Genomic DNA, 60,948 nt, shown 5'->3' with positions numbered 1-60,948 from the left:
TCAGATCTGGGTTCAAGGCCTACCTTCTCTGACTTTTAAAAAAATTAATGTGTGTGTGTTTTTGAGGGGGGAGAAATAAAATCCAGGCAACAATTTGGTTTAATCTGGATTAAACTCTCACTCTTACTGAGTGAGGTTGTTGTAGACTCTGGGAGCAGGTTGGGTTGAAGTGGGTGTGTTACTGTCAGTGACTGACAGGTGGCGCAGTGTGTGCGACTCGCGGAGCGGGGAGACGGCGCTGACGGGCGGCGGCGGCGCTCAGAGCCGAGACCGGGACAGGGCCCCGAGCCGGAGACATGGCGTTCGTCACCGCCAACTGGAATCCCCTCGGGGATGTGTTTTACAGGTGAGTGTCAGGGGGAGCGGGTGGGTCCGCCCAGCGGCGACGGATACATCCCGTGGCTAGTAATTTAATATAAACCGGACCGGGCCTTGTCTCTGCCCCACCCCCCGCTCGCCCGAAAATATCCCTCCACAACTCACACCCCCCCCCCCCAACACCCCCCTGCCCCCCTCCCCAACATCCCCCTGTCCCCCCCTCCCCAACACCCCCTGTCCCCCCCTCCCCAACACCCCCCTGTCCCCCCCAATACCCCCCTGTACCCCCCCAATACCCCCCTGTACCCCCTCCCCAACACCCCCTGTCACCCCCAACACCCCCCTGTCCCCCCAACACCCCCCTGTTCCCCCCCCAACACCCCCCTGTCCCCCCCCTCCCCAACACCCCCCTGTCCCCCCCTCCCCAACACCCCCCGCTCCCCTCCCCAACATCCCCCTGTCCCACCCCCACCCCAACACCCCCCTGTCCCCCCCCTCCCCAACACCCCCCTGTCCCCCCAACACCCCCCTGTCCCCCCCCCTGGCCTCCCCAACACCCCCTTGTCCCCCCCCTCCCCAACACCCCCTTGTCCCCCCCCTCCCCAACACCCCCTTGTCCCCCCCCCTCCCCAACACCCCCTTGTCCCCCCCTCCCCAACACCCCCCAATACCCCCCTGTACCCCCTCCCCAACACCCTCTGTCCCCCCTCCCCAACACCCCCTTGTCCCCCCCTCCCCAACACCCCTCTGTCCCCCCCCCTCCCCAACACCCCCTTGTCCCCCCCTCCCCAACACCCCCCAATACCCCCCTGTACCCCCTCCCCAACACCCTCTGTCCCCCCTCCCCAACACCCCCTTGTCCCCCCCTCCCCAACACCCCTCTGTCCCCCCCCCTCCCCAACACCCCTCTGTCCCCCCCCCTCCCCAACACCCCTCTGTCCCCCCCCCCCCAACACCCCCTTGGCCTCCCCAACACCCCCTTGTCCCCCCCCCTCCCCAACACCCCCTTGTCCCCCCCCTCCCCAACACCCCCCTGTCCCCCCCAATACCCCCCTGTACCCCCTCCCCAACACCCCTCTGTCCCCCCTCCCCAACACCCCCTTGGCCTCCCCAACACCCCCTTGTCCCCCCCCTCCCCAACACCCCTCTGTCCCCCCCCCTCCACACCCCCTTGGCCTCCCCAACACCCCCTTGTCCCCCCCAACACCCCCTTGTCCCCCCCTCCCCCACCAACACCCCCTTGTCCCCCCCTCCCCCACCAACACCCCCTTGTCCCCCCCCTCGTCCCCCCTTGTCCCCCCCTCCCCCCCTTGTCCCCCCCTCCCCCCCCTTGTCCCCCCCTTGTCCCCCCCTCCCCCCCCAACACCCCCTTGTCCCCCCCTCCCCCCCCCAACACCCCCTTGTCCCCCCCTCCCGCCCCAACACCCCCTTGTCCCCCCCTCCCCCCCCAACACCCCCTTGTCCCCCCCTCCCCCCCAACACCCCCTTGTCCCCCCCTCCCCCCCAACACCCCCTCCCCCCCAACACCCCCTCCCCCCCAACACCCCCTCCCCCCCCAACACCCCCTTGTCCCCCCCTCCCCCCCCAACACCCCCTTGTCCCCCCCTCCCCCCCCAACACCCCCTTGTCCCCCCCTCCGCCCCCCAACACCCCCTTGTCCCCCCCTCCGCCCCCAACATCCCCTTGTCCCCCCACACCTCCCCAACATCACCTTGGCCACCCCACCTCCCCAACACCCCCTTGCCCCCCCCCACCCCCCCAACACCCCCTTGCCCCCCCACCTCCCAAAAACCCCCTTGCCCCCTCCCCCTCGTCCCTCCCCTCCCCTCCCCTCGTCCCTCCCCTCCCCTCCCCCGTTCCGCCCCCACCTCCCACCCCACCCCCTCCCCCTCCACCCCCCACCCCCTCCCCCTCCACCCCCCACCCCCCGTCCCCTCCCCTCCACCCACCCCCTCCCCTCCAAACCCTCCCCCTCCACCCCCTCCCCTCCACCCCCCCACCCCACCCCCCCTCCACCCCCTCCCCCCCACCCCACCCCCCCACTCCACCCCCCCACCCCACCCCCCCACTCCACCCCCCCACTCCACCCCCCACCCCCCCACTCCACCCCCCCTCCACCCCCCTCCCCCCTCCCCCCTCCACCCCCTCCCCACCCCCCCACTCCACCCCCTCCCCCACCCCCCCACTCCACCCCCCCTCCACCCCCCCACTCCACCCCCCCTCCACCCCCCTCCCCCCTCCACCCCCTCCCCCACTCCACACCCCCCTACCCCCTCCCCCAGCCCCCACCCCCTCCCCCTCCACCCGTCCCCTCCCCTCCACCCACCCCGTCCCCTCCAACCCCTCCCCCCCCCCCCCACCCCCTCCCCCCCACCCCCTCCACCCCCTCCACCCCCTCCACCCCCTCCCCTCCACCCCCCCACCCCCCCACCCCCCCACTCCCCCACTCCCCCACCCCCCCACTCCACCCCCCCCACCCCCCCCACTCCACACCCCCCACCCCCCCCACTCCATCCCCCACCCCCTCCCCTCCACCCCCCCACTCCACCCCCCCACTACCCCCACTCCACACCCCCCTCCACCCCCCTCCACCCCCTCCCCCCCTCCCCCCTCCACCCCCTCCCCCACTCCACACCTCCCTACCCCCTCCCCCAGCACCCCTACCCCCTCCCCCCAGCCCCCCCCCCTCCCCCCCCCCAGCCCCCCCTCCCCTAGCCCCCCTCCCCCACCCCCCCTCCCCGTCCCCCCCTCCCCCCGTTTCCCCCCTCCCCCCGTTTCCCCCCTCCCCGTTCTCCCCGTTCCCCCCCTCCCCGTTCCCCCCTCCCCGTTCCCCCCCTCCCCGTTCCCCCCCTCCCCGTTCCCCCCCTCCCCGTTCCCCCCCTCCCCGTTCCCCCCCTCCCCGTTCCCCCCTCCCCGTTTCCCCCCCCCCCCCGTTTCCCCCCCGTTCCCCCTCCCCCCGTTCCCCCTCCCCCCGTTCCCCCCCTCCCCCTGTTCCCCCCTCCCCCTGTTCCCCCCCTCCCCCGTTCCCCCCCTCCCCCGTTCCCCCCCCTCCCCCTGTTCCCCCCCTCCCCGTTCCCCCCCCTCCCCGTTCCCCCCCCTCCCCGTTCCCCCCCCTCCCCGTTCCCCCCCTCCCCGTTTCCCCCCGTTCCCCCCTCCCCGTTCCCCCCTCCCCGTTCCCCCCCTCCCCGTTCCCCCCCTCCCCGTTCCCCCCCTCCCCGTTCCCCCCCTCCCCGTTCCCCCTGTCCCCCCGTCCCCCCTCCCCCTGTTCCCCCCGCTCCCCTTGTTCCCCCCCCGCTCCCCTTGTTCCCCCCCCGCTCCCCTTGTTCCCCCCCGCTCCCCCTGTTCCCCCCCGCTCCCCCTGTTCCCCCCCGCTCCCCCTGCTCCCCCCCCGCTCCCCCTGTTCCCCCCCCGCTCCCCCTGTTCCCCCCCCGCTCCCCCTGTTCCCCCCCTCCCCCTGTTCCCCCCCGCTCCCCCTGTTCCCCCCCCCGCTCCCCCTGTTCCCCCCCGCTCCCCCTGTCCTCCCCCCTCCCCCGCTCCCCCTGTCCTCCCCCTCCCCCGCTCCCCCTGTCCTCCCCCTCCCCCGCTCCCCCTGTCCTCCCCCTCCCCCGCTCCCCCTGTCCTCCCCTCCCCCGCTCCCCCTGTCCTCCCCTCCCCCGCTCCCCCTGTCCTCCCCTCCCCCGCTTCCCCTGTCCTCTCCTCCCCAACCCCCCCCTTGTCCCCCCTCCCCAACACCCCCTTGTCCCCACTCCCCAACACCCCCTTGTCCTCCACACCTCCCCAACATCGCCTTGTCCCCCCCACCTCCCCAACATCCCCTTGCCCCCCCCACCTCCCCAACACCCCCTTGCCCCCCCCACCTCCCCAACACCCCCTTGTCCACCCCAACACCCCCTTGCCCCCCCAACACCCCCTTGCCCCCCCAACACCCCCGCCTCCCCAACACCCCCTTGCCACCCCCACCTCCCCAAAACCCCCTTGCCCCCTCACCTCCCCAACACCCCCTTGCCCCCTCACCTCCCCAACACCCCCTTGTCCCTCACCTCCCCAACACCCCCTTGTCCGTCCCCCTCCCCCTCCCCTCGTCCCCCTCCCCCTCCCCTCGTCCCCCTCCCCCTCCCCTCGTCCCCCCTCCCCTCCCCTCGTCCCCCTCCCCCCTCCCCTCCCCTCCCCTCGTCCCCCCCTCCCCTCGTCCCCCCCTCCCCTACCCCCCTCGTCCCCCTCCCCCTCCCCCCTCGTTCCCCCCTCCCCTCCCCCCTCGTTCCCCCCTCCCCCTCGTTCCCCCCTCCCCTCCCCCCTCGTTCCCCCCTCCACCCCCTCCCCCTCCCCCCTCCACCCCTTCCCCCATCCCCTCCCCCTCCCCCCCTCCCCCAACACCCACCCCGTCCCCTCCCCCAACATGCCCCCGTCCCTTCCCCCAACACTCCCCCAATACGCCCCCTTCCCCGACCCTCCCTCCCCTTCCCCGATCCACCCTCCCAGTCCCCTCCCCCAACACGACCCCGTCCCCTCCGCCAACACCCACCCCCCATCCCCTCCGCCAACGCCCCCACAAGCCCGTCCCCTGCCCCAACAGCCTCGTCCCCCCGTCCCCTGCCTCAACAACCCCCCCCACCCGTCCCCTCCACCAACACCCCCCTTCCCCGTCCCCTCCCCCGGCACCCCTTCCCTGGCTTCCCTGTCCCCTCCCTGATGCCCATTCCCCGTCCCCTTCTTGCCCCTCGGAGATATTGTCACAATTTGGGAAAAATCAATTGGATCAGAGGCAAATGAACCTTTACGTGACATATAATGTTTAGTGTAATATCTTGGCAAGTACGAGAATGTGGAGCTTAGTACCAAAGAGCAGAAGAGGCAATATAATAGTTCTTTATTGCTCTCTGAGCCTGAGTTGACTGTGTTCATCTCTTGGGTCTGTTTGGTAGGTTTCTGACATCTATGAGTGCAATGGATATCAGAAGAGACTTCGGGATTTAGGTGCATAAGACTTTAAAATGTCAGAAATAGGTGTAAAAATAATTTTTTAAAAAACAAATGGAATGTTGATCTTTATTTGTTACGATACTTCTGTTAATTAAACCAAACACCCAGAAAAGTTCACCTTGCCTTGTAATCTGTTGAAAAAAAGACTGACAGAGAACTCCCAAATTCCACTATTTAAAGAAAATAATTTCAATTTATTCTTTAACTCTAAAAGTGAACGTTAAACAACAACTACTCCCAACTCTAATCCCCCTTCTCTTAATTGTTTATAATCTGCCTCCAACTCTATAACAATACACTGTTCCAATAAAACACTTATTAAAATTAGATAAACTTAATTTCTAAACCATACAGCGGCTGTTGTTGTCAGTATCTTTCTTTCTGCTGAAGATCTCCTTTGGTCGTTGTCTTCCTTTTACTGTGAATATATTTCATATGAAAAGGTACTTTTGATAGAGAATGTTTCAAATAGCATTTGTCTATCTGACTTTCAAACTGCCTGCCTTTTTTATACCCTGAACATCGGATCGTCTCATAGTCATAGAGATGTACAGCACGGAAACAGACCCTTTGGTACAACTCGTCCATGCTGACCAGATTTCCCAACCCAATTTAGTCCTACCTGCCAGCACCCAGCCCATATCCCTCCAAACCCCTCCTATTCATGTATCCATCCAGATGCCTTTTCAAAGTTGCAATTGTACTCACCTCCACCACTTTCTCTGGCAGCCCATCCCGTACACGTACCACCCTTGGTGTGAAAAGGTTGCCTCTTAGTTCTAAATGTAGGTTTGTTGAGCTGGAGGTTCATTTCCAGACATTTCGTCATCCTACTAGGTAACATCTTCAGTGGGCCTCAGGCGAAGCACTGCTGATAATTCCTGCTTTCTATTTTTAGGTTTGCGTTGGTGATGTCATTTCCTGTGGTGAAGTCACTTCCTTTTTCTCAGGGGGTGGAAGGTGGGGTCTAACTCAATGTGTTCGTTGATAGAATTCCTGTTAGAAAGCCATACTTCGAGGAATTCTCATGCGTGTCTTTGTTTGGCTTGTCCTAGAATGGATGTGTTGTCCCAGTCAAAATATACAGGCAACAAGCGAAACTAATGTCATTTACGAAATACCATGCAAGGATTGTAACAAACACTGCATTGGACAAACAGGCAAAAAACTAGTCACAAAAAGACATAATCCTCTCTCACTCGTATCCTTACATACAAATGAGGAAGGACATCATTTCAACTGCATACCAAATACTTCACTATCTATCTACTTGTGACTCCACATTCAAGGAGCTATGAACCTGCACTCCAAGATCTCTTTGTTCAGCAAGTCCTGCTAAGATTTGCATTCCCAAAATGCAGCACCTCACATTTATCTAAATTAAACTTCATCTGCCATCCTGAGCCCATTGACCCATCTGATCAAGAGCCTGTTGTACTCTGAGGTAACCTTCTTTGCTGTCAACTGCACCTCCAATTTTGGTGTCATCTGCAAGCTTACTAACTATACTTCTTATGCTCACATCCAAATTATTTACATAAATGACAAAAAGTAGTGGACCCAGCACCGATCCTTGTGGCACTCCACTGGTCACAGTCCTCCAGTCTGAAAAACAACCCTCCACCACCACCTTCTGTCTTCTACCTTTGAGCCAGTTCCATATCCAAATGGCTAGTTCGTCATGTATTCCGTGAGATTCAATCTTGCTAACCGGTCTCCCATGGGGAACCTTGTCGATTGCCTTACTGAAGTGCACATGGATCACATCTATTGCTCTGCCCTCATCAATCCTCTTTGTTACTTCTTCAAAATCTCAGTGTTGGTAAAAACAATAAATTCAAATTTGACTGGGTTTTAGTATCCTGGGCCATAATTTAAACTGGTTAATTTGAAGTGTTTTCAAAACAGCCACCAACTCAAGTATCTATTTCACAGCCAAATGTTACATATTTTCAATATTCCAGTACACTCTGGGACTGCTAGTTATTCATATGACAAGTGCTTGTAAGCTCTCAGTGCAAGTAAACATTCACTCTCTCTTAAAGGTACAGTACATGCCTTCAACTTCATAACTATATATAGAGAACTGCAATACAAGGATGCAAAAGATTATACAAAATCCTGGTTAGATGCCTCGTGAAGTATGGTGAGCAGATCTGGGCACCACATCTTGGGAAGGAAGGGTTAACTTTTTGTTTAATCTGTTCTTCTAATCAACCTGTTCAGAGATTATATTACACACCTCTGAATCCTGTCTGGGGTAGGAATGCTACCACTATGCCACAGGTTTCACTTGGGAAGGATATTTTGGCCTTTCACCATTGGATTTGTGACAGATGATGGTAGACAAATGACAAGCAAAAGTTGTGATTCAGTGGTGCTGTAATGAGGGAGAGGTACACATTTTCACCATGTCTCATGTCTCGACAGTTTCATTGCAACATAGTCGCTAACCATCATGATCTACAAAATATAGAGAGACCCTTATTAGCTAAAGAAAATGCCAGGGAATAATCAGTTTTTTTTTCTTTTTGTTCATTCAGAGGGTATGGGCATGGATATCTGTGCCAGCCTTATTGCCCATCCCTAATTGCCCAGAGGACAGTTGCTGTGGGTCAGAGATGATGGTAGGCCAGATCAGATAAGGATGGCTGTTGCCTTCCCAAAAGGATGTTCGTGAACTAGATTGGTTTTTCCTGACATTCAATAATGATTTCACAGTTTTATTTAGACTTTTAATTCCAGATTTTTATTCAATTCAAGTTCCACCATCTGCCATTAGTTGGATCTCTGGATTAATAGTCTAGTGATAATATGACTAGATCATCATTTAATTGAACCATTGCCATACACAGAGTACCTGTATAGAAAAGGAAATTGACAGATTAGCCTGAGTATGTAAATCTTTGCTATTTCATCACTTAATACTTCATTTAGACTTTTTAGTTTGGTAATTATACATTTTTGCTCTCTCTGAAAAGGAAATTTAACCTGTATTCTGATTGGAAGATGAAAGAAGACCTCAGTAACTGTTTAATTGCAGCTGCACCATATGCTGGTCCAATAGGTAAGATATTCCATGATTATTAATTTTTTTTACTACTTTTCCAGTATTAGAAGTGCAATGTTGCTAGAAGAAAAGTTAGACATGACCAGTGGTAATATGAAATGGTGATTCATGTCTATTGCAGCTTTAATGATCAATGGATCACACAAAGAAAGATCTCCAAGTTTACGACCTATAATGGAAATCTACTCTTCATCAGGAAATCGGATTGTTTCCTTGCCAGTAAGTTTGATTTTTCTGTTATATCTTGTTTCGCCAACTTGAAGTGCAATGGGCAAAGAATTGGCAAATACTGTCGATGAAAAAAACTAAAATAAAAATTGAAATGCTATAATTAGGACTGGCAGCATCTTAAGAAGATGGACAGTTAGCATTTCAAGTCCAAGGACTGATCTTCAAAATGACAAGAGTAGCTCACGTGATGATCTAAATCTTGCTGAAATAATCTTTCCAAAAACAAAATGTGCACATTAGAAATATTAGTTGCAGCTTAATACAAGTCGAGAGTGAGGTAGGTATTGCTCGATACCTTTATTTATAAGTTACTAATTAGGTCAGCCTCGCCACAAATTTGAGGAAACACTTGATCTCTTAACTGACTATGAGTGCCCATCTTCTTTCTGCAATGTTGTATGCACTAAAGTTGAGTAGTTGTATAAAAACAAATAACCAGTGAATGTTGTTGATGGATAGGTACAGCAAAACATTTACACTGGCCAAGGTGACCTTGTACCTCGATTTATGTTCTTTTGTTTGTGTAGTAAAGCTAACGTATAAATTTGAAATGAATAATGCTTTCACTTTCTGTATTTTTTCATCCCTACAGTGGAAAAGTGGTCAGGTGGTTCACATTGGGTGGACTACCAATGAGGATTTACTCTGTATACAAGACGATGGAACTGTTCTCATCCATGATATTTTTGGCACATTTAAGAGGCACTTCAGCATGGGAAATGTGAGTTTATTTCAAAAGTTATACTGTACAAATAAGACCTTCCTGTAGAAGAATTTGCAATTTGGCTGGTTTACCTATGTCGTGGAGTGTACTTGATACTCATGAAGCTCTACTTCATGATGACGCAACAACACTTTTAAAAAATGAGAAAAGAAAGTTGATTGGGAGATTGATTATCCCCTTTTGGAAAATATCATCCTGGCAGTTAATACATTTCAGATAAGCTCTCTGAGAAATGTTATTCCAGTGGCTGGAAAGATCTCATCACTCTCTTCAAGAAAAAGTAGGACATCTTCACAGTATCTGCACTAAATTTTAACCCTCAGTTGAAAACATGACAGAGATTTAAGAATATTTTAAATTACTGTGAAATGTTGCCATGGTCTCAGGTATATGAAAGCTTTAAACCAAGCAACTTTCTGCAATCTGACTGGCTTGATGGTGATAGGTTTTGGTAAATTATTCATACACCAACCATTATTTCCCCTGTCATGAGCACAATACATTGTTTTTAACGCATGATCTTTGGTTAAAATTTCAAAGAGTTTTTATAATGAATGAAAACGTCGAGATATATTAGTTGAAAATAACTTCTGTTCTCTGTTTGCACGGATATAGCATTTAAGTATCTTTCTCTATTGCACAGCTTGTCTCCCTGAAGCTAATAGTCATTGCTGCCTTTGCCAAAGAACTTAGTGCTGTCCTTCCAGTGTGAGCTCCAAAATGAGTTTTATTGTTGAGTTGACTTGCATGTCACAGGTCTGCTAGCTTAGTAATGTAATTAACTTTTTGCCTCCATTTTGAAGGAAGTGTTACAGAACCGAGTTGTGGATGCCAAGGTGTTCCCCACTGCTTATGGCTCAGGAGTTGTTATATTAACTGGTGCTTTTAGATTCACACTTGCCACAAATATAGACGACCTCAAACTCCGGCGATTTCCTGAAGTTCCAGGTAAATATTCGATGTTCAGTTATGGAATCAAGTTGTTGCAGTGTAACAGTTCTCAACCAGGCTACTGATTTATGTAAACGTTAGAAGTAGGAAATTAGGGCATTTGTTCTTACACTATGTCATCTACTTCAATAATTTATATGAAATCTGTTGAGATTATCATTGTCTATATAGAAAATTCAATCCCCTTTGGGTTGACAGTTAAGATGTGCAATTGAATTTATTGTTTTTTACTGACAACTTGTGATATTATCAACAGCTTAATAATGTCATTTTACCCATTTTTTTTACCATCTAAAATGTTTATATCATTGTAAATCTGCCTGGTATGTCCATTGTGAAATTCACTCCAAAATGTCTCTTAGCCCATAATGGAGTTATGATTCTGCTTTTCGAGAGTAATTTATGTGGAGGTGCATGAGATTTAAATTAATAGCTTGATATTACATTAGAAAAAATGAGTTGTGCAGAAAACTGAGTTCTGTCATCCTGTTATAAATATATTCAGAGGGCTGAATAACTTCCTCCCACTCTTATTTCTTATGATCTTTCTTCATTTCTATAATTGAGCATTGCTGCATGGACAGTGCTGGTCCAGAAACTGATAATTGACATTCTTTCCTATGTGACAGAAAGGGGTACTTCACTGCGGTATTAATAGAAATTGATACAAGTGTAAAATTGATACTCTTGGATTATATAGATTCAGCAAGATTGCAAATAAATATTGAAAGGAGTTGATTTTTCGAACAACCTACCAAGGGAGGAGATCCAAAGCAAAATTTAGGAAACGTTTTGAAGAGTAACACATTATAATATACAACTGATAGGTTAGCAAGAAAGGCTAGATGTGATTACTGTCTTTGCCAGCTTTGATTTTTTGGTTTAAATATTTCTCATGTAATACTATTTGGCCAAGCAATATTGACGTGTAATGCTTGACCATTATCATAAGAGGATATGAAAGAGGGCAAAATATTATAGGGTGATGGAATTTTGATAGAAAATATATCAATAAATATTGTATTATGCTTCTTTTCCATCCCTAATAGGATTGCTGCGCCCACCAACATGCTGGGCTGTATTGATGCAAGATCGACAACCCAAAATTGTTCTTGCTAATGGGAAGGATGTATATGTCTTAGATAACGCTTCCTGCACATCTGTGGTGAGCATAAAATCTGCCTGATTACAATAACAAGTACTGAACAGTTGATTAATTTCATACAAGAAACAAAGTACAGTGTGAAGTCTATTCAGAAATTGGCACATTAACACTCAGTAACAAGCAATAGGAAACTCCGACTTGTCAGATGGTTACAGTTTATTAATATGTGTATTGACCTGAAGAGGTGAGATGCTGTCAAATGGTGCTGCACCCTATATCTAGTTAATGTAGCAGAACATGAAGTGAGGTATGACAGATCATTAGGGTAAACTCACAACTCCTTAAGACTGTAGAATGTGCAATGACTGTTGTGAAGAGGAAACATGGTAGATGTACATGTAGGAAAATACTCTGGTAACTGTGATTCCTGATTTGTAAGTCAAATAAAATTCTATTTTAAACATCACTATTTTAAAAGAATTTCCTACAAAGTAGCAGTGATGACAGTTAGAAGCAATAAATTGACCATTGGAAAGTTTTAAGAGTATTAATACAATAAATATAAGTTTATTAATTCCTTCTCATCTCTATATGCACAAAAGAAAGATATTTTTACACAGCATCTTTCATGATTCAGGACATATCAAAGTACGTTCTAATTAGTGAGGTACTTTTCAAGCTAATTTGCACACAGCAAGTTTCCATTAACTGGAATGTGACAATTGAATAATCTGGTTAATATCGATTGAAAGTTAAATGTTGACCAAAACACTGGGCAAGTTCCGTACTCCTCAGTTAATGTCCTGGGATCTTTTACCCCCACCTGAAAGGGTAGTAGGTGTGTTGGTTTAACGATGCATCTGCAAGGCAGCACCTCAGACCTTGTAGCACTTACTCAACATGGGGCTCAGCCTAGAGTTTTTGGTTGAACATATGACCTCAGACTTCAAGGCAAGAGTGCTACCACTCGATCATTGCTAAATCTAATGGTTATTATTGGAAGTAGGAATAAGAAGTACTTGTTTCCATGATTCTTCTGAATCAACCTATACCAATTGATGTGTTATAGTTCAGTCTACTAAACTTCAGATAACAATTTAGGAAAGTCATAGAACTTAAGATTGCCTCCTTCTGAGCAGTCCTGGTATCCCAGCCAATTATATATTTAGCCATGAATTCATATAAAATAGGCCATTAAGATTAGAAATGTAACTTTATAATCTTAATGGTGACTGTACTGATGAGGAGAAAGTGAGGTCTGCAGATGCTGGGGATCAGAGCTGAAAATGTGTTGCTGGAAAAGCGCAGCAGGTCAGGCAGCATCAAAGGAGCAGGAGAATCGACGTTTCGGGCATAAGCCGTTCATTAGGAATGAGGAAAGTGTGTCCAGCAGGCTAAGATAAAAGGTAGGGAGGAGGGACTTGGGGGAGGGGCGATGGAGATGTGATACGTGGAAGGAGGTCAAGGTGAGGGTGATAGGCCGGAGTGGGGTGGGGGCGGAGAGGTCAGGAAGAAGATTGCAGGTTAGGAAGGTGGTGCTGAGTTCGAGGGATTCGACTGAGACAAGGTGGGGGGAGGGGAAATGAGGAAACTGGAGAAATCTGAGTTCATCCCGTGTGGTTGGAGGGTTGCCAGGCGGAAGATGAGGCGCTCTTCCTCCAACCGTCGTGTTGTTATGGTCTGGCGATGGAGGAGTCCAAGGACCTGCATGTCCTTGGTGGAGTGGGAGGGGGAGTTAAAGTGTTGAGGCATGGGGTGGTTGGGTTGGTTGGTCCGGGTGTCCCAGAGGTGTTCTCTGAAACGTTCCACAAGTAGGCGGCCTGTCTCCCCAATATAGAGGAGGCCACATCGGGTGCAGCGGATGCAATAGATAATGTGTGTGGAGGTGCAGGTGAATTTGTGGCGGATATGGAAGGATCCCTTGGGGCCTTGCGGCTATCGGGAATAACAGTGTTTCTTTCGTCGCCAGAGCCATTTCCGCCCCTTGGGTTGCCGTCGCTGCAGCCACTTCCGCCCCCAGTGACATCACTAATCTGCACGACCACAACACCTCATGTGTCTCCGCCCCCACGCCGACCTCCGTCACCATGCGTAACCCCGCCCCACGTTGACCTTTGTCACCACGCCTAACCCCGCCCCCACACCGATCTCCGTCACCACTTCTAACCACCCCCACCCACTCCCAGCTCCAGTCGCACAGCAGGTCCTAGCTCCCAGCCCTGCCGTGTTTTCACCATCCCTCCAGACCTCCCCCTCTCTGAGGATGAAAGATCAGTCCTCAGCAGAGGCCTCACCTTCATTCCCCTACGCCCTTGGATTAACGAGTTCAACACGCGGCGAGACATTGAACAATTCTTCTGCCGCCTTCGCCTCCGTGCCTACTTTTTCAACCAAGACTCTCGCCCACCCCCTGACGACCCCTTCTTCCGCCTCCAACACACCCCATCCACCTGGACACCCCGTACTGGCCTCTTACCTGCCCTTGATCTCTTTATAGCCAACTGCCGCCACGACGTTAACCGACTCAACCTGTCCACCCCTCTTATCCACTCCAACCTCTCACCTTCGGAACGTGCAGCCCTCCACTCCAACCCCAACCTCACCATCAAACCGGCAGACAAGGGAGGCGCGATAGTAGTTTGGCGCACCGACCTTTATACCGCTGAGGCCAAACGCCAGCTCGCGGACACCTCCTCCTGCTGCCCCCTTGACCATGACCCCACCTCCCACCACCAAACCATCATCTCCCAGATCATCCATAAACTCATCACCTCAGGGGATCTCCCATCCACCGCCTCCAACCTCATAGTCCCACAACCCCGCACCGCCCGTTTCTACCTCCTGCCCAAAATCCACAAACCTGACTGCCCCGGCCGACCCATTGTCTCAGCCTGCTCCTGCCCCACCGAACTCATCTCCTCATACCTCGACACGGTCCTGTCCCCCTTAGTCCAAGAACTCCCCACCTACGTTCAGGACACTATCCACGCCCTCCACCTCCTCCATGATTTTTGCTTCCCCGGTCCCCAACGCCTTATCTTCACGATGGACATCCAGTCCCTGTACACCTCCATCCCCCATCATGAAGGACTCAAAGCACTCCGCTTCTTCCTTTCCCGCCATACCAACCAGTACCCTTCCACTGACACCCTCTTTCGACTGACTGAACTGGTCCTCTCCCTGAACAACTTTTCTTTCCAATCCTCCCACTTCCTCCAAACCAAAGGAGTTGCCATGGGCACCCGCATGGGCCCCAGCTATGCCTGCCTCTTCGTAGGATATGTGGAACAGTCCATCTTCCGCAACTACACTGGCACCACCCCCCCACCTTTTCCTCCGCTACATCAATGACTGTATCGGCGCTGCCTCGTGCTCCCACGAGGAGGTTGAACAGTTCATCCACTTTACCAATACCTTCCACCCCGACCTCAAATTCACCTGGACCATCTCAGACTCCTCCCTCCCCTTCCTAGACCTTTCCATTTCTATCTCGGGCGACCGAATCAACACGGACATCTACTATAAACCGACTGACTTCCACAGCTACCTAGACTACACCTCCTCCCACCCTGCTCCCTGTAAAAACGCCATCCCATATTCCCAATTCCTTCGTGTCCGCCGCATCTGCTCCCAGGAGGACCAGTTCCAATACCGTACAGCCCAGATGGCCTCCTTCTTCAAGGACCGCAGATTCCCCCCAGACGTGATCGACGATGCTCTCCACCGCATCTCCTCCACTTCCCACTCCTCTGCCCTTGAGCCCCGCCCCTCCAACCGCCACCAGGACAGAACCCCACTGGTTCTCACCTACCACCCCACCAACCTCCATATACAGCGTATCATCCACCATCATTTCCGCCACCTCCAAACGGACCCCACCACCAGGGATATATTTCCCTCCCCTCCCCTATCAGCGTTCCGAAAAGACCACTCCCTCCGTGACTCCCTCATCACGTCCACAACCCCCACCAACCCAATCTCCACTCCTGGCAACTTCCCCTGCAACCGCAAGAAATGCAAAACTTGCACCCACACCTCCTCCCTTACTTCTCTCCAAGGCCCCAAGGGATCCTTCCATATCCGCCACAAATTCACCTGCACCTCCACACACATCATCTATTGCATCCGCTGCACCCAGTGTGGCCTTCTCTATATTGGGGAGACAGGCCGCCTACTTGCAGAACGTTTCAGAGAACACCTCTGGGACACCCGGACCAACCAACCCAACCACCCGTGGCTCAACACTTCAACTCCCCCTCCCACGCCACCAAGGACATGCAGGTCCTTGGACTCCTCCATCGCCAGACCATAACAACACAATGGTTGGAAGAAGAGCGCCTCATCTTCCGCCTGGCAACCCTCCAACCACAAGGGATGAACTCAGATTTCTCCAGTTTCCTCATTTCCCCTCCCCCCACCTTGTCTCAGTCGAATCCCTCGAACTCAGCACCACCTTCCTAACCTGCAATCTTCTTCCTGACCTCTCTGCCCCACCCCACTCCGGCCTATCACCCTCACCTTGACCTCCTTCCACGTATCACATCTCCATCGCCCCTCCCCCAAGTCCCTCCTCCCTACCTTTTATCTTAGCCTGCTGGACACACTTTTCCTCATTCCTGATGAAGGGCTTATGCCCGAAACGTCGATTCTCCTGCTCCTTTGATGCTGCCTGACCTGCTGCGCTTTTCCAGCAACACATTTTCAGCTCTGTACTGATGAAGCAGATACACTTTTACAGATCGCAACAGTTAAGAGGAGCAGAGGCATGAGGTCTTTGCATTCTTAGGGAATAGGGAAAAAAGTATTATTTGGTATTTGACTAATTTTAAAAAACTTTTTCTTTTATAGATTCCACCGGGCCTTGGACCGCAAGTCTGTGGATTTACCCAAATTGCTGTTTCATTCAATTATAAAAAGCTTGCTCTGTTTACAGACACTGGTAACATTTGGATGGGTTCTTCATCATTCAAGGTAATGTGAACAGTCTAATCAAGATTGTGCTAAAGTTTTAATTGCCGTAACCTGAGCAAATGAATTAATTGGTTAACATAATAATTTTAACATTTTGTAACAACTTTTATTTATATAGAGCTATTTAAAAATTGTACGTTTCACAGGAGCATTTGATAATGAAATCGGAGATCAAGCCATAAGAGGAAATAAGAGAATAAATGATGAAAAATTTGGTTTGAGGAGGCAGGGAGAATCTGAGTTTCAGGCTGAGACAATTGAAGTGCGCTGGTGGATGGATTAGAATCTCGAATGTGCATGAGACCCAAAGTGGAAGTTTGCAGAGATCTCGAAGGTTTGCAGATTTGGAGGAATGTATGAAGAGGGAGCAAAGTCATGGAAGAATTTGAAAACTGAAATGACTACTTTTGAATTGAGGATTGATTTTTGGATTTGAATTTTAGATGAACTCAAACATTATGGGGAGGAAGATGGGAAGCTTCTTGGGATTGAAAAGGGTGGTGTTTATATAATGTTTATTGTAGCCGCTTTTTATCTAGATGTACAAAGCTATGAAAACTGAATTTATTTTCTGTTTTAAATATTTAAAACATGTGGTGCTTTGTTTCCAGGACAAATTGTGTGTAGTTGAGACAAACTTCAAAACAGCACCTAAGCAGTTTGTCTGGTAAGTGGTTGCTGTAGCTTTGATTCAAATGAATTTAAGTTTCACATATGTTTTTTATGTCAACATGAGACAATTGTGGATAGTAGAGAATATCTAAATTTGCCAGTAACCGAATAAGTAACCCAGGTTCACTTCCTAAACAGAGCAAAGTTACTTTCTAAAAGAACACTTGCCAAAAAAGGAGATGCTGAAAAGATCCTTCTTGTCAGGGATGGGAGGATGAAATTAGGGGTGTGTAGTTTAAAAATAAGGAATCTCCCATTTATAATAGATGAGAAATGTAATCGATTAAAGGGTCACAAATCTTCGGAATCTTCTTTCTCAGAAAGCATGGGATTGAATATATTGAAGGCTAAGAGAGAGATTTTAGTTCTATAAAGGAGCCGAGGGTTACTGGGTCAAGCAGAAAAGTAGAGTTAAAGCCACAGGATCATTAGCCGTGATATTATTGAATGGCAGAACAGCTTTAAGGCTTGACAGCCTCCTCCTCCTGTTATGTTCTTATGCTCAGAGGGAAGGAGTTCTAGAGAGAAGGGTGACATTAGTAATGTTCTGATTGTTTAATAGCAGGAGACACTGGTGTACATTTATTGACGTAATTTACTTCGGGTAAAAGTGACACAGACCCAAAGTTTGCATTTCACTAATATTTCTCGTGAAAATCCTCATTAGCCCTGGGATGGCTTTCAGAAATTTATTAGTCAAATAACCTTGCTGAATCTTCCCTCTCAATAGCTAATTTTGAGTTATATTCAAAGTGCATTAAAATCTTTTAAAAGCTGTTTCATTTTTCTCACATCATACCAATTTACAAATAAAATAACAGTTATACAGGAAAGGGCTTGTATAATATTTATACAAGGGCCTTTAATAATATTTTTGCTAGTGCGATGTGCAGTGTTTTGTAATATGGTAAACTTGTGATGAGTAAGTCCTAAAAGTCCCCATATTTTCACAATGTTTGCACATGTGAAAGAACAGAAGACGCATCTTGACTTTGGTAACCTTTCCCTTTCCATTTTTAGGTGTGATAGACCAAAAAGCGACAATCCTACTGTTGTTGGTATTTGGGATAAAGTACTTGTTATAATGGGGAAAACAAAGGAGACCATTAAGTATCCTTATCCTGTGACTAGGATTGATTCCTATAACCATAAATATCTTCTGCTGTCAGAACATAGTATCAAAAGGACCATAATAGGCCATTAGGTCAGTACAGAAGTCTAAAGACGTACAGCAATGAGCCATCCCACTCTCTCAACTTTATCAGCACAACTTTCCAGAAATTGCATGTGATTTCAGCACCAGAGTTTTGTTAGAACTTGTCTTTGAGAGTGAACACTTTTAGGATTGGTTTGAAGGAAGCAAGAAAAATGTCTGCAACAGTGTTTTCTCTTGTGGAACAATGTTGATTCGAGTCATGGAGAAATCATTGTTGAAATCTCATTATCATTTTTCATACTTAACAAAGTGAGCACTATACTGTTGTTCTAGGACAGAACAAAATCAACAAAACATAACTGCTACTGCAAAATGGCTGCAGTAAGTTTCTATCTCTAAAACAGAAAAATGAGACAAAGGTAAAATCAAAGACTTGAGAAAAATGAAGTTGAAGCAAAAAATGTTCTGGGTTATCTCGAGTATCCATTACTGAATATACACATTGGATGAAATGTACAGATTGTGGTCTCTTCAGGACTCAAAATGAATGGGAAGCAAGTGAGAAAATGGAATTGACATGTAAGGTCAACCATCGCCGTATTGAAAGGCAGAGCAGGCTTGAGGGGCTGAATGGTCTCGTCCTCTTTCTTACATTTTAATAAAAATTAAGAATGATAATCTGTGTTGGATCTACTTTGCTGTCAAGTAAAGTGGTCTGTCACTGTCTTACTGAAAAGTAAGTATTTATTTGCAGTCACTTTTGTTTCCCCTTCTGTCCATTGTACAATCCATAAATGTTGTGTTTTAAACATTTAAAATTAAATCTTTAACTGAAGTTCAGATTTTATCAAGATGAGGATGTTCACTTAGTGCCTGAGGTCGATGGTGTTCGAATCATTAGTTCTTCTAATCATGAATTTCTACATGAAGTCCCACGTAAGTTCTGTGCTTATTCAGTAAAAGGTGATTCAGTAATGGGCAGCACTGCTGCCTCACAGTGCAGGGAGCCGGGTTCGATTCCAGCCTCTGGCAATTTTGTGTAGAGTTTGCGCATTCTCCCCGTGTCTGCCTGGGTTCTCTCTGGGTGCTCCGGTTTCCTCTCTCAGTCCAAAGATGTGCAGGTCAGGTGGATTGCCTATAGTGCATTAGTCAGAGCAAAATGGGTCTGGGTGGGTTACTCTTTGGAGGGTCAGTGTGGACTTGTTGGGCCAAAGGGCCTGTTTCTACCCTGTAGGGAATCTAATCTAAAGTGGTAGTATTAGATATTTGTACTCTAACTTTACAAGTGTACTATTTGTAATCCTGGAGCGTTCTAATAGAAACAAAATACTGGAAAAGTGCGACTTCTGGAGAGCAAGAAGATGTAAAAAGAATGTTTTGAATAATGTATGTTCTTCGTTTGGAACGCTATTCAAATTTTATCTCTCCGATTCTTCCAGACCTAATTTGTATTTCTAGCATTTCTGTTATTTCAAAACATAATTTATGTCTCTATCTTAAGCTTCTAAATTATCCTTGGTACCCCATGTGTAATTAAATTTACACTGTAATTGGTGTAAAGATTACCAGACCAGACTCTGGCAACATCACTTTCTGGAGGGTCATTTCTAGTCTAAGCACACCATTCATTATGACTCTTTTCCATGCCATCATTACCTCAAAACTTGATTATTCCAATGATATCATGGCTTTTCTCCCATTTTTATCCTGAGTAAATTTGAGGTGTTCAAAAGCTCTTTTGCCTGTGCCAAATTGCTCCACCATTAGTGGTTGTGTCATCTGTTGTCTATGTCTCAAGCTTTGGAAAACTTTCCCTTCACCTGTTTGCCCCTTTATGTTGCTTTTTTCTTAAAGGTCCATCTTAAACCCTACTTTGACCAAGCCTTTGGTCATCTGATCTGATGTTTCTTTAGTGACTTGATGTCATATATTGTTTTATAAGACCCCTGTGAAGCAGGGAAGGACATTATGATAAAGATGCTACGTAAATATAAATTATTGCTGATACTATGGCTTACTAGTAACTTCAAAATCAGAAGTGTGAACCAATCTGTTGCTAGGTTATGTTGGGCAAAGTAGGCAGTATATTTCATAAGCAACTCATATCAGAAATGTCCTTTCTTTAAAAAATATCACATGGTTTGAAACATTTTAGAGCAGATATTCATGTTGTACTATGCTTCTAGAATTAGATAGCCATTTTAACTTGGGGTGCTAGCATCTCTTTAAATATCATTTAGTGATAGATACATAATTCTACTAACTTCTTGTCATTGAATTTTGGCTTTGCATTTAGCTGCTTGTCAAGATATTTTCAAAATTGCCTCAATGGCACCTGGTGCACTTCTGCTAGAAGCTCATAAAGAGTATGAGGTATGTTGTCCTGTTGTCTCTACTTTTACATATAGAGTAATTGCTCAATAATTAAAACTGTCTATTTTGACCGATCAAAATTAAAGAAACAATGAGGATTTGATGCATGAATGTTTTATCTTTCACTGTAAACTTCAAGGAATCCAGAACTCCCCTGTCATATCCCGTAATAGACCAATCCCTTTTATCCCCATCACCCTAATCTTGATGAATGATTGCTTTTAAAATGTTCACTTTTGTTTAAACACTCCATGAACTCACCCCTTCTACCTCTAAAATTTCCTCTTTCGCCCTCCACTCCACCATTTGCCTCCAATCGTCTTGGCCGCAAGCTCAGGAATTCCATTTCCAGGTGTTCATGTGTGTTGAGCAGGGCTGTCTACTCTTTGCTAGGACTCCGCCAGAATTGCGAATTGATTTCCCAAACCTGTTGCTCAGTAAGTAAATAAGGGCCACCCAAACCTCAATTCAGCAACAATATTTCTGAAACATTCCCTAGATTTGGTCTCCACAGCACAGGCAAATGCATGCTCTGTATCTATGCCAAGGCTGGTGCTTTCTGCTGTAATTTTATTTTTTGCATCCTTTTGTATGCCTCCTGTTCAGAATGCAGGCAGAGGGGGTGGTTTAGAAATCTTAATGCTGAACTGACTTAAATTATATGTACCTTTTTGAGAAGTGCTCCAAACGCTGAACCCGTGCTCTTTGTGTGTTTTCTCTATTTGGTTCAGGTCAGTCTGTACCAGATGGTTTTTACTTTTGAAGTGAAATAAAGATCAGCTGTGTCTGAAGCTCCATTTTAAGTGTCAAACCTGAATCCGTGGAGCTGGTTTTAGAGATCAGGATTATGAATAATGTCCTTGAATTAATGGGGTTTGACACTTCTTTGGAGGAAAAAAGTTGCATTTTAATTTACATCTTGCTGGATTTAACTTGTGAAATAATTTTTGGAGAGAATGTCATATTTTTATCTGTTAAATTAATGTAATCCTAATTTGTATTCATAGAAAGAGAGTCAGAAGGCAGATGAGTATTTACGAGAGATCAAAGAGCAAAACCTTTTGTTTGAAGCTGTGCAGCAGTGTATTGAGGCAGCAGGCAATGAATATGAACCTGAGATGCAGAAGTCTCTGCTGAGGGTAAGAATGGAATAATACACATCTTGCAGATATACTAAAAGGAAATCAAATAACTCAATCAATTTAGTTAACCATGATATGCCTTGAAAAATCTTTGCTGGCTTTACTTTATCAATTCACATTTGTTCAAGTAACTTAATTTTACCCTGGAGGTTTGTATCTAAAAGTCTCCTCACCGCTGTGGGTCAAGCTGACTGACCTGCAGAGGTTGAGTTTATTCTTGCAACAATGTTACTTTTTTTGAACAATGTAGAATAGGCAATCCTTTATTGTCAAATCCACTCCAGTACAGGTGTGCAGTGAAAAGTTTTTACAATAGCTGCCTCTAATGGCGCCATCTTAGACACAAGTACCTAGGTACAAATCTTGGATACAAAAGAGGACTAAAAGGAAAAGTTGTAGCATTGCATAGTGTTTTTTTAAAAAAAGTTAGAAGCAAGATAGTTATAACATAGTTAAAGGATTGATACTACAGTTCAGTAAAGAATTTCAGATCAACATTACATTGCAGCAGCTGAGTGAGCACATGATATGACCTCCCGTCCCAGGCCCCAGTCTTGCTGTGCTCAAAGTCTCCAGTCTGCTCCCCAGACACTCAGCTACACCAAGGTAAGTTGTGCTGCTCTGGGACTCGCTTTTCCTCTCGTGGATCTCCAGGACTCGTTTCCCCTCGCGCTAATCAGGGGGACACGTTTCCTCTTGTGCTGTTCCGGGACAATGTATAATATTTCTAATTCTCCAGTCTTTGGGCATTACCCTGTATCCAAGGGAAATTGGAAGACTATGACTAATAATTTCTGCCTTTGCTTTCCATATTATTCTAGGATGAACCTCATCCATCTTGGTAACTTATCAACTTGTAAAAGTATAGCCTTCCCAATACCACCTTTCATCAGTTTTTAATGCACAGGTTTTGCAAGTAATCCTATAATAATTTAGGTAGGAATGCGTGACTGAATAAGGGGAAATTTTCATTCTTGTTTTTAAAGCTCAAATCATCCAACCTTAGTAGACTTTCCAAATATACATATGAAACCCTATGAAGTTAGGCGATTGTGAACTTTTGGTTCTACTTCAATAAGATTTACAGTATTCTTGAAGCAATGCCAGTTTTGAATCAAGCATGGAATTTTAATTTATGATGTGTAAATTAATAACTATGAACTTATTTATTATCAACATTATTGAACTGAAGGTAACAGTAGAAAGCAGGTTAGAGTGTTCTCAGATCCTAAGGGTTCCATATGGGTTTTGGGTTCCTGTGAGCCTGTCATTTGACTTCTGTCTTTTATGAACATGGTCTTTTATATATTAAATGGAAAAATTTCAACAGTACTCACGGTCCTTACTTTGCTTTGGGCAGCTGGCATCCTTTCTGAAGTTAACTCATGACATGGTTCATTCTTTTTAAAGACTGCAAAGAATATGTAAATTAAAATCTGATTGAAGATTTGTAGCTCGGGTATCCGTTGTTGTGGTTCTGCTCGCCGAGCTGGAAGTTTTTGCTGCAAACGTTTCGTTCCCTGGCTAGGGAACATCATCAGTGCGGTGGAAGCCTCGTGTGAAGCGCTGCTTTGATGTTTCTTCCGGTATTTATATTGGTTTGTTCTTGCCGCTTCCGGGTGTCAGTTTCAGCTGCAGTGATTTGTATCTGGGGTCCAGGTCGATGTGTCTGTTGATGGATGTTCTTGCCGTTTCCGGGTGTCAGTTTCAGCTGTAGTGGTTTGTATATGGTGTCCAGGTCAATGTGTCTATTGATGGAGTTTGGGGATGAATGCCATGCTTCTAGGAATTCTCTGGCTGTTCTCTGTCTGGCTTGTCCTATGATAGTGGTGTTTTCCCAGTCAAATTCATGTTGCTGGTTGTCTGAGTGTATGGCTACTAGAGATAGCTGGTCGTGTCGTTTTGTGGCTAGCTGATGTTCGTGGATGCGGATTGTTAGCTGTCTTCCTGTTTGTCCTATATAGTGTTTTGTGCAGTCCTTGCATGGTATTTTGTAAACTACGTTAGTTTGGCTCATGCTGGGTATTGGGTCCTTTGTTCTAGTGAGTTGTTGTCTGAGCGTGGATGTTGGCTTGTGTGCTGTTATGAGTCCTAAGGGTCGCAGTAGTCTGGCTGTCAGTTCTGAGACACTCCTGACGTATGGTAGAGTGGCTAGTCCTTTTGGTTGTGGCATGTCCTCGTTCCGTGGTCTATCTCTTAGGCATCTGGTGATAAAGTTGCGTGGGTATCCGTTTTTGGCGAATACCTTGTATAGATGTTCCTCTTCCTCTTTTCGCAGTTCTGGTGTACTGCAGTGTGTTGTGGCCCTTTTGAATAGTGTCCTGATGCACCTTCGTTTGTGTGTGTTGGGGTGGTTACTTTCATAGTTTAAGACTTGGTCTGTGTGTGTTGGTTTCCTGTGTACCCTTGTGGTGAATTCTCCGTTGGGTGTTCTCTCTACTAACACGTCTAGGAATGGGAGTTGGCTATCCTTTTCTTCTTCTCGTGTGAATCGGATTCCTGTGAGTGTGGCGTTGATGATTCGGTGTGTTTTTTCTATATCTATAAAAACACAGATATAGAAAAAACACACCGAATCATCAACGCCACACTCACAGGAATCCGATTCACACGAGAAGAAGAAAAGGATAGCCAACTCCCATTCCTAGACGTGTTAGTAGAGAGAACACCCAACGGAGAATTCACCACAAGGGTACACAGGAAACCAACACACACAGACCAAGTCTTAAACTATGAAAGTAACCACCCCAACACACACAAACGAAGCTGCATCAGGACACTATTCAAAAGGGCCACAACACACTGCAGTACACCAGAACTGCGAAAAGAGGAAGAGGAACATCTATACAAGGTATTCGCCAAAAACGGATACCCACGCAACTTTATCACCAGATGCCTAAGAGATAGACCACGGAACGAGGACATGCCACAACCAAAAGGACTAGCCACTCTACCATACGTCAGGAGTGTCTCAGAACTGACAGCCAGACTACTGCGACCCTTAGGACTCATAACAGCACACAAGCCAACATCCACGCTCAGACAACAACTCACTAGAACAAAGGACCCAATACCCAGCATGAGCCAAACTAACGTAGTTTACAAAATACCATGCAAGGACTGCACAAAACACTATATAGGACAAACAGGAAGACAGCTAACAATCCGCATCCACGAACATCAGCTAGCCACAAAACGACACGACCAGCTATCTCTAGTAGCCATACACTCAGACAACCAGCAACATGAATTTGACTGGGAAAACACCACTATCATAGGACAAGCCAGACAGAGAACAGCCAGAGAATTCCTAGAAGCATGGCATTCATCCCCAAACTCCATCAATAGACACATTGACCTGGACACCATATACAAACCACTACAGCTGAAACTGACACCCGGAAACGGCAAGAACATCCATCAACAGACACATCGACCTGGACCCCAGATACAAATCACTGCAGCTGAAACTGACACCCGGAAGCGGCAAGAACAAACCAATATAAATACCGGAAGAAACATCAAAGCAGCGCTTCACACGAGGCTTCCACCGCACTGATGATGTTCCCTAGCCAGGGAACGAAACGTTTGCAGCAAAAACTTCCAGCTCGGCGAGCAGAACCACAACAATATGTAAATTTGCAGAAAGTCACTCAAATACAAGGTAGTGAAAACTACTGGAATAAAGCATTTCTCTGATCAATGAACGAACTCGTTTATAAGCTGTCAAACCAGAAATTTCACTGGTAACATACATTCCAAAATTCTTTTGGATTCTGTCGTTGATTTGCTTAAGCGTGCAGCCACTTGAATTTTTTTTCACAACTATATATGCATTGTAGTTAAAGGGCCACCTGTGCTTTGCTTGTGTGGTAACTTTTGGGTTGCTAGGGGGGTTCAGAGTTTAACGGGACTTGGGTTCCAAGTTCCATTCCTATTTTATGTCTAGTCTCTTTTACATGATGACAACTAACATACTCTGGTGAATTTCAATATCCATAAATTGACAGCTACTGTAGTGATACTCACGTAAGTTAAACTCTGCCAAAATTCATCATATACATTCACGAATTAAGGATAGTTATTTTGAATAAAGTACCATAGGTAGTTATAATTGGGTACATCAGCAAGAAATTAGCACTTGAGTAAGAGAATAATGACAAGGGTGTAATAAAGTTAATAATTTATTTTCATGCCTTAGAAAGTAATGTCATCATGTTGTGTGGATAGTGGCATCAATTTAGGATTATCCAACAAAGTATTGTTTCAAAATATTTTTCTTCTGTGGCCCTGAGTTGGTTGAAATTTCAGAAGCCTTTCATATTTATTTCTTTAATCTCAAAATGAGAGGCATTAAATTTAAGTTCAAGTGTGCAATATATACTCAGCTTGGTGCTGTTTACTTTTTTCACAGGCAGCCTCTTTTGGTAAATGCTTCATCAGCAACTTTCCACCAGATACATTTGTGAAGATGGCCCGGGATCTACGTGTATTGAATGCAATGCGAGACTATATTATCGGCATTCCTCTTACTTATCCCCAGTATCCTTGTATGTGATCTATGACTGGAGTGGTTTAGTCACACAATGATTTTAATGAAACATGTGGCATTTTGGATCTGTGTATGTTTTAACAAAAGATTGTTATTTTATTTCCAGTTATTTATTTAATTAGATATGTCATAGTCTGAAAATTCACAAGCAGAAATTTAAAACTTCTACAGAGAGGACCCACCATCAGTGGTTAACTAAAGTTATGAAGAAAAATATCAGACTTTAGGAAAACACATTTAACTGCATAATGATGAATGGCAAATTAGATGATAGATCAGAATATTAAAAACAGAGAATAACTAGAATCTCAATCTGGATGAAGAAATTAAAAGCATGATAGGAATATAGCTACAAATATAAAAACAATGGCAAGAGTTTCTACAGATACTTAAGAAAACCAGTAAGTAATGAGAGTGTTGGACCTTTTAGAAAGTGGAAATGGGGAGTTAATTATGGATAATAATGAAGTAGAGGATAAAATGAGCAAATATTTTGCTTCTGTCTTCGCTATAAAGGATACAATGCAATAATAGCTGTAAATCAGGTAAAAGGGAGAAGAAGAAACTTAGTGAATCTAAAATCACCAGAGAAGTGGTACCAAGCAAACTTATGGACCTGTATGCTGATCAATTTCTGGTTTCAGATGGACTGCACGCTAGGGTTTTAAAAGCGATGGCTAATGGGGTGGAATACCAAATTTTCATTATCTGTAGGATCGGGGCATGAATTTCCCGCAAATAACAGAAAAGCAGCCACCACTACTATGTAACTCTCCTGTCTACCGTGATGGACCAAATGATCAGACCAAATGAGTCTGAGAAAAATAAAAGATCGGGTCTGAGCCTGCCCTCATGAGTTTGCAGATCCACCGGTAGCAAATCTGCAGTTAACAAGGACTCAGTGTAAATGCATAAGTGTTAATTTTCTAAAATTGCCCAGGTTCAGGAAAGGTTCCATCAGACTGTGAAGTAGGAAATATAACTCCTCAATTCAAAAAGGGAGGGAGGTAGAAAACAAGATTTAAGTTCATTGTCACATGTACTCACATGGATATAGTGAAAAGTTTACAAAGTTGCCACTTAATGCATCATCTTAGATACAGAGATACCGAGGTACACATTCTTCTGAATAAATTAGAAAAATAAAGAAATAAAAAAGTTCAGAATTACAGTTCTTCCAAACAGAGAAGTCGAGGCAGCAGTCCAAGCCAGGGTATCAAAGGTTATATTCGGGGTAGCTGGGAATGTGCAAAACAAATAATCTTATTAAATCACAGAGTAGTCTCAAGGGGTTGAAGTCTATCTTTGCTTCTATTTTGTAAGTTTGTAAATATATGTATTATCTGTCAATTTTCATTCGTTATCATTCCTACTAGAATTTGTATTCTTTATTTAGAATAGAAGTTCAAAGTTGGTGAGAAGATTTGTAGCTTGGATGCTCGTTGTGGTTCTGTTCACAGAATTTGTGTTGCAGACGTTTTGTCCCCTGTCTAGGTGACATCCTCAGTGCTTGGGAGCCTCCTGTGAAGCGTTTCTGTGTTGTTTCCTCCGGCAGTTATAGTGGTTTGTCTCTGGCGCTTCCAGTTGTCAGTTCCAGCTGTCCGCTGCAGTGGCCGGTATATTGGGTCCAGCTCGATGTGTTTGTTGATAGAATCTGTGGATGAGTGCCATGCCTCTAGGAATTCCCTGGAGCGGACAGCTGGACAGCAGCGGACAGCTGGATCTGACAACTGGAAGCGGCAGAGACAAGCCACTATAAATGCCGGAAGAAACAACACAGAAGCGCTTCACAGAAGGCTCCCAAGCACTGAGGATGTCACCTAGATAGGGGGCGAAATGTCTGCAACACAAATTTCCAGCTCGGCAATTAGAATAGAAGTTATTTTCAAGATGGAATCAAAAATTCAAAGTTAAATTTTGAATTATAAGAGGTTATAGAGCAGTCTTGTCGCTGTAATAGCAACACTTACTGTTTTCATTTGCAAGTCTTAGCCTCTCATGCAGTCTTGATTGTCATTTGATGTTGTTTCCCTTTGGTAGGTAAAGTCTGCTAGCTGCTGAGCTAATAGATATGTATTGAGTTTGTTTTTGGGTGAAGACCTGATCACTCAGGGTTTCTAGGACCCAAGCTTCTATACGCTGATCACCATCATGAGGCTGATGGTCTGGGCGAATGTAATGTTCCAAAGCATCGAGTCTCACCATTAGGAGGAAGTATTACTATAAGTGATATCAGCAAGGATAATAAAAAAGCAAAGCAAAAACTTGTAAGAAATGTATATTTCAATGAGCTCACTATATAGAGCTGTTATAAAGTAAAAATTACATCTCATGGATTTCCATCACTTGAGTATATGTTTGGAAGACTGTGATTGATTTAATTGACCTTTTAAATGAGCAATTGAAGAAAGCTGTCATTTCATCCTCTAGATTAGGTCATAGCATTGAAATTATTTGTGTTTTCTTTGTTTTAACAGTAGTAATGAGACATCAGAGTTGTTGATGTAGGCTGACAGCATTAATATTTTATGAGGTTTTTGGTATTTTGCCAGTTATTATGCAGAACAACAATAGGAGAATATTGGATTATGCTAATTTAATAACGAAGCGGAAAATGTTGTTCATGTGATTCTATATTTGGGAAGCACTTGCTGATCAGTTACGAGTTCTCTAATGGCTATGCTATTAGACAATTTAAGATAATCAGTTGATTTTTGTAATGTAGCCCATTTACATTTTGCTGGAAGTGACATGCATTCATAAGCATATCTAAAAAACATGAGTCAGAGTTCTTATTCTTCATGGCAACATCTCAGCCAGTCAGTGTTGACTTGCCAATTATTCATCACCCCAGTAGAATAAAGTATTGTGATTATTTTAAAGTTTGTTTTCTTACATTTCTCTTAAGTGCACGATGAACAGTTTAGCAACATGTCTCACTTTTCAACAAGATGTAACTGTGGAATATCTCTGATTTTGGAATTTTGTGAAGGGGTGTTATCTGTTACATTTGGTTCTCTTGTTTCATCTATTGATCTTTAATATGTGCTAAACTTGTGGTATTTAATATAATTTGTTCAAAGCCTCTTGTTTTGGGCTAGTTTTATAAATTAAAGCTGCTAAGAATCATTTTTTCAAGTTTTCCTCAACTTATCATTTTAGATATAAACAGCTCACTATTGAAATTCTAATAGACAGGTATATTGAAAAGTACTCAGCATGTCTATATTTAGAATGATTTGCTTCAAAAGTGCAGTGAGCCTGTTTGCTGTTAGGAAATAGTGGCTGATTAATCACAGCTTTCTTCAGATTTGCTGCTGAGCTGGCTGTTCAATGTGTAACAATACATTGGAATAAAATTATTATATTTTACAAATGTTTTCGCACAGATATAGCTAACCAAAGTCGTATCATATAGTTGAATACAGTTCTACATTTGACCACTCTAGCATATGATATTTCTGTAATTATCAACATGTTATTAGGGAATTGTATGGTTTCAGTCCAATTTATTTTTTTCCTTTCCTCAGATTAATTTTGCATAGATTATACCCTCTTGCAATAAGGATTTGTAAATACATGAAAATATCAGAATTGCAGGGAGCAAGTCGGATCTTGGCTCACTGGGCCTGTTATAAGGTAACTGGTACAACTTTGTTTCCCTCCTCAGGAATAGGTGATCAGAAATCTACCTTTATCTTTACACTTCATTGAAATTAAATATCTCTATTATTTATGGTCATGCAGCTTTCAACAGCTTGCTAAGACTACACTGGTCATTTTAAAGAGTCGGTTGGTAGTGCAGAACTTGAGTATACCTGAAAAGTACAAATTTTGTTAAAGCTTAATGTCTTGCACTCCTTAGGATAATTCACAAGAATACCAATTCAGGGGAAACCCCATACTTATACTGCGTGAGAGGAGAGTGCTGATTATCGAGTGGAGGCATTGTCATGGAGAATGTACCTGTTCATGCTGACTGACCGTTAACTGTCAGGCTTTGTTGAAATTTTAATCCAGGTAGGTTGTGATTGATATTGCCTGAGAAATGAATCAGCACAAAACTGTCACCTATCATGTTGAGTTGAATCAGTTGTGTTATTTTATCTGTAATGAAGAGGGCCCTGAATATTCAGTGCATAATGTGCATATGAACTTCACTGCTGGTGTGATGCCAGACATGTAGGTTGTATGTCCCATTGGCCGATCATATCAAACAGCATATCTTTTGGCTGTTCACAACAGCTAGATACTGCCAATACCTAAGCAACTCGCTTCCAAGACCTTTAACACCGTGTCCAACATTAAATTCAATTCTACAATTGGACAACATATGCTGGATAGTCCTGAATGGGTGAAAGATTATGCTGACAACCAATTTAGGATTGTCAGTTGGGCTTGCAATGTGGTACGCTTGAATATAACGGAAGCTACATGTATTAACACTCAGAGCCCTGCACTTTGCAGACAGAAGTAACATGCACGTGCTTACTGCATCTGATTCAGCTCATCAAACTGTTGGCTGGGGGTTCATTTCTCAGCAATGCTCTGACCAATCAAAGTCAATCAACCTGGTATAAAATTTAAACACAGTTTGTACCTGTCAGTCAGCATTCAGGGGTGAATTACAATACCTCCATCAATCAGAGTAAGCTTACCAAAGTCGTCAAAATATTATTGACCTATGGTATTTTATATCTGTGATTCAAACTTTAAGCAACAGAACATTTTTGACATCCGAGAGCCAAGACTACAGTTGTATTTCCCCTGTGCAACCTAGAGAATAGTTATCAAAAAGGTGACTACGTAATGGTATTGATGGGCTATTAACCCAGGTATCTAAGTAATGTTCTAAGAACTTGAGTTCAAGTATCATTACAACAGATGGTGAAATTTTAATTCTGTAAAATGTGTCCGTCATGAAGAGGTCCCTATTTGTCCAAGAGGCTGTGTTATACCTGCCTATACCTGCTGCATTCTCAACTGACTCTGCCTTTCCCCAGTGGAAAGCTTTGCTGGATTATTTCACATTTCTTTCAGGCACACTACCTATACTTTTGCATTTCGCTAATTCCCACTTTTGAGAGCAGAAGTGGCACCCACTTCCTCTTCTGCAATCAGAAAGAAGGAAAACTTCACTCCATCTTCACTCCATCATGGGATGGGTCTGAAGTAGTCACGGAGCTGAAACATTAGTTTTACTTTTCTCCACAAATGCTGCTTGACTTGCTTAGATTTATACAGGCTTTTTCAAGTTTGTTTCTAATTGTTAGAATGTAAATATTCAGAGTAATTTTAATTCTTTAGTGAATGTCCCAACAGTCCTGAATATATACATTATTCGGAAACAGCTTTGCTAATTAGTCTCTTTGCCATGTGCTGAAATGGACCCATAACTTGGAAGGGATTTGTGTAAGCATTGCCCTTCAATGAGCAATTGCCTTCTATCCATCTTTAATCCACAGGTTCAGCAGAAGGACGAGCCTGATGACAGCATTGCTCGTGCAATCAACCACAAACTTGGGGACACTCCTGGTATTTCCTATTCTGAAATTGCTGCTAAGGCTTATGAATGTGGTAGAATAGAGCTAGCGATCAAGGTGAATGCAATTCAATCTTTTCTGTAACTTCATGTTATAATTTCTATTTTAAAATTGTTAGCTATTCACAGCATATCTTGTAATAAGGAATTCTGCAAAATTCTGATAGACAGACAGTCTGACGACTAAATTTAGCACTTTACCAATAGATGGGACACCTTTATAGATAGTTACTGATCTGATAACCCTCGAAGTAAGACCATAGCAAGGAAATAGGCTTTTCGGCTCATCAAGTCTGATCTGCAATTCAATGAGATCACGGCTGATCTGATAACCCTCAATTCTATTTGCTTTCCCTTGATTTTCTTATTCATTAAAGATCTATCTCAGCCTTGAATATATTTAATGATATGGTTTCTACATTCTCTCAGTGTAAAGAATTCTACAAATCCACTATCTGCTAAGAGAAAAAAATTCTCCTCATCACTAAATGGGCAACTCCTTAACCTAAGATCATGCCATCTGGACCTACTCTGTCCCTCAAAAGAAAACAGTCTCTCAGTATCTACCCTGCCAAGCCCCTGAAGAATCTTATGTTTCAGTAGATCTACTGAACTCTATTGGCCAATGTATTCAACCTTCTTCATAAGAAATTCCCTCCATTCCTGGGATCAATCTTGTGAACTTTCTCTGTGCTGCTTTCAATACCAGTATATGAATCCTTGAATAAAGGACCCAAAACTGTTCAAAGTATTCTATGATTTGGAGATGCCGGTGTTGGACTAGGGTGTACAAAGTTAAAAATCACACAGCACCAAGTTATAGTCCAACAGGTTTAATTGGAAGCACACTAGCTTTCAGAGCGACGCTCCTTCATCAGGTGATAGTGGAGGGCTCGATCGTAACACAGAATTTATAGCAAAAATTTACAGTGTGATGTAACTGGAATTATATATTGAAAAATTGATTGTCTGTTAAGCCTTTCATCTGTTAGAATATAGTGATAGTTTCACTTCTTTCATGCGTAAATCACAAAACCTTTTTTTAAAAGTTGCATTCTCGGGTTAGCTGTTAACAATGGTGATAGCTAGACGATATGTTGAAGTTGTTGGCCCTCTGTGTTCTCTGTCTATGCCATGATGTTTAGATTGATTCTAATCTAAAAAAATTAGATAACAGAGTTCTACATGAATGCATGCAGTTTTTGAGCAAAGTACGATGTAACTCTGCAAGTACAAATTCACCCCACAAAATATATGTGTGTATGAGCGTCTTTGTCTGTCTTTGTGTGTGTGTCTGTCTGGGGTGGGGGTTGTGAGTGTGAGAAAGTGTGTGTGTGTTATAGACACACACACACTCCCACACTCTCACATGCATCCCCTCACAGACTTAAGACACTCTGCACTCACTACACACACACGCGCGCGCACACGTACTTTCTCACACTCTCAACCCCCACCCCAGACAGACAAAGACCCACATGCACACACATATTTTGTGGGGTGAATTTGTACTTGTTACATTGTACTTTGCTCAAAAACTGCATGCATTCATATGTAACTCTGAGCTCAAAAACTGCATGAATTTATGTAAAACTCAGTTATCTCACTTTTTAGATTAGAATCAATCTAAGCATCATGGCATAGACAGAGAACACAGGGGGCCAACACCTTCAACATGTTGTCTAGCTATCACCATTGTTAACAGCTAACCCGAGAATGCAACTTTTAAAAAAAGGTTTTGTGATTTACACATGAAAGAAGTGAAACTACACTGTATTCTAACAGATGAAAGGCTTAACAGACAATCAATTTTTCAATGTATAATTTCAGTTACATCACACTGTAAATTTTTGCTATCAATTCTGTGTTACGATCGAGCCCTCCACGATCACCTGATGAAGGACCGTCGCTCCGAAAGCTAGTGTGTTTCCAGTTTAACCTGTTGGACTATAACCTGGTGCTGTGTGATTTTTAGCGTAGTATTCTAGTTGAGGTCTAACCAGTGCCTTGTATACTTTTAGCAAGACTTCCTATTTTTGTACTCCATTCCCATTGAAATAAAGGCCCATATTCCATTTGCCTTCCCTATAACCTGTTGAAGTGTATTTTTTTGTGTGACATATGCATATGTATCCCCATATTCCCACTATTTTTATTTTCACTCAAACTTGACTATGGTGCATTCACTTCGTTCATCAAGTTATTAACATGTATTGTAAATGATTGTGGCCCCAGCACTGATCCCTGTGACACTCCACTAGTTAGTTATGGGTTTCCATGCTGAAAAGACACCTCTCCCTATCCCAACTCTGATTTCAATTAGTTAGCCAATTCTTTATTCATGATATTATACTACTCCCAACACCATGGGATCTTATTATGTCCCCTTGGGTATGGCAACTTAACATCTTTTGGAAACTCATGTATTTTATGTCTGTTGGTTCCTTTTCATCTGTCTATTCCCTCCTTATACATTTGTCAGAATAATATTCCTTTTATGAAGACATGTTGAATCTGCTTGATTATATTTCTAAATGCACTGCTATTACTTCATTTATAATAGATTCTCATATCCTCCCAATGACAGATATTACGCTAACTAGCCTATTGTTATTTGCTTTTCCTTTTCTCCTTCTCTTTTTGAATTAAAGTATTTTGTTGGCTGTTTTCCAATCCTCTGGACTTTTTCAGAATCTAAAGGTCCTCCAATGATTACTACCAGTGCATCCTCCTTTAATATCTTAGAATGGAGCCCCTCTGGTCCAGGGGACTTATCAGTCTTTAGCTCCATTTAGTTTCCTTAGTACTTTTCTCTTGTGATAGTTACTATATTTGTTTCCTCGCCTCCTTTTGTCTTTTGATCATATAGTATTTTTGAAATGTTATTATTTTCTGCTAGGTTGATGTTTGATGCAAAGTATTTATTCAACTCTTATTTCATTTCCTGATTTTTGATTATTATTTCTTCAATCTCATTTTCTAAGGGGTCCAATGTTCATTTTGTCCCCTCTTCTTATTTATTCAAAGAAGCTCTTGCTATTTGTTTTGTTATTACTTGCTAGTTTACCATCAAAGTTTATTTTCTCCATTTTTGTTTGGCAACTTCTGGTGGCTTTTAAAACTTAACCAATCCCCTGGTGAGCTGTTCACCTTTGCCAAGTTGTATGCTTATTCTTCCGATTTGATACTGTCTATAACTTGGTTAGCCATGAATGTTTACCTTCTTCCTCAATCTTTTCCTTGACTAATATGCATCTTTACTGTGAGTCATGAACTATTTTCCTAAACCTCTGCCATTATTCGTCACCTGTCTTTTCTGCTAAGCTCCTTTGCCAGTTTGCTGCACTCAACTGAAAGCATATTGAGAACTATAATTTTAAAAACAGGATTTTAAGTTAGCAAAGAGCCATCAAACTATAACTGTAACCTTTCAGCTGAGATGGTGCAGCTGACAGAAGGCCATTCCAGACTGTCTGTGATGTATGACCAACATGTTAAATTTATCTGAGCAAATGGATTATACAATTAGATGTAGGAATTCATAACAAAGGGAAGTTTGACAATAAATGTGCACATTTGATAATGAAGTTAGTGCCACAAGTTATAGGGAAGGCAAATGGAATATGGGCCTTTATTTCAATGGGAATTGAGTACAAACAGTTGAAATAACATTAAAGTTTTTATTAGCCCAAACATTTCTGTGGCTAGTGAATAAACATCCACTATTTGCTATATTTGCCCTCATTGTTATTGATTTACATGTGCTTTTGCATGGCAAATTGCTGTTAATGGAAAGTCAGAATAATCCAACATCCTTCTGCAGGGTAATTTGAACCTTTATGAGCAGGGTAAACAATTGTAACTTCCTACTAACAAATTCAATTGAAGAATCATTAAAAAGCAGTGTCAAGTCTGACCAAGAAACTATAAGTTTAGAGTAGTGAATTCAAAGTTAGATCAGTTTCTGTGTTAAGATTCCAGCTGATGTTACTACTGAACACATCAGAACCCAGATTGTAACCTGACTTGTTAGATCATCAGTTTTTTTTGTTTGGTTAACATGGTGATCATTCGCTGCACATGCACTCACAAGGCTTCCAGTATAGTTTTAATGCAGATCATAAGTTTACTACACCCAACTGGGGAAAAAGTACAAAGCTAATTGTATGCACATATAAGACAGTTTGGGAAGATTTTTTTCAACAGCAAAAAGAAAAATTGAATCCTTTTCCCAGCAGTATTCATTACAAACTCTCAGCCCACCAAGTATAATCTTCACTCTTCAGCTTTGTTACTTAACTCACGAGGTATCACATATTTTCTTTTGTTAATTCTCTCTATTATTCTACTAGACGTCACTGACATTATCTAAATGAATTTTTTAGAAAAATTCTGTCTTTTTGAACTGCTAAAAGATTTTGTGAAACCTTTCTAGCTTTAAACGCTAAGACTGCCGCACATTGAACTGGCCTGCTGGTATGAAACTCTCTCAATTGAGAGTTAGGAACTTCTCAACTGAAACTATGAGTGACCCCTGGCCATCTGTTTTTTCTGATGTCATAAAAGTTCAACTCTGTATACCTCATCAAGTAGCTCCCAAGTTAGCTTGCTAGTCATTTAAGTTCTTCCATGTTCTTTCCTGTTAAGTTGCCTTTGTTCACTGTACAGAAGAACTTTCTGACCCTTTACTTTTTAAAAGAAATCTTCAGGATCGAAAACTAATATTTATTCTTCCTCCTGTCTTGAGTCCAAGTTTCAAAATAATAATATAATAAAATGTTAATCACAATAAGGTGAAATAAAAGGAAAGACTGAATTAAAGGTAAAACCAAAAAGAACCATTCTGAATAAATACTAGGATGAGTAAGAATCCAAATGGGTAAAGTAAATGTTTTGTATCAAGATGATTGTTTGGCAATAATTTAAACTTAACATACTTAGACTGAAACATATGGAATTTATTTTGCATCCACTATGTAAGTACAGGAACATCATGTTGTTTAATGAATTTGAAAGGTGAGTCAGGCAGCTAATACTGAGCAGTGTAGGTTTGGTGGTAACGCTGGATTTTCATGTCTAACTATGTATCTATTCTCACCTAAAATTGCTATGTGAGTTTTGCACAGTTAACAGTGACAAATGTTAACTTACTTTGATGGTGTTTGTAATCTATTACATAACAAAATATAGTGTAATTTTTTATTTTCACATTATTACAATGTACAGCTTTGTTACTTTATTTAATGTGGAACTGTACTAAGAGAAAAATAAGGTTGACGTTATTTCTAGAAGATATATAACTTCTGCTCTGTTCTAGCTTTTAGAGTACGAACCAAGGTCTGGTGAGCAGGTGCCCTTGCTGTTGAAGATGAAAAGGAGTCAGTTAGCATTACTTAAAGCAATAGAAAGTGGAGACAGTGATTTAGGTAACTGAAATATTGTAATAAAAGTGAAACCTAACAACTGTCACATTCAACTGACGCCTGATTATATTGGGACATTTTTTTCATTTGTTCATCATCACAGTCGAATTTTCATGTCTGAGATCATTCCTAGAAACTTGTCAATATGGTTGGCTATCCTGCTTTTGGGCAAAGACTTTGTCCATAAATTCTGTCCTTTCAATTCTATTTTGAATAGGAGGAGAATATGAGGAAGTAACAGAAAAAGATTTTATTTGACTAATGTGGCAAACAGGCTGCAAAGGCTTGGTTAGTTAATTTATATTTGAAAGTACATTGCACACTATCCTATTATCAGTAGGATCCTGAGAGGAGCGTATTTTAATCATTGTAGCTGGGTACCTTCATTTTGAGCCAAAACAGGACCACTGGGATAGGTTGCATTGGACAGGTCAGTAAACGAGGTTAATGCTTTATTCAGCGCACTCACCTACACAAAACTAGAAGTTCTGAACTTATCTAACTGACAATGTGTTACCTAAGGACATTTTGCAGGGTAAAATGGAGCAGCATGCAATTTGCCATAGTTTTGGAATAGTTTTCAGTTTCTTGACTGGTCATCCTTTGGGAGAAGAGGAGAATTTTTTTCACTGTTTTATGGTAGCACTTTTTTTCAAAAATCTCCATTTGGTCCCAAGCTCTTGGGGAGAGCAACTGCTTGGATCATTATGTCGCTGGAGGCATTTTTTTTTAAAGAGCCAATGCTTTTGAATGTGGGACTTGCAATAGTCTGCCAGTCTTACTGATGCCTTATTCAATTATTGTGATCAGGGTCAAAATTATCCACTTACCACCAATATAACAGTTGCTTAACCTTGATTTATTTCCATGGACCCGGAATTAGTTTTAAGTGAAATATAGAGGAGGTGAGTTCTAGTTGCAAATCTTTTCGTTAATGCATGTATTGCAAAATTCTGAGTACCTGCAAAGGGAGATAGTCAATCCTAAATTTACTTTTGGTTTCTGAAGAGGCTTTTGAATGTAATTAGTGTTTGGGATGAGATTCAGATGTACATGCAGCAATACAAATTCCTGCATCTGGTAGATACAAAGCTTATGAAAATTAAATTATTGTTCTAAGTATATTTTAGATAGCTAAATTAAATGTTTCTTGGCGCGGAAGGAATGATTTGATAAATTGAATTATGTCGTTAAGGAGTGTCAATATGTTTAAAACTGCACTGCTGAAATTGATTCCTTTCCTGATGAGTTGTACTTATCTGCATTTCAGTGTATACTGTTGTGACATACCTGAAGAATGAGATGAACAGGGGAGATTTCTTTATGACACTTCAGAATCAACCAGTTGCACTAAGTCTTTATCGTCAGGTATCAGCTTTATGCCATATTATGTATTTTGTCATTTCTGGAAATTGAGTACATTTTTACATGTGTTAGCTATTTTTCGCTGGTTCTAAATGTTGTATTCTTGGAATTTTTTATTACTATTTTCTTTTGAAATGAAGGTGAAAGGAAAGGGGTACTTATTCACTTATAATGTCAGGAGCAATGCATAAAATCATGGTGTATCATAAGATAATTTTTAATAGCTGTTTTATTCTTTATTTTGCGGGATGTGAGCATCGCTGGTTGGGCCAGTAATTATTTCCTATCCTTAGATGCCCTTGACAAGGTGGTGATGAGCTGCTTTCTGCATATGTTGCAGTCCCTGTGCTGTATGGAAACCCACAATGCCATTAGGGGAGGCAGTTGCAGGATTTTGACCCAGTGTGAAGAAATGATAATATATTTCCAAGTCAGGGTAGTGACTGACTTGGAGGAGATCTTGCAGAAGGTGGTGTTCCCATGTATCTTCGTCCTTGTCCATCTCAATGAAATTGATTCTAGGTTTGGAAGATGCTGTCTGAGGAGACTTTGAATTTCTGCAGTGCATCTTGTCGATGGTACACGCTGCTGCTATTGAACGTCAGAGGTGGGGGAAGTAAATGTTTTTGGATGTGGTGCCAATGAAGCAGGCTGTTTTGTTCTAGATGATTTCTAACTTCTTGAGTGTTGTTGGAGCTGCACTCATCCAGGAAAGGTGAGAAGCGTTCCACCTGCCCCAGCAATAGAGCTTAATTCCAATCTTCGGGATGCCTTCCTTACTTGCATCAGTGTTTGTATTTTTTATTTCCCACAAACACCACTCAAAGGCACTTTGCTGAGGGTGTGAAAAAGCAGTTTATAGTGTAAAGTATGACTGGATTGAGTCTACAGGTTCAGTTTCATATAGTACCCTTCTGGCACTCAGTAGTTTGCCTCCTGTCCCTTGGGTTGGTTTGATTAAACTACCAGGATAATGATTGGACTGTTGTGGGTAAATATTATTTTGTCAAGGAAATCATGGCAAAATATCTGTCATGTACATCCTTTAGGGTAAAGTTTATTTTTTTCCTATCTCTTTTTCCCTTGTCCCGCAGTTGTATTCACCTGTCACTTGCTTCACACCCCAACCCCAGCTCACTTACTATCTTCACCATTGACACAGGCACCAAGTGTTTTGATTCGTAACTGTCAGTGATAGGTACACAATCATGAGTGAGCAAATTGCATCACCTGAGTTATTTTCTTACCAATACTAAATAGCAATGGTCAAGAAAGCACATCAATATCTCTGCTTAGAGTCGTCGAGCTGTACAGCATGGAAACAGACCCTTCAGTCCAACTCGTCCATGCCGACTAGATATCCTAAATAAATCTATCTTCTTTGCCAGCCTTTGACCCAAATCCCTCTAAACACTTTCTGTTCATATACCGATCCAGATGCCTTTTAAATATTGTAATTGTATCAGCCTCTGCCACTTCCTCTGGCAGCTCATTCCATACACACACCTCCCTCTGCATTAAAAGATTGCCCCTTAGGTCCGTTTTAAATCTTTCTCCTCTCACCTTAAACTTATGCCCTCTCGTTTTGGACTCCCCCACCCCGGGGAAAAGACCTTGACTATTTACCCTATATCTCATAAATAAACCAAGTTAACCATGAATGATAGTTTATCTACTAATCCTACAATAATTACAACACTTTTAATTAATTTGATTTGATTGAATGTGATTTATTATTGTCACGTGTATCTAGGTACAGTGAAAAGTACCCTCAAAATATAAAAGTTTGTATACAAGTACCACTAGATCCAAGTACAGCTTGTTCCTCGCTGTTATTAGCCTTCTGAATAGACTTCTCAAATTTTAAATTTAATGTTGATCTTGGTCTTTTGTGCACTTTCTCTACAGCCGTAACATCATAACCTTCACTCTTTCTGTTACCCGAACAGTCTTTGTATACTATGATCTGCCTATACTGCGCACAAAACTTCACTGTACCTAGATACACGTAACAATGATAAATCACATTCAATCAAATCAAATTAATTAAAAGTATTGTAATTGTTGTAGGATTAGTAGATAAACTATCATTCATGGTTAACTTGGTTTATTTATAATCACACTTTGTAGAATAGCCATAAAAGTGTATAAAGGTCTTTGGTGAAATTCTTTTTTAGTGTTCCCAGTTATTGTTATACTGATAGGATTGTGTAGCTTTTAATTTTATAATTTTTGACCCTTACCCTGTAGATGTTCTGGCTGTTTGATTCTCTACTTCTAACGAAAATGTTGTAGTTTTAACAAAGATCTCATAGTTTCCATTTTGTTTTGTCTGTTCAATGATAAGAGAATATTTCTAATTCATGTAGTATAAATATTGAATATTTCATATTCAATACATAGTAAATGTTTTTACTTGTGAAGGTCTTTGATTAGTGAATGCTTGTCCACAAACAAACACAGAAACAAACTCAGCTGGTCTGGCAACATCTATGTGGAGAGAAACAGTTAACATTTCAAGGCTGAAGAGGAATCATATCAGATTTGAAACATTAACTCATTTTCTCTCCACAGAAACTGTCAGACTTGCTGAGTTTCTGCAGCACTCTGTGTATTGTTTCAGGTTTCCAGCATCTGCAATATTATGTTTTTATCCTAATGTCCACAGTTTTGTAAGCACCAAGAACCAGAGACGCTCAAAGATCTATTCAACCAGGATGACAACCACCAAGAGCTTGGGAACTTCTATGTGCGTTCCAGTTACTCTAATGAAACGGTAAGGGCAAAATACCCCATCCACTGGCATCCAGTGTGGCCTTTCCAAACTAAAGTTTAATTTCTTAATGACCAGAGAGAATGTGGTAAAGATCACTAACTGTGCTTATGCAGCAGCATCTGCATGTGCAAATAATGATGACTCTGCCAAGGTGCACAAAAGCTATAGAAATGGGGGGTCACATCCCATCCATCAGGGATGCCCATACCTTTGGAAATAATGAGTCAGATTATTTTGATGCAGCTGGTGAATGCCCTACATTGTAGTATGGGCAATTTTTTATTCAATATTAATTAAGTCAAATTGTAAAGTAATTCCAGTGAAAACAAATTGAAATATTGAATTGAAACAAACAATTCTCTTCCAACTGAGTCTCTCAAAGTCACTCCTTTGTGTCTTACCCTACATTAATTTTTATCAGTTTCCCTTTTCTCTCCTTCATTCTTAGTCTCTATTGTAAATGTCTTTTTCTGTCTCTCTGACATCTCTCTCTCTCTCTTTCTTGGCCACTAGAATCATAAGCATTGAGAAACAATATCACCCAGACACAAATGATCAGGTTAGATGTTTTAACAAGAATACATCTTGCATGGGGTTGAAGCATCAAGACTATGATGTTATGACCTGTCACTGTCTTGTGGCCAGCTGCCACCTTGAACTTGTGTTGAGATAATTGGCCCCTAACAACCACAACCACCTTCTGAGTGCTAGGTATTCTTTCAGCTAGTGAAGAGATTTTTCACCTGAGTGACTTAAGGTTCGCTGGGGTCCTTGCTCTCCACCATAGTCAGGACCTGTAGTGCTGTGGATTTCTCAGGTTAGCATGAATTAAAACTCAACATAGAGCTACCCTAATGGTTTCCTTCCAGCTCAGCACTGCTCTCACGACCTGTCCCACCTGTCAATCTTCCTTCCCACCTATCTGCTCCACCCTCTTCTCCGACCTGTCACCTTTACCCACATCCAACTATTGCACTCTTAGCTACCTTCTCCCCAGCCCCACCATCCTCCCACCCTCCCATTTATCTCCTCACGCCCCCCCCCCCCCCCGACATTTATCTCTTCAACCCAAGACTCCCAGCCTCATTCCTGATGAAGAGCTTCGGCCTGAAACGTCAATTTTCCTGTTCCTCAGATGCTGTCTGACCTACTGTGCTTTTTCAGCAACACGCATTCAACTCCTGTTGAAATGAGCCTAGCACATTTGGTGAACTTTTTTTGACTCCAAATATCTGCTGGAAATTGGTGTTAAAACCAAAATGTTGTAATTCTCAGGCTGAGTACTGTTTGTATTAAAATTTTAGAAAAAAATGTGTTCAATTACTGACACTTTGATTCATGTTAAGTTAGGCCTTAATGTAAGGTACTTTGAATTAAGTGGACTGGATTTCATTAAATAACCATCAATTTCAATGCCAAATTGAATTAAAGCAATGATTGTTCAGTTTACTGACTAATATGCATTAGTCATTGCATGATTTTTTTCAAATCTGTGCAGCATAGGTTGTGATTTGAAATTAGAGTTGCATGACAGTCTGGCAATGACCATTTAGAAAGTTGTTAGTTTGAGTGCACAAAGGATAGCAAACTCTAATTGAAGGTAACGATTAAGCTGGTTAATTTCATATTCACTTGTCTGATGTGGGGTAAAGATTGCCTAACGTAGGTGTTTGGTTTATTAGTTAATCCTATTAATTGTTAGGCTCTCAACTGATAATGCTACTGATCAAGTCAGATCCCACATTGAAACAATGGTAGATCATATGTTTATTTTGTTTAATTAGTTAACATGATGATTAGCCACTGAAACATATTCACACAAGGCTGCAGATTTTCTTTAGTAACAAAACAGAATTTATTGCACAAAAACTGAAAAACAAGCAAACTATTTAAATACAGAACATGGGTAGATCTGAAATACATGGCAAAATAAGCCTTCAACTTTTTCTCCTCAACAATATCCATTACAGAGACTCAAGTCTAGAGAAATTATACCCTAACTCAATTAAAATTTCTACTGACTTCTTAATTTTCTTTGCCAAATTCTTTGGAGACAATTCCATGAGTTCTCCTCAGGCCTCTTCAAATGAACTTTTCATAGATCTTGCCTATATTTTCAAAATGCTAATAACCTGCAAATTTCTAACCAAACTATCCTGGTTTGGAAAATTCACAATTAAATACTTCATTTGAAATGACTGGTTCCTCCTGCTCCTGCACTGTTGTTTTCTGAAGTGAAACCATAGCGTAAATATTCACACCACTTGCCTTCAGCCCAACAGTATAAACATCTTTCTAGGGGTTTGTAGTTACAGATGTTGTGATAAATGCTGAAGTTAGTCATTGTTCCAGAAGGACTCTGCTGCAAAACAGCATCCATCTGCCTCTGTTTTCCACAGGATTATATTTATAAATATATCTCACAACCTAAAATTATATATCAGTGCATTCTGCAATGTTTATATTCGCCACAGTATTTGTATTAATGTTTATATTATCTTTCTCCAGTGGTGGAATTGATAATGGCTGACCAAGTGTGCTGATATAAAACAGTAGCACCCTTGTGCAAAAAAAAATTATGTTACTGCTCAAAAATCTGTTTTAGTAAGCAGCTGAGATCTATGCAAATTCCATGTCACCATGTCAAGTTGCTGACCATTTGATAAGTATGAATGTGGTTAATGTAATTTATTCCATCAAATTTGCATCCTTTATCAATTATCAATGTTCGAGTTTTTGAAATGGCCTCTTATCATTGATTTTTAAAAAATTTTAAATTGCAGCCTCCTTTTTCAGCTTTTAAATAATCTCACTTTGTTCATCAGACAATCGAGGGACGAGTAGCTGCTTTGCAGAGTGCTGTGGATGAATACAATAAAGCCAAGAATGAATTTGCTGCCAAGGTAAGTGAAGAAATAGCAAATATCATATTCAACACTGTGACATTATGCCAGACTTTGTCCAATTGCCATAAAGTTGCAAAGTCACCACAGCTGCCATTGTGACAGCACAATTCAACCAAAACCAGTGCAATTTGCACTGTGATTACTATGTAGCTGCTTGCACATTCTTTACACCTTAGGTTTTTATTTTCTTCCAGGTGTGAGAGGCTGTGGACATTCCTCTTTCACCTCAATCCGCACTCCCTCAAAAAAAAACAGATGATACAGCTGAAGACAGGAGTCTATTATGAGAGAAATCATTGCTTCAGTGTTCTATTATTGCATTGCACAATGTGCCATTTAACGACTTTCTAAGGCCCGTTAACCATCAGTATCATGAATAAAGTATCACCTAAATATTTACTTAAATGGATTTTATGGTTATTTCCCAGTTGTTGATTGGCTGCTGATCCCACACAACTTTAAATAATCTCAATCCTGTATTTAAATCGCTTCATGGCCCTGCTCCTCTCAGTTTGTGGAGCTAACTTGCCGAGAAAGCCTCCTTATTGTGACAGTTACCAACAAAAATATGGTTGTACATGTAAACTGACTTCTCTGTCAAATTCTAGATCACAGAAGAACAGATCAAATTGTTGCGATACCAATTTCGATTGCAGAAAGAATCTGGTAAAACATATTTAGACTTATCCTTACATGATACTGTTCAAGCACTGTTACTGGACAGCAAGCATAAACAGGCTGAACAACTTTACAAAGACTTTAAAATTCCTGACAAAAGGTATGATCAAATCGTTTGTAGTTCTCATTAAAATTGTTCATTAAGATCGTTGCAGCAATTTATACAGTGAATTATTTTTTATAATTTTAAGTTTGAACAGCAGTTCCGTGTAAAATCTAACAAGTGTAGAATGATAGCACATAGTGGGAGACTGGGAATCTCATATATAAACAGAAAATGCCAGAACTAATAGATTCGGCAACAAAAGAAATTAGTAACTTAGATTTTAGAGTGATGAATGAAATTACAGCAAGCTCACCTAGTCTCGAAGCAAAGTGCTCACAGCTCTAGTGATTCCTGTAGCAAGAGATTTTGCCTTTCCTGACAATAATTTGATTCTGGCCCAAACAACAGTGAGTTTCCAGTATCCCACAGTGGACATCAAACAGACTAATCACTCAGTCACATTGAAGATTCTTAGAGTGTAAACTGGGAAGTGATTATCCTTCACTTTTTAGTCATTTTATAGAAAATGAAATAAAGATTGGAACGTACACATAGATTATAATAGAAACTGAAATATCAATTTTTAAAAAAAACTATTTGTATTATAGAAGTTTAATGGAGAAATTCAACATTCTGCAAAGGTAAAATTAGTTTTTCTTTGATCCCTGAAAGATTGTTCAGGAATAATTATGACTCATACACTGTTAATGACCCAATTAAAGTTAATTCAATTAAAGCATAACTTCTTACATTGGGTTTTCACAGCAAAATTAGAGTCTAAAATGTTAATGTCAGTTCAGGAGATTTCTATAGATTTCCAGCCTCGGCGCTTCAACAATACACCTTGCAGTGGAGCAGAGAATTACTGAAAACACCATTTTTCTTTGCACTGGTGTGAGTACCAGAAGTTGCCATCTGTATCTCAGTTGTAATGATGGTGATTATTGATGATCTCAACTTTCATTAAAACTGCAAAATTTGGATCAATATAATGTTTCTGATCGATGACCTTTTGCCAAAAGGCATGTGAGAAATGAGGATTGCGGGGTGGATGCACAAGGTACTCCAGAGGAAGCTTGAGTATCCACCTTAATATTGAATATTAGAAATGAGAGCCATGATAATTGCTGCCTAGAAGGTGCACACGCTAGCACATTTTAAAAAAATTTCTCTTTCCCATGTGCAGAGAAGCTTGACTGATCCGTTTGCAATATACCTGAAATCCAAAACACTGCAGTGCAGTCAGAAGGAAGAATCATGTGTCTTCACAAGTGTTGCTATAAAAACTACGTAGTTCTTTCCTTATTTCACAAATGTATTTGCAGCAAGCTACGCATAATATTTCAACTGTAAAGTAGTGATCATTCAAAAGACAGAGTGTAAAAGCCTTTGAGAGAGAGAGGGAGGCAAATATTTTACTTAAGTTCCAGGAATAGGAAAAGCAGCTTGCACTTTTAACTAGTTTTGAGAAGTAATACTGTTGCAGTGTTAAGAATGGACACAATCTAAGAAGTATCTTTAGGTTTACCTATTTAGACTGATTTTAAAATCATTGCTGTTCCTCTGTTAATGCAGCATTCATGCTGATAAATTTTGATTTTGATAAACACAAAAGGATATTGATTTGAACCTACAGTAGTAAAGAAAGTTTGTGGTCCAGAACTTGACGCATCCCTAACCAAACTGTTTCAGTACAGCTGCAAACACTAAATTCAATGATGGATTGGTGGCAGTATTTTACTCAGCAGCTGCTTCTCCAATACAGGTTTTGCATTCTGACAGGCTACCCTGCTCCTGACATGCTCACAGCCTTGCACCAAACATGAATAAAAAAGATGAGCGGGATTGCCCTTCATATTAAGGCAGCACCACAATGTCTCTAATTCATCAGGAGGCTGAGGAAATTCAGAATGTCCACAAAGATTCTTACCAATTTTTATAGATGCACCATAAAAAACATACTATCTGGGTGCACCACAGCTTGGTGTGACAAGAATGCAAGTTGTGAACACAACTCAGTCCATCATGCAAACCAACCTTCCATCTGTACTTTCTGCTGCCTCAGGAAAGCAACAAACGTAATCAAAGATCCCTCCCACCCTGGTTTGATTCTCTTCCACCCTCTTCCATTCTTCCATTGGCAGAAGATATAAAAGTTCGAATGCATGTGTGAAAAGATTCAAGAAAAGTGAATGAACCTGACAAATGTTAATGTTGCCCCCCCCCCCCCCCCCCCCCCCCCCCCCCCCCCCGCACCTTCTTTGTGGCTGTAACACTATTCTGTACTACCTGATGCACTTCATCTGGAACAATCTACCCATAGAGCACCTAAAGTCATAATTTCACTGTATCTCAGTACATCTGACAATAATGAATCAAATTAGTTGACTGAAGTTTGGCATCAAGAAATGGGGGCAAGCTCTTAGATGGTTAGAATCATACCTAGTACAAAGCAGAACTATAACAGTTGTTGGACATCAGACTTCTCAGTCCAAGGACATCTCTGCAGTAGTTTCACTAGTGGTATCTCAGGCCCAACTATCTTCAGCTGCTTCATCAATGATCTTCCCTCCAATATAAGGTCAAAAGTGGAGATGTTCATGTAATTGCACAATGTTTACCATTTGTGATTCCTCAAATACTGAAGCAGTACATATTGAAAAGCAGCAGGAACTGGGCAATATCCAGTCTTGGTCTCATTAGTGGCACATAATACTTGCATCACATAGGTGCTAGGTAATAACTATCTCCAACAAGACAGAATCTAACCATCCTCCCTTGAGATGTCATTGCCATCACTGAATCCCCTACTATTGACATCCTCGCAGTTATCATTGACCAAATACTTAACTAGTTCAGCTTACAAATACTGTGGCTACATTAGCAGCTCCAAGCCTGGGAATGCTGTGGCGAGTAACTTGCTTTCTGACTCCCAACCCCTATCTGTCATATTCAAGGCGCACTTGCCTGAATTACTGCAACTTGACATCATCTAGATAGAAGCAGGCGACAAGAATGGCATTCCATCCTCAAGCTTTAAATTCGTCCACCATTTTATGGTAACAGTGTGTATGATCTGTAAGATGCACTGCAACAACACGCTGAAACCCTTTGACAGCACCCTCCAAATTCATGGCTTGTCCCACCAACAAAGATAAGGACTGTGGACACATTGGAGCATCACCATTTGCAAGTTCCCCTCCAATGTGCACAGCATTCTGCCTTAGAATGCTATTGGTGTTTCTTCATTGTCATTGGATTGAAGTCCTGGAACTACATTCCTCAAAACATGTGGTTGTCGCTACTTTGGAATTTCAGTTGTTTATGAAAGCAGTTTTTCATGGGGAAGGGTAATTGGGCAATAAATGCTGGCTTAGTCCACACTTTGTCAACAAATAGATTCTAAAAATTCAGGAGATGTCACTGTATCTCTCAGCTCTGAAATCAGGCAACATACTTTAAAGTGTTTTATTTTGAATGTTCTGAGAAAAAAATTCTAATCCTTGACAGATAACAACTGTTTTTATGATGTTCAGGTTTTGGTGGCTGAAGATTTCTGCACTGGCAGAGAAACAAGACTGGGAGGAACTTGAGAAATTTTCTAAAAGCAAAAAATCCCCAATAGGATATATGGTATGTGTTCTATGATCTTGAACACTACGTAGTATTTACATGTTTATTTGCTAACTTTTTTTTGAGCATTTCTAAAGCTTTGAATTTTTTTTCATTTGCCAGCCTTTTGTTGAAATCTGTGTAAAGCATCGTAACAGATATGAAGCTAAGAAATATGTAGCAAAGGTCAGTCCAGAGCAGAAAGTGAAAGGATATATTATGGTTGGGTAAGTGGAAAGAATTTTATTGCAACTTTTATAATTCTAAACCTTTTGGTGGTTTTCCCTGATCCCTTTGCGATAACTTTGGGCGGCACGGTGGCACAGTGGTTAGCACTGCTGCCTCACAAAGCCTGATACCCGGGTTCAATTCCAGCCTCAGGCGACTGACTGTGTGGAGTTTGCACGTTCTCCCCGTGTCTGCGTGGGTTTCCTCCGGGTGCTCCGGTTTCCTCCCACAGTCCAAAGATGTGCAGGTCAGGTGAATTGGCCATGCTAAATTGCCCGTAGTGTTAGGTAAGGGGTAAATGTAAGGGTATGGGTGGGTTGCGCTTCGGCGGGTCGGTGTGGACTTGTTGGGCCGAAGGGCCTGTTTCCACACTGTAAGTAATCTAATCTAAAAAAAAACTTTCTGGCACCTTCAAAACCTTCTATTAATTGTCTTTTGTGACATACTTAGGTATACTTTGCGAGGTTAACGGACATAGGGTTGGTCATTTTTAAGCACTAAAGATATTCCAAATTGACAAGTATGTTTTAATTCTCTTTTCCATTTCCTTCCAAACACTGAGGTTTTTGTGTCGAACTGGAATCCTTTTGTCTCTGTTCCTTTCAGTCTCTTGGTCTGTGTTTGTTTTAACTATCCCAACTCTTGTACTTGCTGCACTTTATGAACATAAAGTAAACTTTACAAGTATGAAAATAGTAATTACATTTTTCTTTCATACACTTCAAGAAAGCACAAGCAGAAATAGGGGCAGGAGTAATCATTTGGCCGGCTGAGCCTGTTCAGTGACTCAGTGTGATCACGGCTGATCTTGGGTTTCAGAAATATAAATAAAACATTAATAAACATGAAAACAAAGGATTTACAGTGGGTGGATCTAATTTGATTTTTTTCAAGTAAAAACCAAACTTACTTTTCAAGTAAAAAAAAAACTGTAAGGATGATATTCTTTCATTCTCTAAAGCCTCTGATTCTAAAACTTCCGACATCTACCTGCTAGAAATAAAAAAAATGACAATACAACTAACTGAGTGGTACTTGTGCCTCCTAAAAAATTAGATACACAGCACATTTCCTTTACATTGTTTATGGGATAAACCAGGATTTGATGCCCATCACTGTGCACTCTTGATGGTGAGTTACCTTGAATCCCTATAGTTCTTGGGGTGTAGGTACATGCATTGTGCTATTAGGAAGGGAACTTAACTTTTGGCATTAACTAAGGATGTCAAGTAAAAATTTCTCTAGTCATTTAAGTTAACAGATTCATCCAATAGATAAATCTGGCAATACTACTCAGAAATGTAATTTTGTTTAATTTTTATTTTATTTGATCCTTTTTTGGTCAGTGGAAAATTCAATAAACAAATTAAGCATTTAAGAATTACATTCAGAAAGTTTCTTCAAATTTTGGCAGTAGATCCCAAGTTTTATTTGATTATTGAGTAAGATGTGTTTATTGCTCAGCTCTATTTTCCTGGAGGGCATTAAAGGTCAACTGCATGATGTTGTAGTTTTTGCCACAGTAAATAATGACAACAGCTTTTTATACCCAAGGTTCAATGATAAACCAGTTTGGTTTTTACAGCCATGCTGCAGCAACTTTATTCTCCTGTCATGCGACATGGATGTTGCTGGCTGGCCAGCAGTTTTTGCCCATCCCTAGTTGCCCTTGAGAAGGTGATAGCGAGCTGCCTTCTTGAACCACTGCAGGCCATGTGCTGTCGGTTGACCCACAGTGCTCTTAGGGAGGGATTTCCAGTATTTTACCTCAGTGACTCTCAAGGAGTGGAGATATATCTCCAAGTCAGGATGGGGAATGGCTTGGAAGGGAACTCACAGGTGGCGGTGTTCCCATACATCTGTTGCCCTTGTTCTTCGAGATGGAAGTAGTTGTGCATTTGGAAGGTACTGTCTGAGGAACTTTGGTGAATTTCTGCAGTGCATCTTGCAGATGGTACACACTGCTGCTACTGTGCATTAGTGATGGGGGGGAGTGATTGAGTGGATGTGATGGTAATTAAAGGGGTTGCTTTGTCCTGGATGACTTCAAGCTTCTTGTGATATTGGAGCTGCACCCATCCAGGCAAATGAGATGTATTCTATGACACTTCTGACTTATGCTTTGTAAATGGTGAACAGGTGAGTCACTTATTTGCAGTATTCCAGCTTCTGACTTTCTCCTATAGCCACTGTATGTACATGGCTAATCCAGTTGGGTTTCTGATCAGTGGTAACCCTCCAGGAAGTTGGTAGTTGGGGATGCATTGATGGTAATGCCATTGAATGTCAAGAGATTGTTGTTAAATTGACTCATTTTGGAGATGGTCATTGCCTGGCATTTTTGTGGCACAAATGTTACTTGCCACTTGTAAGCCCAATCCTGGATATTGTCCAGATCTTATATTTGAACATGGACTACCTCTGTAGTCATTTTATCTGTTTAAAACCCGCAAATTAACAGAATTATTGAATTTTTGTCCCAACCTGCCATCATGAAATTTGAACCCTAAACTTTTAAGTTGCTAGATGGAAACCATAGCCTATAAGTTCCTTTTGCCTAAGTTGCCAAGGATATGACTAATTATAAAATATCCATTATAAATGGAGAATAAGAATTTCTAATAGTTGAAGTTGACAGACGCGACATTGGAATTTCAGATTGTAGGTATTGTAGATAGGCATATAGGCAGCTGTAAAGTTTTAGTAAGATGTAGCCATAAATCTGAATTTTATCCAAAAAAGTTTCAAGGGATAACTTTCACTAGAGTTCTCTTAAAAAAATGTTAGCCCATCCTTTCTTCCAAGAACTGACTGACCAGCCATACGTTTTAAACATTTCAGTTCTTATTATAAATTTTTATTCTTTAAACTGATGGTTATTTTGGCTTTCAGTTAGCATCTGAATTGTTTCCCTGATGTCATTCTAATCTATTTTATATTTTCGCTGACACAGAGACCTAGAACAGGCTGTGGAAACCGCAACAGAACGCAAGAATGAAAATGAGTTGAACATTATTCTTTCAAAATGTACAGCAGCTACTGATCAGTCAATTGTGGAAAAAATTAATCGAGCTAAAGCTCAGATTTTAAAGAAGTAAAGTACTTTTCAAAGGTGACAAGTTCAGTGTCTGATCATGTTCCCTAATTATTTTAATATGTTTAAGGATGTTTATTGCTAGTCTTGTGTACAGTTATGTTTGACATACAGATGCTCATGTGGACAAGAGTACTAAAATGGTAAATTAATGAAATCTGAAAAGATTGAAATACTTTAGCTGAAGTTTTCTTGTGATAAAAATATTATTTTTAAATCTGATACTTAATTTCAGAACTGCACTGATATGTAAATTACTGCATTACTCTGTTAACAAAAAAAGAGTGAAGTATGAATGAGATTAAATGTGCATTAATTACGTTTTGTATTTATTCTGGTTTAAAACTATAGATTTCTTCATGGACTTGTGATATATTTGTTGATTAAAAGTGTAACCAAAATCATTACAATTTCATATTTCTGCAAAATCTGGAGAAACACATACAGAAGTAAAAAGTGTCAATTGTAAAAGAAATCACATATCTCTGCACTGTTATATTTGCTTCTTTTCTGCATTGAATATTGCTTTCATTTGGAGAGTACATGGTGGCATATTAGCCATGTCCCTGAAGAAATTCACTTGGTTAATAACAGTTGGTTAGAGGCCTCTAAACCAAGGATATTTTGCTTGTAAAACACGACTTATATTGTACTTAACAACTTAATCATCAATGGCACTGACTAGTAAATAAATAACGTCAGACAATCCAATAAAGAGAGGAGTACTGCAGTTATAAGAGACTTTTGTATGTTAGTTATTCTACTGTAATTATGAAGGAACCATTTGAATAAACATTTTTCTGTCACTATGATTGCACTTATTGCCACATAACTTTTGTCTTTTAGTTTTGTATCAAAAGAGTGTAAAATAATTCAGTGTTTCCAGCTGATTAAAATAAATGCATGGGTTTAGCAGTGAGCAGAGGGCAACTCCAAGTTAATGCAAGACCACAGTTTTGTCTATGATTGGGTACATGTTTATAGTTGAAATGCATTGTTGACTAGAACATATGACATGAGCAGGAGTAAATCATTTGTTGCTTCAAGTCTGCTCTACCATTCAATAGGATCATGGCTGAATTCTCACATTCCAATCTACATCTGGTTCCTTTTGATTCATCTTGCTGAACAAGAATCAGTCTATCTCTATCTTAAAAATATTCTGGATCCACTGCTTTCTGAGGCAGAGTTCCAAAGTCTCAGCACCCTCAGAGAAAAAAAATTCCTCTCATCTAAAATGGTGACCCCCTAATTTTAAAATTATTTTAGCCACAGGAGAAAGCATACGTTCTATGTCCCACCCTTTTATTAAGACCATTTGGAATGTGACACACTTCAATCAAATCACCTCCCCACTCTTAGTCTGCAATGAAAACAAGCTCAGTCTACATCTTTCCTTGTGGGACAACCCACTCATTCCAGGTATCAAACAAGTAAACCTGCTTTGAACAGCTGCAACACAGTTCTATCCTTGCTTAAGTAATCGTATCAGGCTGTTGTGGTGCAGAGTTACTATCTCTTCCTCTGGACGAAGAGACCCAAGTTCAAATCCCTCCTGCTCCAGAGGCGTATATTAACATCCCTGAATAAGTTGATTTAGAAAACAAAATGGATAAATAATCAGACCAAAACCGCACAATGTGTTCAAAATGTGATCTCACTACAAATGCTCTGCATAACTGAAGCATAACATCCTTTTTTTTATGATCAGTTTCTGTCCTATAAAAGAACAGCATTCCATTACCCGCTTAGATTATGTGCTATACCTGCATGTTAAGTTGGGCATCAGAATATCTGAATTAGACTACAGCCCAGATTTCTGCAGTCTTTCATCATTTAGGTAATAGTGATATTTTTGTTCTTGCAGTCAAATTGAAAACTTCGAATTTGCCCACATTATACCCCCATCTGCAAGAGTTTGCCAACTGACATTATCTATGTCAATCTCCATCTTTAGTATATCTTCACAACATAGGTAGGAAACCATGTTTGTGTCACCTGCAAATTTAGCCTTGGTTTCCCTCATCTTAGTCATTAAAATAAATCATAAAAGATTGAATCCCAGCACAGACTCCTGTGGAACCCTATTTGTGGAAAGTAATGCTCGTGGAATTGATGTAACATATGGCTCGATTAGAAGATTGGCTAGGTAATAGGTAACAGTAAGCATAAACATATGTTCTTAGGTTGGCAAAATGTAACAAGTGGTATGACAGGGTGCCTCAACGTTTAACAATTTATAAAAATTACTTGGATGAAGAAGATTGCTAAATTTGTTGAACCCATGAGGATCAGTCAGAAAGTATGTTGAGAAGACGATGTAGGGCTATAAGAGATCTGTTAAATGTTTGGCAAATACCTAGCAAATGGAAAATAATGTGAGATGTGTGAAACTCCATTGGCAGGTAGCATTAAAAAAAATCTGATGGATGAGAGATTTCAGAGTTCAGATGCAAAGATATCTGGGTATCATAGATCATAAATTGCAAATGTTAACATGCGGGTACAGCAAATAAATAGGAAAACTAATCAAAATGAGATCACGTGAGTGCTATGTATAGTTTCTTATTTAAAAAAGAAGTAAATGCTTTGGAAGCAGCTTAGAGAAAGTTGACTAGACTAATGTCTGGACTGGTTGAGTTGTCTTCTGAAGGCTAGGCTTGAATCTGCTGGACCTTGGAAGAATAAGACACAGCTTGGTTAAAACTTGCAAATTTCTAATGGGTATTAACAGGTGCATGGGAAACTAGGAAAATCTAGAATTAGGGATCATTACTAAAAAGTAAGAGTTGTCAGAGATATCTGTATGAGAGTAAACTTGTGGAAATATAACTGCAGTTTCTACAGGTATGTAAAGAGAAAAAGAGTGGTGAAAAGAGTAGGTCCCTTAAAGTCAGAAACAGGGCAATTTTTAATGGAGAACATGGAATAGCTGATGAATTAAATTAATACTTAACTTCTGCCTTCACAAAGGAGGACATGAATAATGTGCCAGAAATGATGGAGAACCTGGTGAAGTGAGAGGGAGGGACTATGCGCATCAATTTTAGTAAAGAAATGGTGTTAGAGAAAGTGATGGGATTGAAGGCTGATAAATCCCCAGGGTCTGGATTATCCTGATATTCTACTTCGCAGAGTACCTAAGGAAGTGATGCTAGAAATGCTGCATGCATTAGTGATCATGTTTTCAGATTCTTCAATCTCTTGAATAGTTCCTACAATTTGGAGGGTAGTAATACAAACCCAGTATTTGAAAAGGGAGGTAGAGAGAATACAGAGTTGTAGACCAATGAGTTTGACGTCAATAGTAAAGGTGCCAGAGTCCATTATCAAGGATTTTGTCCCAGAGCACTTTGAAAGCAGTGGTAGAATCAGACACGGCGTGGATTTACAAAAGAGAATTCATGCTTGACAAATGTATTGGACAACTTTGACGATATAACTCATAGAGTTGTTCAGGAAAGTCAGTGGATGTGTTTGTTGGACATTCAGAAAACTTGACAAAGTCCCATAAGTTTAATGTTTTACATGAGGGAATTATATATAATGTCTCAAAATTTGCAGATGACAAAAAGCTGAATGAAAGGGTGAGACGTGAATTGGATACAGAGATGTTGCAGTGTGATTATGGCAGGCTGAGTGGGCAAGTGCATGGCAGATGGAGTATAATATGGATAAATGTGAGCTTATCCAGTTTGCCATCTTTTTGCTACCAAACTATTATTTGAATGGCTGTAATTTGAGAGAGAGGTATGTTCAGTAAGATGTACGTGTCTTTGTGCACTAGTCATTGAAAGTAAGCAGGCAGTAAAGTCAAACAGTACGTTGGCCTTCATACTGAGACAATTCAAATACAGGAACACTAATGTCTTGCTGCAATTGTGTAAAGCATTGGAGAAGCCACACCAGGAATATTGTGTGCAGTTTTGATCTCTTCATCTTAGAAAGGATGTTCTTGCTATAGGGTGACTACAGCAAAGGCTTACCAAATTGATTGTTAAGATAGCAGGATTGAAGAATGGGGAGAGGTAGAGTTGTTCAGGATTGTATTCTTTGGAGATTAAAAGAATGAGAGGTGATTTCATAGAATCCTGCAAAATTCTAATAGGACTAGAAAGATTGGGAAGGATGTTCCCAATGTGGCAGAGTCCAGAACCAGGGGTCATAGTTTATAGAGACAAGGTAAATTTTTTCGGGCTGAGGTAAGAAATTTCTTCACCCAGAGAGTGGTGGACCTGTGAAATTTACTTATCACAGAAAGTCAAAATATTGAGCTTTCAAAGTGGACGGAGGTATAGCTATTGTGATCAAGAGATTCAGGGGAAGGCAGGATTAGGATATCGAGCTCGATGATCTGCCATGTTCATATTGAATGGTGGAATAGGCTCGAGGAGCTGAATGAACTACTCTTGCTCCTCTTCTGTTGATATGGGCTTGTAATTTCTGGTTCCTTGTACATTCCTAACCACAATTACTCTGCCATTTTGTCACCAAACATTTCAAAGACACTTTTGAAAATCTAGCTCTTTAAACAAGCCTTTAGTTATCTCACCTAATAACATTTTGTCTTGTAATGTTCCTATAAAGCCTTTAGGATGTTTCATTAAAACTTAAAAGTGCATAAAAATGTGCTGCAGCTTTGTCGGAAAGATGTTTGTAATTCTTGAGTCTTCATGAATGTTCTCATATCTAAGGAGGATTGAAACATTATTGCCATTATCTCAAAATCCTTGGATGGATCCCATCTGGTGCTGGTCACTTAGCAATTTTCAATAGACGGCCAGTCTTCTAATACCTCTAACAATGTTTAGCTCTCCTCAATATCCACCTAGATTTTTTTAGGTTACTTACAGTGTGGAAACAGGCCCTTCAGCCCAACAAGTCCACACTGACCCGCAACCCACCCAGACCCATTCCCCCACGTTTACCCCTGACACTACGGGCAATTTAGCATGGCCAATTCACCTAACCTGCACATTTTTGGATTGTGGGAGGAAACCGGAGCACCTGGAGGAAACCCACGCAGACACGGGGAGAACGTGCAAGCTCCACACAGTCAGTCGCCTGAGGCAGGAATTGAACCCGGGTCTCTGGCGCTGTGAGGCAACAGTGCTAACCACTGTGCCACCATGCCGCCCACTAAATTTTACCAGCTGCTGGGGTGGGATTTGAACCTGCTTCCCATGAGAATTAGCCTGGACCTTTAGATTACTAGTCCTGCAATATTGCCTTTAAGTATTCAGGAGTTGAATGCAACTCTTGCCCCCCCCCCACCTCCCCCCCTCCCCCCGGTTACTACCCTTTTATTAATCATATGTCTACAGAAGACATTTAGACATTCCTTGCCTAATTGCTAGTCTTTTCTAATACCTCTTTGTCTTTCTTATCTCCTTTTTTACTTTCTCCCTGAATTTCCTATGTAATTCTAGCAATCTAGAGATCTGGATCACTGCTCCAAAGACCTGCTTTTGAATCCTATGATGTCAGCTAGGAAATTTAAATTCAGATAATTACAATAAGCTGGAATATAAAACTGATCTCAATAATGGTGAGCACATAAAAACAGTCATATGTTTCAGAGAAGGAAATCTGTCAGCCTTAGCCTGGAACGCTGGATTCACAATAATGTGACTGTTTACCCTGAAATATTCTCGCAAGTTGTATCAAACTGCTCCAATGTACTCTATAAGATGCTGGAATCAACTAAAGCAGACCCAGCCCTATCAATGCTGCAGTGGCTTTCTCACTAACATATGGAGTCCTGTGCCAAAGTTGAAAGAATGATCTCATAGATCAGCCAGAATTTAGCCTGCTATTCATCTGAGTGTGACTTGCAGGCAAAGGCCCATACTCCTCTCTCATCATTGTTGAGAATGTCCTGAACCCACTGCCGGATGGACTTACCAGAGGTCTTGTGTTAGAAGTGCTGTGTAAATTCAAGTTCTTAAGCTAAACAGTGAGTTCAATCTAATATACTTTTGTGTAAAATACAATAGCTCTGACTTGGGTCTTTTTCTTACATGTTGAAATCACTTTAAGGGCTTCCTGTTGCTATATTTATTTCTTCCAACAGCAGATCTGCAATTTTCTCTACTTCAATTCCTCTGACCCTGGTTTTTAGCATTCTTCTTCCCCTTAGCACCATCATTGCTTGTTCTTTTGCAACTTACTGTTGAAGAAAGCAGTTCATTGAGGTAAGTTCTTCCTCTCCAAACCTTTCTTTGTCTCCCCCCATTGTTCATCTGGGTTAACTGTGTTCTCATTGCAATAGATAACTCAATGTGTTTAAGGAGATAAAGCCAACTTGCCATTGAAAATAGGAAATTGTGCCTCACAAATTTAATTGAGTTTTTTGAGGACGTGACCAATAAAATAGATAAGAGCAGAGTGGTAGATGTTGTCTATGTGGACTTTAGCAAGTTCTTTGACAAGGCATGGTAGACTGATTAGTAAAGTTAGATCACATGGGATTCAGGAAGAGCTTGCCAATTGGATACAAAATTGACTTGACAGTAGAATACCGAAGGTGGTGGTGAACAGTTGTTTTTCGGACTGGAGGCCTGTGACCAGTGGTGTTCCACAGGGATCGGTGCTGGGCCCACCATTGTTTGTATATAAATGATTTCATTGATAATATAGGAAGCATAGTTCATAAGTTTGTGGATGACGCCAAAATTGGTGGTATAGTGGACAGTGAAGAAGGTTATCTAAGAGTACAAAAGGGTCTTGATCAACTGGACCGAGGATTGGTAAATGGTTTAATTTAGATATATGTGAGGTGTTGCATTTTGATAAGACAAACATGGACAGGACTTGTACGGTTAATGGTAGGGCCCTGGGGAGAGTAGAGTAGAACAGAGACACCTAGGGGTTCAGGCACATAGTTCTTTGAAAGTTGCATTGCAGGTTGGTAAAGAAGACATTTGGCATGCATGCCTTCATTGCCCAGACTACTGAGTATAGGGGTTGGGGCATCATGTTGAATTTGTACAGGACATGGATTAGGCACTTTTGGAGTTGTGTGTAGAGTTCTGGTTGCCCTTTTATAGGAAGGACATTATTGCATTAGAGATAGTGCAGAAAAGATTTATAAGGATGTTATTGGGACTGGAGGGTTTGAGTTATATGAGCTGGATAGGTTGGGACTTTTTTTAACTGGAGTGTAGGAGATTGAGGGGTGACCTTATAGACATGACCTTATAAAAACATGATGTCCATAGATAAGGTGAATTGCAAAGGTCAAGATTAATGGGCTAGCTCAAAACTAGAGGACATAGGTTTAAGGTGAGAGAGGAAAGATGTAAAAGAGACTTGAGGGGCCAGTTTTTCACACAGAGGGTGGTTCGTATGTTGACTGAACTTGCCAAAGGAAGTGGTAAGTGCAGATACAGTTACAACGTTTAAAAAACATTTCAACAGATACCTGAACAAAGGGATATGGGCCAAACGCAAGCAAATGGTATTACTTTAACTTGGAGAACCTGGTAGATATGATGAGTTGGACCTAAGGGTCTGTTTCTGTACTATATGACTATAACTCCATGAAAAATTAGAGAGGTGAGCCCATGGTAAGTAATTTACTAATTTTCATAACGGAGGAACATAGGGGAATGCTTTATACTGCTTTTCAGTCTGCATTACATTAAGAGAAGGGTGATGTTTTACTAATTTATATATGAAGCATTTTTTTTATGATCCCTAGATCATGCTATTGTTCAGTTGTAAATTGGAAAGTAAAGGATGCATTATAGTTTGTAGGGGAGGTTGACTTATGGAAGTAATTAATGATGTTGAACAAAAGAGAATATTACCTAGAAAAATCTTTAAATGGTGATGGTATTTTTGAAGCCATGAGGACAGACACATCACATATTGAATTTTATCAATTGCAATGAAAGACCAGAGTGAAATTCAACTATGTAATTGTTGGGAACTTTTTAACTGGGAAAAAAAATCACATTTACCATATATTAAAATTTAATAAAGTCATTCTTAAATCTATTTTGAGTATTGCTGGAAAGAGTTTTCATCTTACACCCCTCATGTTTTCAACCAATTTAAGGGGAAAACAATATTTACATTGAATGAGAGGGGAGTTCTTATAGATGGGTATGGTGTCGCTATGAAGAATGTACCAGTTAATGTTGATTGACAGTTTGTTATTAGGCTTTGATTGGTTGAGGTATTGTCCTGAGAAATGAATTAGAAACAGATGCAGTGTGTGTATATGTTATTTCTGTTTGCAAAGACTTTGGTCCCGTCTATTAATTTGCATAGTATTTTATACATGCAATTACGCCACACTGTGAACTCAACTTGTCAATACTAATAGATTGGTTGTCAGCATAATTCTTCCACATTCAGGAGTATTCAACAAATATTGTCCAGTTGTGGAATCACATCTAATGTTGGTATTTTGAAACACAATTCTGGTACATTCATATATGAGAGCATGCAATGCCATGACTTACTTGTGATTACTTTTTTATGAAGGTTGAGGCACTTACTTTAGTCAAAACTTTGTAACTGCTATTTAACACTGCAGAAAATCCCAAGAAACTTCACATTCTAAGCCAAAGGAGAAGATTTTTGATCAATTTGTGATGAAATATTTGGTCAAAGAGATGGGTTTTAAAAACATCTTAAAGGAAAAAAGGAGGAAGAGCAGTTTAGGGAGACAGTTCCAGAGCTTAGTGTCAAGGGCATTAATGGTTGAAGGAACTGGTTGATGCAAAAGGCCATAGTTTAGACTTTTTTTAGATTAGATTATTTACAGGCCCTTCGGCCCAACATGTCCACACCGACCCACCGAAGCGCAACCCACCCAGACCCATTCCCCTACATTTATCCCTTCACCTAACACTACAGGCAATTCTCAGAGTTGTAGGACTGGTAAAGATTATAGAGAAAGAGAGGGGATGAGCACTTTAAATTTCAAGTGTTTAAGATTTGAAGCCCACAGATCAAAGCTGAGTAGACTTGGTTTGTAACAGGTTTTGGGTGTTAACTGATATTTAACTAGTGTGGAGGGCA

General features: G+C 41.7%; 1 protein-coding gene across 1 annotated transcript; it reads left to right on the top strand.

The window, feature by feature from the left end:
- The first annotated feature begins 224 nt into the window (after positions 1-224).
- On the top strand, positions 225-52,724 carry vps16 (VPS16 core subunit of CORVET and HOPS complexes). Its single transcript, XM_060828029.1, has 24 exons — positions 225-346; positions 8,280-8,365; positions 8,490-8,587; positions 9,192-9,320; positions 10,127-10,271; positions 11,324-11,439; positions 16,228-16,350; positions 16,962-17,017; positions 18,043-18,132; positions 19,020-19,114; positions 20,475-20,551; positions 21,559-21,690; positions 26,108-26,235; positions 29,408-29,443; positions 29,776-29,884; positions 31,711-31,845; positions 37,105-37,213; positions 38,481-38,578; positions 41,244-41,351; positions 44,177-44,254; positions 44,866-45,035; positions 48,518-48,614; positions 48,717-48,820; positions 51,775-52,724. Exons 1-24 carry the CDS (start codon positions 297-299, stop codon positions 51,917-51,919), a joined length of 2,514 nt encoding a protein of 837 aa, XP_060684012.1. The 5' UTR covers positions 225-296; the 3' UTR covers positions 51,920-52,724.
- The last annotated feature ends 8,224 nt before the right edge of the window (positions 52,725-60,948 follow it).

The sequence above is a fragment of the Hemiscyllium ocellatum genome, chromosome 7 (genome assembly GCF_020745735.1).
Source record: "Hemiscyllium ocellatum isolate sHemOce1 chromosome 7, sHemOce1.pat.X.cur, whole genome shotgun sequence".
In the NCBI taxonomy this organism is placed as follows: Eukaryota; Metazoa; Chordata; class Chondrichthyes; order Orectolobiformes; family Hemiscylliidae; genus Hemiscyllium; species Hemiscyllium ocellatum.
The sequence above is the reverse complement of the archived record's forward strand: the minus strand, read 5'-3'. Positions and strand labels throughout refer to the sequence as shown.

What these genes read in the sequence shown, in the direction of transcription:
- vps16 (XM_060828029.1), top strand. Translation starts at nt 297, where the DNA reads ATGGCGTTCGTCACCGCCAACTGGAATCCCCTCGGGGATGTGTTTTAC. An exon ending in ATTCCTCTTACTTATCCCCA is followed by an intron (nt 26,236 to 29,407) that starts GTATCCTTGTAT and finishes TTATCATTTTAG; the next exon opens with ATATAAACAGCTCACTATTG. An exon ending in TTTAAAATTCCTGACAAAAG is followed by an intron (nt 45,036 to 48,517) that starts GTATGATCAAAT and finishes TATGATGTTCAG; the next exon opens with GTTTTGGTGGCTGAAGATTT.